The following is a 72,089-nucleotide window of genomic DNA, read 5'->3' as shown; positions in this document are numbered from 1 at the left end:
GACAGAAAATCCCATTACACTGACTATGTAACATCAAAATCTTATGAAGGAGAGGTTTTATATTGTGGAGCACATAATAAGGTTGTTCTTTAGAGATGGGGGATATGTAGTTTATCCTTGTGACACGGTGGACATGGAAGATAAGCTTGAGGCGGCGAGCCTTGGTGATAGAACTGGATCGTTGAAGATGTTGAGAAATAAAACAAGGGTCAGTGATTTGGTCGTACCAGGATTTGGATACACATTTGAATCGAAGCAAGGATTTTACTGGCAGCCACGTCATAATCTCCCACATGATCTCTTCAGGAAGCAGATTGGCGCTCTGCATTTTCTTTGCTCTGTAAAATACTGGGATTGTCTCAACGAGAGATACAATGTGTGAATGTCAATAATCTAAAGGACAGGAAAATCAAACTAAGAACCTCGCATCCACGGAGAACGAAATCTGCAAGTGACCTTTAATTCCTCACCCACACGACCTAGGTTTCCCCTGCTTTGTTCAATTCGTTTCCGGCAAAGAATCGGATGAAAGGATTTTTATTGTAGAGGAAGAAGGGGTTGAGATAAAAAGGGGGAAAATTTAGGAGACGGACTTGGTGCAGGTGACCAAGTAAAGTGATCTTGACCGTGTGTTTTATCCAATGGCTAAGAATAGAGGTTCATCAAAAAACTTACAATCCACAAAGCACCCAAATATTTATAAAAAAATATTTATATATCTTTTAAAAAAAATAGCCCATTACTTCTGGCCTTCTGCAAAGCACCCAAATATTTTTTAATGCTTATATAAATATTTTTAAAATATTTTAAAAGGTATATAAATATATTTTTTATTAAAAAATATTTGGGTGTTTTGCATATTATAAGTCTTTTGCAGATTACAAGGGCTTGTTTGAAAATATTTTTATTTTATTGTTTTGATAATTGATGTTTTGTAGAATATGTTTTGAAAATAAAAAATAATAAAAATATATCTATTTTTTTTATTTTTCTCTAAAACAATAATCCTAGAACATTTCAAAAATATTCTCATTTTTTAATTCTCTAACACAATATTTTGTTTTTATGATTCTTCATAATACTTTTTAAAAATACATTATCAAATAATTTTTTTTTCAAAGAATAAAAAATTATTTTTAAAATAACAGTCCCTAATCTTTTGATGCACCCTTCTTTTCACAATCATTAAATAGAACACACGTTCAAAATCACCCCACTTCCCAAACACTTTACAAATTTCACCGCACCAGACCCTTTCCCGGAATCTAGAGACAAGTGTGAGGCAAAACTTGAAATTAGACGTGGCTTCACGAGATTGGAGTAGTGGAAAAAAAGGGAAAATTACATTCAAATCTCATAAAAAGAAGTTTGTTATTAAGGTGTCTTATAAATTTCACAAAATACTCTCAAATCTCAAATCCTATGCATTGATAATTTAATTGAGGGCATTGACAATTGGGCAACTATCATTTACAGCTTGGTTATTGTCTAGTTGCCAATAGTCTCAGTCAAGTTATCAACACATAAAATTTAAAATTTGAAAATATTTTGTAAAATTTATAAAATTTTTTAACAATAAACTTCCGTTCATAAAACTTGAATATAATTTTTTCAATTAAAAATGACACTCAATAGAAGATATATGCTTGTGATATCTGACAGGTAATGAGGAAGGAAAATAAGAGGGAATTAGTGGTCAGACAGTTTTAGAAATATTGTTGTTGTTATTAAAAAAAATAGTTTCTTTAATTTAAAATCGTACAGACAAGAAATTGAGAAGTTAGGATGATATTTAAATCGGTGAGATAATTAATACTGAGAAAGTGGAGAGATTTTTGCGTGATGAAGTTAAGAAGCTTGAACTTTCTTCTAATTTTTAAAATTTAAGTTTAAATGTGGGATTTGAAAGTTGAAAAGTTATGATAATGGAAAGATTTTCATAGGTGAGAAAGTTATTATGATTGAAATTTTAAAAAAAAAAATTCCAAGGTGAAGACATATATATATATATATATATATTTAAAGTGTTAGGTTCAAATAACAAATATTAGGACAAAAGCGGATAAAATGTGAAACCTAAAAATTAGGAGAACAATTAAGATTTAGAGAACTATCAAGAAATTTAAAGTATATAAATTAAATTATTTTAATTAAAATAACTAAAATGTGAAAAGTGTCCCTCCACGTGTCAAGTTAAGAATGTTGCTTGTTATTATATTTTTTTTATACAAAACAAAATTAGGGGTTATTTTGCTTTTATAAATGGAAAAAATCGCACTAGAGGATTTGGGAAGCAATTTTTTTTTTTTTGCAAAAAAAGACCAGATGATTTTTATTTTACAGTGCAAGATCAAATGACTAAAATGTATATAATTTTGAGGATGAAATGACAAGAATATCCTAACCTTTTTTTTTAAAAAAAAAAGGGTTCACCCCACAACAAGGGAGTGGCAACAAATTAAATTATTAAATGTTAGGTTAAACGAGGGATTGAACCTAAAACCACTTAAATCAATATATATCAATTATAAAAATTTTAACATTAAGTTGGACTATTTAAATTAAATTTAGATCATATTAAAAATAAAAAATTTATTAAAATTATTTTATAATTTTTATAAATTTTTATTTTAATAAATATAAGATAAAAATATATAATAATAATTTAAATCTAAATCATTCAAATTAAAATTTAAATAGTTAAAATCTCATCATATTAATTAGTATTGAGCACCGAAATTAAGGGAGTTGGCTTCCCTCCATTGAGAGAAGCCTTCTCTGCCTCTCCATTGAGGCAAAGAAAATTTAGATCATCTAGATTTAATTTAGACGGTCAAAATTTAATATTTTTAATTTATATTTTTAAAATAAATAATATATAAAAATTATAAAAAAATTTTAATAAATATATTTATAAATTTGACAGTCTAAATTTAATATGGATAGACCAAATTTAATATTAAAATTTTTTTAATAAGCTTATTACTTCATTCAGAATATATATGTATTATTTAAAATATATTTAAAAAGTTAATTTAAATTTTTAATATTAAATTTGAATCACCCATATTAAATTTAAATTGTTAGATTGATAAATATATTTATTAAATTTTTTTATAATTAATATATATTTTTATTTTAAAAATATTAAATCTGAAACGTACAAATTTTCATCGTGGAGGAGCAAAGAAGGCTGGAGGGAAGCTGACTCCGAAACAAAGTCCACAGATAGGGTGTCATGGAACGTTTCTATTTTCTCTCACAGACATGGGAATCAGCCTATAAACCGCACAACACGCCTTCGATCTCTTGCTGAAACTAAGAGCGACAACACCCACAAGAGAGAAATTAAAGAGACATTCTCAGATAATTTCCTTTGAATGACAAAAATGCTTAGCGCCAATCTTCGTAAAGATCTCATAACGGACATTATGGCGAGGCTGCCTGTAAAATCCTTGCTTCGATTCAAATGTGTCGCTAAATCCTGGTACGCTCAAATCACTAACTCTTCTTTTATCACCAAACATCTTGAACGGTCAAATTTGATCACCAAGAATCGCCACCTCAAGATTATCTTCCATTTGAGTAATCGTGAAGTCCCGTCTGCACATCCCTGTTTTTTGAAGATCAGAGTCCCTATGCAATCCAGTACGATCTAGAATTTCTCCCAAGGAATGATTAGGGTTTGAGCTTGACTTACGAACAATCTAATGGGATTTTCTGTTTCTATGGGGAAGTTAATCCGATCTCCTCTGGTTCTGAGGGCCGAATAATCTTGTGGAACCCAGGAACAAAAGAGGTCAAGGTTATTCAGCGCACTCAGACGGAACCGAGAACCTTAGAATGTACCGGGGTTGGATTTGGGTTCGAACCCGCCAAAGAGGATTGCAAGGTTGTTCGACTTTCAAAGTGGCCTTTCGATGAAGAAGAAGCACCTCTAGTTGAAGTTTACAGTCTCAATACTGATTCTTGGAGAACCATAGATGTGGATGTAGTCCCCAATTATGTCTTGGAGATGATGGCACTTTTGATAATGGTAAAGACCTTAAAGCTTTGATTTTAGCAAAGAAATGTTTGGAATGATCCAATTGCCACCTGAGATTGGCTCTAATTGGGTGGATAGTATAGAGTGCTAAATGAGAGATTTGCACGTGCATTTGGGAGAAAACATGGAAAATGTGTTACTGGGTGATGGATGAGTATGGTGTGGAGAGTAGTTGGAGTAAGAAGATTGAGATTGGACTATTGCCCGAGTTTGAGTGTCTCCAGGATTTTGGGGAGACAATGAAATTCTTTTTCATGATGAGGATGATTTGATATTGACTTCATATAATCTTCAGAATCAACACGTACACAAGTTTCCAACGTATGTTCCATTTCCCGCCACACATTCCACGTTTGACTTTGTAGAAAGTTCGGTTCCTTTGACTGGCAGGGGGAAAGTAAATTAACACACAAGATCAGCATGACGACAAAGATTGAGTATGTTTGATCTTCGTGTGCATGGTGGTCATCCTCTCTTGATTACTCTGATTTGTTTTTCATCTATTTGGATATAGTCAAATATTAAATGAGAGCATATTTAACTTCTTTATAAGATTTTTTAACTTTTTTATAACTGAAGTATACCTTTAATTTTCTAACTTTATATAAAGTTTTAATTAATTTTTTTAATTTTATAAAGTATTATTTTAATCTTCTAATTAATCCTAACACATTAACTTTCAAATAATTTTTTTAGCATTAGTTATTGCTATTTTAAAAAAAATTAAACTTAATACGTTAACATTTAAAAATATTTTATGAATATTTAAAGGAAAAATATCAACCAAGGAGCGCCAGAGGAAATTTATGTCAGTTAAGGATTATTTGTCATCAAAACTTGAATGTATACTTATCGACTCAGGTTAGTCTTTATCAACAACTATTGATTCAGGTATTAACAAATTATTATAAATTAACAATAATTCATTTAAATTTTTTTTAATTTGAATTCTAACAATAATTAATCATTAACTGATAAAAATCTTTTTCAGCTATTCTCCATCGCTATTTTCCCATATTTAAAAGTTTAGTGTAGGAATTCAATGAAAGTTAAAATTAAAAGACCTAGTGCCAAGAAAAAGATGAAAAAGCCATAATATCTCTGTCAATATCCTGAACGATGCAAGGAGGTGGGTTTTGAAAAACAGAGATCCCTAGTCCTCCATTCAGGGCCTCCTTAGCAAGCTTATCAATTATCAACAACTATATGTTTCCATATCTCGTGCATCTGTCAAGAAGGACCTGTCATTCATAAGCTAATATGCTTTAGATCAATGTCACCAAGTCTTTGTATATATGGATTGATCTCAGAAACGCCTGATTCGACTGATCTTAAGGCTTCCTCACATATAGTCACTTTCCACAAGAATATAAGAACAGTACTATTGAGTGACGCAGCTGTAGATGGAGGCGCTCAAGCTGAAGGCATCTGTAGTCTTCCTAGGGTGCTTGCAGCAAATGTGGAAGTAAAGTATATATCTCGGAGAAAATGAAGGTAGATGACACACATTCAAGATTCCTCGTCTAAATAGATGTCAGTGAATGAATATTAATGGAAGAAGATACCTAAATACTTGCATTCTTCCATGGACTCCGCCTGCAATAGAGCTCTTGAATTGTTTCTTTCTATTGCACTCCATTAAGCAGCAAACCATGTTCTTTGACAGATTCATGAATCAGAATCATTCATTTAAAAAGAAATCAAAAGAAAATTACACAAAGAACCATCACCAGGTGCATGCATTGTACAATGAAGAAGTAGCCTTACAGCACACCTCTTAAAATGGAAGATTATGGAAGATGAAAAAAAAAAAAGGGAAAGGAGGTGTGTGTTTTGACTAAAAAGAAAAGACTTCAAATTTAAAGTATTCTTGTTTGAATGGAGGAGGGAAACTCAACAGTCAAATTGAAAAAGGAAGCTATGTATACTTGTAAGGACATAAATCTGATTCATGAGTAGTGAGTCATTGAGAATAGTTTTCAAATCAAGCATGAAACTTTCTTCCTTTGGCCACAATTGTCATGGGTTTCTCGTCAAAATGCACCCCCCTCTCTCTCTATTCATTTGTATCCTCAAACATTTGTTAGACCATTGGATATTTGCCCTTGCTTGGAAATTAATAGTTAGTCAGTCCATGTTTAGTTCAGTAGTTCAGATGAAAAAAGAAGAAAAAGAAAAGCTTCCTTACGAAGCACTTGTGAAGATTCTTCATTGAATCATCGTAAGGGCAGATAACACATTCCTTTAGCCGCGAAAACACTGTTCTTAATGACGAATACTGTTTTTTTTTTTTTTTTTAACTGGAGCCGCTTTTTGCATATGGCGAATACTGTTCTTAGATTTACGGTGATATTGATACGCTGTAAAATTCTCCACATAAATGAACTTTAAAATGTCAATCGCTGTGCGCTCTTTTTACAAATGTTTTAGGGGTAAAAATGCTACTCCTTCTATTAAAAAATATGGTTGAATATTAAAAAATTTAAGACATTTTTATTTTTTTAAAATATAATCATCATCTTTTTTTTAGGTGTCTCTATTGAATAAATTATTTTATATTTATTTTAAGGAATATGTATAATTATGAAAAGGTATGATTACTTGAAAACAAATAATTATTTTATTGAAGTAAGATTCAATTAAAAATATTTTTTTTTATATGCAATAAGGCCAAGTCCATTCATTCATTCATCAGAACTTTCCTTAGGTAAGAAAAACCCACAGCATCATTGTACAACAAGCCCTATAAATCCCTAGGAGGTAATTCCAACCTTTAAACATCAAAGTTAAGAGCAAAATAAAAATTGGCTAACCAGTCATCACATTTGTAACCCTCTTATACACACACGTATATATCTAACCCATGGAATTAAAAATCAGACTGGACTGATCGGTCCGACTTGGTGACCCGATGTTCAGTCTGGTCCGGTTCATCTGGGCAAGATGGTCACTTTTGACTCGGGTTAACCTGGGTGACTTGGGATTAACCCGAGTAACCCCGCCCAACCCCTCGGGTCAGGAGGGTTGGGCAGGTTATTATTTTTTTAAAAATTTGACCCCCAAAACGACGTCATTTTGGGGGCCATCATATAAAAAAATGACCTTTGTCTGAACTCTGCTTCAATCATCCATCCGTCTCGCCTTTGCCAATCTGCCTTGAATCGAAAATGACCAGCTCCAAAAACCCTAAGCACTCCAGAATCCTCGAAGCATCACCTGCCCCATCTCATCTGAAGCTTTGAATTTGAACCCGTGAACTGAGAAGGCAAGAACTCTGGCTGTGCTTTGTCTGAAGCTCTGAATCCCGTCTCCTCTTTGTGGTTGTCCCGTCTCCTCTCTGTGGCTGTCTCGTCTCAGCCTCTCTGATCTTCCTCCTTTCCTCTTCAAGCTTGGAGGGTCTCATTTCATCTGCTGTCGTGTGTCGTCCTTGGGAGGTTTAACGGTCCGTCTTAGGTAGCTACTCTCTCTCTCTCTCCCTCCACTTGATTCAGGTATGGCTTCTCTCTCCTCTCTTCGGCAGTCCGTCCTTACTCATTGTTGCTGTTGCTCTATATCTTCAAGCTTCATTTGTGATCTGTGTACTATATTCTAGTTTACTCTATAACTGCTGTTGCTTTGTATCTTTAAAATTTGCTGCTCTATACTCTTAGAGTAGTGTTCGAACTTCACTTCAGCTGAAATTAATTAGAGAGGTGTATGTTCGAGTTTCACTTCTTGAAATTAAATTAGCTAAAATTAAATTGCTCTGTATGTTCGAGCTTTACTTCTTGAATTTGCACTCTGTTGGCATGTCTGCTTTAATCTACACACTTATTGAATCTGCTTTGCTAGCATGTTCGAGCTTTGTTTTTTTTTACATTAGATATTTATTTATGTTGACATTATCATAACTTACAGAGTAAAGCTATAATATGGATATTGAAAATAATTCTAGTAGTGAAGGAACTGAGAATCCTACTCCTAATTCCAACAATCCCACCCCTAATTCCATTAACCCCCCACAAGTCATAATGACTCCATATTTGGAACCCCATCAGTTCGTGGGAAAAAAAGATCCTGTATGGGTGCATGGTGCCTTAAGAAAAGAGGGCAACAAAAATGTGTATACATGTCTTTATTGTGCATTAAGCTATAAAGGAAGTGGAATAAATAGATTGAAGCATCATCTTGCTGGTGTAAGTGGAAATGTAATTTCTTGCAGCAAAGTTCCTTTTGATATTCATCATCAAATACAAGAATTATTGAAAAGTGGGAAAAAGAGAAAGCTTTCTGATGTACAAGCAGACATAGAGGAACATGTGTCTAATGCTAATGAACCTATGCACCTGCTCCATCTAAGTCAATCCCTGAGAGTAGTGCCAGTAAAAATAAACCTCCTACTATTCTAGTTAAAAATTATTTTGCTCTCAGGACAACTTCAGGTTCCCAACCAAGCATCAAGAGTGCATTTACAACTAAAGAAGCACAACACAATGCAAAAATAGCCATTGCTGAATGGGCTATCATCAATTGCATTCCATTTAATGCATTAAATTGCCCTTTCTTTCAAAAAGCTATGGATGTTATTGCTTCAATTGGGCCAGGGTTTAAGGGTCCTAATGCTTATGAATTTAAAGTCAATTTGTTGAATGATTGGAAAAAAGAATGTCAGCTATTTATTGAGAGTCATTGATCTAAATGGAAAACTTATGGATGCACACTCATTGCTAATGGTTGGCCAGATGTGAGGCAACAAACTTTGATAAATTTTCTTGTCTATTCTACACATGGCATAGTATTTGTGAAATCTGTTGATACTTCTGATCTAGTAAAAGATGCCAAGACTTTATTCTCATTGTTTTCTAAAGTGATTGAGTGGGTTGGTTCCAAAAATATTGTGCATGTGGTAACTGATAATGTTGCTAATTATGTAGCATGTGGCAAGTTGATTAAAGATAAATATAAAAGTATTTATTGGTCACCTTGTGCTGCTCATTGCTTAAATCTCACTTTGAAAGACATTGCAAGCATGTCTCATATGTCACAACTTGCAACAAAGGCATCAAAGATCACTGTATTTGTTTATAATCATATGGTCTTCTTGTCATGGCTTAGGAAAAGATAGGGTTGAAAAGAAATTGTGCGTCCCGATGCTACAAGGTTTGCTACAACATTTATCACATTGCATAGCATATATATGCACAAGCATGATTTGCAAGCTTTAATCACTGGTAAGCATTTTGTGGATCATAAATTATCAAGGACTGAAGCCAGAATAATTATTAGCGCCATCATATTAGATAATCGATTTTGGAATGAATGTCTTGAAGTTGTGAAGATTATATCTCCTCTCATAAAGTTGTTGAGAATTGTTGATTCAGATGAGAAGCCTTCTTTGCCTATGTTTATGAAGGTATGCAAAAGGCAAAAAAAGAAATTAAGACATTCTTCAATAATAAGAAGGACCAATACAAGCCTTACACAGATATTATTCAAGCCGATGGGATAAGCACTTAAAGACTAATCTTCATGTAGCAACATATTTGTTAAACCTGCCTTCTTGTATGATGATGACTTTGTTCACAAGAGAAGGTTAATGGATGCTATGCTTTTAGTGTTTGAGTTAATTGAAAATGAAGATGTTGATTATATTGTGATGATGAAGCATTGAGCTTGTATCGTGACCGTAAAGAATCATTTGATATAGCTTCATGTCATAGAGCAGCACAGAAACTAGACCCTTGTAAGTGTTAATATTTAACATAGTCATGATAACTTTATTTATCATATAACATATAACTAATTGTCCTTTATTTGCAGATGAATGGTGGTCGTTTTATGAAAGTTCTGTTCTAGAGTTGCAAAATCTTGCAATGTGTATTCTTAGCCAAACTTCTTCTTTCTCTGGTTGTGAGAGAAATTGGAGCTTGTTTGAGTGCATCCATACCAAAAGAAAAAATAGATTGAACATCAAAGACTAAATGATTTAGTCTTTATAAACTACAATCTACGATTGAAGCATAGGTAAAAATGAAAGTTATGAATGTTTTTAAGAAATAAGAATTTTATTACTATTTCATGTTAGATATATACTTATATTTGATTGCTTTGATCTCATCAAAGGAGCCAATTGAAGAAAAAGACAAGTTTTGATCTAATTGATTATGAATTTATTGACAAATTAGACTTTTGGATTGCTGAAGAGGAACAAGAGCCAGCTCCAGAGTTTGATGTTGATGATGTCACTAATATGGAAAGTGCTATGCATAATGAAAATGTTGTAGCTTCATCAGCTTTTGAGAGAAATAATGGAGGTTTATACTTACTACCATGTCTATATTGCATCATATATAATTATTTTTTACACAATGATTAATGTTAATTTTTGTCATAAATAGGTGAAGAAGATATCAATATTCTAGAGCATCCACATTTGATTGATGATGTTGGAAGTGGTTCTGGTTTCTCTCAATCATCTCTCAATGTTTCAATCCCTACTCCTGAGATTTGAATGAAATTAATAAAGATTTTGGTGTTAATTAGTATTAGCTTTAGACTTTTTGATGATTAAAGGGTTGTAATGATGAATATTTTAAATGTTGTGTTTTTAATGATATTTTAATGATTGTGTTAGACTTGTATGTGGTATTGTATAAAATATTAAGTCTTAGAGAATTTATTTTTATTTAAATCATATTATTTTATTATGTCCGGTTTGAATTCGGGTTGACCCCTAGTTTAACCCCGGTTGAACCCCTGACCCCTGACCCCTGTCTTTGGTCGGTTCAATGGTCAATCCAGTTTTTACTACCTTGATCTAACCTGTCTAAAATGCATAGATTCTTGCAAAATTAAATCAATCAAAAACCTTCCACTCTTCATACTAGCAACAGAAGTTTCATTTAACACTGCAATCATAGCTTTTGAATCTCCCTCCACAATCAAATTATCCATCCCAAAATCTCTCACCATACACATACCCCACAAGACACCCTAGAGCTCTGCAGAAAAAGTAGAGCCATCACCAAGCTTTTTTATAAAAATATCTTACATTTTTTTATTTGAGGGAATAGTTTTTTTCATTTTTTCTAGAGAATTACTTTAAATTGTCAAGTGTCATTCAATGTCATTGTCCAATCAAAAGGAAAAACTATAAGGGAAACCACACTTATGTCCCAATGTGAATCATTTAATTTAATAAAAGTCTCAATCAATTTTAAAATATAAAGTAAGTTTTTTATATTCTTAATTGATATTTTCATATAATACAATATGTTCATAATAAAATTAGGAAAATGAAATGCAAACTAGGCCTATTTAGGTAACTCTAGAAAATATATTTAAATCACATCCAAAATGTGCTTTTGTTAAATACAATAAATAGTTGGATCTTCTCAATAGTTTTTCATCAGATGTAAATCAAAAACCACACACACAAAACAAATGAAGTTGCAAATATCTAGAATTAAAGTTACAAAATTGGAAGACAAAGTTGCAAATCTCTAAAAGTTTACAAATAATGACTTGTTCCTCCAAAATTTAATCATTAACATTTGTTTATATCAATTAAAAAAGGGAGAATGAGTTGCAAATTCAATTGGACAAAGTTGCAAATTTAAGAGTCAAAGTTATAAATTCCCAATTAAAATCATTAAGGCCTCGTTTGGTATGATGGAAGAGTTTTTAATGGAATCGGAATTGAAATTGAAATCAGAATCGGAATAGAATTGAGTTTTAAAAGTGTGTTTGGTATGAAGATGGAATCTGAATATAATATTAATAAATATATGTATTTAAAAAAGATAAAGACCAAAATGCCCTTATAAAAAAATAAAAAACTTAGCCATCATGATAGAGTGTGTATGTGGGGCACTTATGACAATTATATGGAATTATGACAAGTCCATGGAATTGTGACAAGTCCATCATAATGGAGATGGAATTGAATTTTAGGTATTTTGTAGAATTGAAATCCATAAGGAATTGGATTCATGCATACCAAACAATTAAAAGCATGATTCCAATTCCAATTCTATTTCTCTTGGATCCAATTCTAATGTACCAAACATGATCTAAGATTTGTATTTCTTATTAAAATGAAAAAAATAAATTACAAATTCAACAAGAGAAAATTATAATTTAGAAGACAAAGTTGAAATTCTTATATTCAAATAATGACATGTTACCTTCAAACTTAGTCATTAAGATTAATATTCCTCATTAAAATTAAGAAAATGAGTTGCAGTCTTGCAAATTATAAATGATGAAATTGCAAATTTAAAAGAAAAAATTACAATTCTTAAAAGTGTTCAAATAATGACAAGATTCTTTTCAAATTTAATTATTAAAATTTGTGTTCTCTATTATAATTGAAATATCAAGTTACAAATTTAACATGATAACATTACAAATTCCAAAAACAAATTTGCAAAATATCAAAACATCACTTAAAGATCTAGAGACTTACTTTACATTCAAGAATTTGTTGAGACTAAAATTAAATAAAATAATCTTAAATTGTCATTCTCCCAAATTATAACGATTTCAACAAAAATAACTTTTCCAACAACTCATTTAAGTAATTAATAACTCTTTGAAAAATGCTTTAACATTACTTTATCTTTCTAAAGATAATCTTAAATGCTCCTATCTTTCTTTAACATTACCTTAATAAGTTTGTTGATTGATCCTTCTCTCAAAGGCTTAATTAATGATAAAATACAATGATATCTATCATACAATTCATATAATCAACCTATTTAGTTAGATACTTTTAGGACTTGTCGTATCTTTCTCACTCCAAGCACTTATTTTGCAAATGCCTCGAGAAACAAAAAACACAATAAACAAAACCTTCTAAATAGCAGTACCTTGTAAGAAGGAATACAGAGAGTAATTGATTAGCTTATGACTCACAAATTTGACATTTTATTTGATAATTATAGGGTACATGATATTGTTAATTAAACTAATTTCTGGCATTGCGTAATTCAAATTTAAACACATAATAGCCTTCTCGAAGAGACGTTGTATCCCTCCACTAACTCCACTATTATTGATAACTACCCGATGAGAAAGTCCAATCAACTACCCAGTTTGAGAGGGTGTGTTGTTTTTTTTTTTCCCCCTCTTTTGGGGGTGGGTGGCGCTATGTACTTTCAGTTTTAAACATCAGGGATGGTGGCTAATGGCTCGCTCCATAGTTTCCAGTTTTCATGTATGCAAACTTCTTTAGTATACGGGGCAAACTGATGCCAGATTGAAAGCAAGTGGGATCGGACTTGCAACCTCCGGCAAGGTAAAAGAACTTGGTATCACAAGATCAGAGTCAATTGGCGTGAAGCTGTGAATAGAACTTTTACTAAGCAAACAGCTATGAAGAAACATGCTATATGTGTCCTAAAGGATATCCAGATGACAATTACATCAGATCATGAACAGAAAAATGAATGTGACTCGGATCTAGTTTCCACCATCAGACTAACGAAGAAGATTATTCTCCCAACCATTGTTCAACATTTTGCTACACAAAACGTTCAATATAAAACAAATAGTTTGCTTAGTGGAATGTAATTCATAGCTAAAATATTAACAAGTACATAGTTTAGTCACACTAGTGCTAGAACAATGCAGCTATTCATATTTCCTGATATAATCTGAGTGTAATATGCAAAAGAAATATCCAGAACCTGCCCCCCATAAGGTCGATAACTTCCGTATTCTTAGCCTAGGCCCTAGTGCATGCAAATTCCTAAAGGGAACAAAACTTCTCCTAAACTAATTGCACGCATTGCCCAATATGTAGCAGTCTCAAATGATCGATTAGCAGAAATAATATAATCGTTGCATAAGAAAGTAACACACAACTTTTATTAGTGAGAATTCATGAAATAACCTATGTCTGTGTGTGACTGTCCCCTGGATCATAGTTAACTATCTAGGCTCTACCACTCTATAAAATGGACGATAAAGAGGAATGAACATCAGATTTCACATTGATGAATCTACATTCTAGGAGCATTCTATGAATGCATAAAAAGGGCTAGAAGGATGATTTTACTTGAGAATGAAAAATTTCCAGGAAACTACGTTAACTACTAGTGTGAAGCAGCTCTCTGGGCCAGGCATCGAACAGAAAATATTGTGAAAGATGGCAAGACGTGTTAATCATGAATAAATATGTTATGGCTGTTTGAGTATAGCCGAACAGCATGAATTGTAACAGATGCATAATTACCCATGAGGAATGGCATGATCACCTCATTACCCCATGAACAAAGCCGTTTTTTTTTTAGTACTACCTCCTGGCCAATTTAAAAGAAACAAGTGATAATTAATGTTAGCTGAATTTTAATTGTCACTTGTTTCTTATAAATAGTCCTGGAGGTAGTAAAAGGAAATGGTTCAACCATACAACAGAAAACAAGAAAAAGACAAAGTATCCTAACTGCCCTGTTTATCCAGAACAATCAACCCCCTGTAGCCTAAGGGAGGATGAGTAAACAAGCAAAACTGAGTTTGAAGGTTATGCGTTGATTTAACAATCCAATTTGCACATTCATTATCTTACCAATAAACTTGATCAAAAATAATATTTCAGTCTCTCACAGTGTGATGTCTGATTTCATCAGTCAAGAGCTCTATTGGCTGTCTGAGTCTGACAAACTCATGAATAAAGCTTGAAATATATAAAGGACAGTAGGTCACACAAAGTCAGCACAATCAAGCAGCCGATAGATATTAATCAGCATTTTAAATGTGTAACCTGCCTGAAAGTCGCATTTCCTTCAGACTCATATTAACCCTCAAGTGCACTGGCCACAAAATATGTCTCTTCGTCAAAAATATACACACTTGGCCGCGAAAGCACAAAAAATTGAACAGCAGCTAATACTTCTACATTCAAACTGAAGTGGCACGGAAGCAAGCATCAGAATCTAGCCTATCATATACGCATGCATTACTGCAATACCCTTATACGCCTAATTCTTATACGCATAAGCATTACGCATTAAAAAACAGTGAAAATTCTATTGAAAAAAATGAAAATTCTATCAAAAAAGAACAGTGAAAATAAACACCTTGGTATATAATAGGTACTTAGGCTATAGATATCAAATCAAGTCGAATTACCATCGGGACTTACGTAATCCAAAGAGTACAACAAACTACAGAATGCAAAAGGGAAGTATGGGCACTGGCATAATTAAATCTAACAATGTTTGCAATTGAAGACGCATAACTTAAACCCAGTTCTCTAACATGAAATTGAGCAAAATTCATCTAAGATAGCCCGGGATCTTGATACGAATGAAAAGCATACTCATCACATAAGCAAGCAGGACAGAGAAGACGCCGGCGGAGGCGTAAGAAACCTTGACACTTTTCGCACGGTTGCGATCCAAAGAGAGATCCAATAGGACAATTCCGATCCCACCGAGCACGACCATGAAGCCAGAGGATAGTCCTTCGATGATGTACTGGCCGTTGACGCGTCCGGGCATGAAAACAACGGGCCGCACGGCGCCAGTGTAAGGATCCTGGGTGGACCCGATGCCAGGGGGCTCGACGATGACGTCGTAGACGATGCCGGAGACAACCATGAAGTAGGTAAGGAGGACTAGGGCGAAGACAGTCATGGGAGATGGGAGGGTGAAAGATGGGAGCTTGAGGCGGAGGCGAGGCGGGCGGAGGAAGCTAAAGGGAAGGATCCGGACAATGTGAAAGAGTGGATCCATGGTGGTGGAGGACGGCGAATCGGCGACGGTGGAGGAAGAAGAGCCGTGAAGAGCTTGAGTTTCGGGTTTGGGCGGCATCTTCGCGGGTCGCGTCAGTGAAGAATCGAAGGAAATCAACGTGGAAGATGGCACTTGCTTCCCGTGCCCCCACTGCGAGTGAACGACTCTTCTCCGAGTTTTTAGTCCTTATTATGTGCCTGTAGACCTCGGATTCCACTCAGGATCGGAGGACAATATGTTTTTGGTCAAGGGCAATTTGGGCCACGAAGATGATGAAAAAATAGGGACTATGTTTATGGGGTGGGCTGAAACATATCCTACATTTGGCCCAATTTCAAATTTAAATTAAATTAAAATTTTGTTCAGGGGAAAAAAGGCAAGATGCTAATTTAATTTCGAGTCTCATATTATGGGAAATACAATTATCTAATGTCTACTACTACAAATCATGTTCAAGTATTATGGAACTTAAATATTTCAATATAATTCTTTTCATTTACAAAAATGTCTAAATTATCAACCTTATTTAATGAAAATTGAGTTCTTTTCACTTGACTCACTATTATTGATTACACTAATCTTATTATAAGAAAAAAAATATATCATTTTTTTGATATGTGTCTTTGCTATAGATTGAGGATTTTTACACTATTTTTTAAAATTAATAGGCAAAATTGCACCATAATATAGTTTAAGATACCTATAGCTTTGCATAAAGCACTTTGAATATTCTTTCTTCTTAATCCTTCATTAAATAATATTAGTTGTTGTTGGCGATAATTTCAAACTTTATAACATAAAAAGTGGTGGTAGTGGTGGTCATGTTAGTGATAATAGTAGTGATGGCAGTAATCATGATAGTTGTGATAGTAATATTGTGACAAAAAAAATTAATGAGAAATAAATGAAGGAAGAGGGAAGTGGTGACAAACTTGCATCGTGGATAGCTCCATGTGATAGAGGAAATGAGGTCTCCATGTACTCCACAATTGTCTTCATGCAAACCAAATTTGGATAAAAGCTCATAAAGGGCCATAAAAGGTTGACTCATCTTAATATGAAGAAGAAAATAGATTGTTATCACGCAACACCAAGTTTGGATAAAAGCTCATGAAAGGATATAAAAGGTTGGCTCATCTTTAACATGAAGAAGCTGGTGGATGCAGATAAGTCAAATAAATAGGCAATCAATGGGTTTGAAATCCGTTCTCCTTTTATGAAAGGGAGTAGAAAAATTACACTCACATGCTTGCGATTTGATGACTTTCGAGGCTGAAGAATAAATGGCTTGTCTTGATTACAAGGAATCTCAATTCTTAAAAATTCATGTTACATTCCCACGTGAAAGTATATTCAGTTGTCTATTATTGATATAAAAATTGGTCAGGTTACGGCTTGACCTACAATAAACCTAACATAACTTATTTATTAAACAAGATCAAGTCAGATTTGAGTTTTTAGTTAGGCTTATTTAGTTAAATAAGTTAGGTCTAGCTTACAAACCTACTAAGCCGGTCATAAATATATATTAATTTCACCATTTAATTTTAAACGATCTATTTTTTTATTTTTAGTTATATTTTCAATTAGATTGAACTTATATATGTTGATTTTAATGTTGTTATTTTATTATTATATTGTAGTTAAAAAGTTATCTTAACTATTATATATTGAAATTGATAAATCATGTTATATAAATATAAACTTTAATATTTCTAAAGCACATTTGATATATTTAAAACTAATAATGTAAATATATTTAAAAGGCTTATTTTTAAGTTAATTTTTTAAATAGGTTTTCAAGTTAGCCGAGGTTTTAAATAAATTCAAGCATGAGCCATGAAAAAAAAAAACTTATATAACTTTATGTTAGGTTTAAGCCTTTGAGCTACTACACAAGCTTGTACTTATTTGATCAAAGTCTAACTCAATCTAACCTATTTTTATCCTTAACTATCAATATGTTTAGTATATGAAAATATATTTTCTAGAAAGAAAATGTAGAATATATTTAAAAAGAAAATGAAACAGATGCATTTATTATTTTGTTCTTTATAGAAAAAACTTTTCTACCTATTAAATATTGAATAACTTTTTAGATCAATTCTCTTTTCTACTGCTAAATAATCAACCAAATATGCACAATGCTCTCACCCCTGATCTCTTGTTACTTCACATAGCCAACCTTCCTTCACATCTATTTTTATGAAAAAATAAATTTCATTTTATCTTTTTTTATAACATGCCAAAAATATTTCATGGTAATCAACATTTTATCCCTTTCCATTCCTTGTAATTCCATTTCATTTTATTCTCAACCATTCTAAACGAACATGAATTTTTTTAAATAAATAATTAGTCAAAAATCATGACCTTACCTCTGATATCATTAGAAGGCATGCTTAGGGGCACTCTAAGCTCCTAAATATTGGTACACAACACTTGACAATATTTTTCAATTTCAATACTTCTGGTACACTCCAAACTCATTGATATACCAAGCCAGGCCGCTCTTGTTACAAACCAAAACCCAATTTAAAATTAAAAAAAAAGAAAGAAAGAGAAAATTGAACACTTAAACATTATTGTAATTTTAGCCCATTTGGCACGAAGCTTGTAGACAGTTGAAAGAAGTAATGATTAATAATAACTAAACAAGACATGTGATATTTCACATGTGAGAGTCCTTGTTGCTGTTGCCGTTGTTGTCTGGAGTTTTGGAGGCCAACCCAAAAGGGACAAAAGAAAAACTATGAAGGATATAAATTGGGGTGCTTGATATGGAATAAGAAAGTCATGTGCATATCTTGCAAAAAATAAATGAAATCATGTGAAATCACCTTCCCCTTTTTAGGCTCATTTATTAATTAATTAATTTAAACATTAGGAAAACAAGTGGCTGCTAGATTTTGTAACTAATTAACATTTATTCCCCCATGGATTTGTTTCAAAAGGTTCCATTTTGAAAGCGAAAAGTTCTTATTGATTATATTAAATTTTGATATTCTTAAATCATTGCACAGTTAATAATTATGAACCACTATGATGATGATTCTTTCATTCATGCATGATAAATTTGCGATAGTGATTGCATTAATTATTTTAATTAATTGGATGATTCGTAATTATAATACTAATTACATATATATATATATATATATATATCACCATTTTATGAAAGGCAATCTTTTTTTAAACACGATTGAATTTTAAATATAAACTCCTGTGATAAAGATTTCAAACTTAGTCTATTAAAATGAATTTGAATTTAATAATTATATTTAGTATAGATATTGAGTACTTATATTATTTGAGTCGTTAAAATTTAAATTAATAATTTAAATAAACTTATCTATTTATTAATTTTAAGTGAAATATAAGTTATAATTATTGATATAAATTTTAAAAATTTAGAGTGCTTGTACTAACTATAGTTATTAAATTTAAATCCCATTAAAAATTACCTCATTCTCCTGAACTTAAATGTGGTTCATCCAATACTATTCATATACGTTAACTAGCTCTCCATATAGGTCCCTTTCCCTTCAATGGCAAATAAAATAAATAGCCGAGCAATGAAAGAAATTAATTTATTGCCATTGTTGTCCCTGTCAAAGCAGCATCAACTGAAAAGGAATATCCATTTCCAGCTATTTCATATTTTGAATAGAAATATCGTGTCCTTATTAGAAAAAAAATTATATTTTTCTCATATTTTTTTTGGCCATAAATATTTTTCTCATATTTTAATTAAACAATCTTATCGCAATAGCACCGTATAAAGTTATCGGAAAATGGAAATCCTCTCCACTAAAATAATCTTAAAAAGCATGACTAATCTTCCCTTTTATAAATAAAATTACTGTTCCTTGTACAGTAAAAAAACTGTTTAGTGCAGTAAAAATACCGTTCAATACAATAAATATACTATTTAATTTTTTTTGTTTCTAATTTAACACAAAAAAACTTACAATTGTGTGCACGGTTAAGAATATAATTTATAATTCTGCTAGTAGATCATCAAGTAAAACTCTTTATCCTAATTTATAAAATATATTTGAGAGAAATTTAACATTCTAAAATATAGATGTTTTGATAAAAATAAAATTTTATTAACGTTATTTTTTAATTACACTTTTTATTATCGTTTTTCTTTAATTTTTTCATAAATGAATAAAAATATGAAAAAATAATTTTTATAAATGAATAAAATATAGATTTTCTAGCTGGTAATGATAATAGTACAGTTATCCAAAAAAAAAAAAAGGTAATGATAATAGTACCGATAAGGCCATAACCAATTAAATCCTGCTGTTAAATCCCACTTTGGTAAAATTTTGACCCATTATTTACTACATGTCATATGAACAAATCTTGTCATTAATAAAATTTTATTAATTGATGATCTGGAAATATTTTTATAAACATTTTTTAATATCAGAGAATGTTTGTCAACAAATTTTTCTCAAACGATAAAAAATAGAGTACAGGATGAACAAAATTTACCTAACAGTACACAGTGAAATCCGTGAGTTTTTTTTTTTTTTTTTTAAACCAACGAAATCCGTCAGTTGAATTGCTAATTGATGCTTTTCAAAATTCAGTGAGCATCTGCTCTGGGATCATTCTACCTACGACAACGTATCAGTCAACGAATGAATGGTTATTGGATTCTGCAAAATACCGCACTTCACAGTTCGCACCTACACTGCACAACATGACAAACGGAGAATCCTAATTCTAATAATTTTTTAATGTTAATGTTTTTGGTTTGTGTGCAGTGTAAAAGAGCAATGCATGAAATTTGTTTCAATTCGCGGTGTCGGTCGGTGAGAGCGTGATTCACTGAAAGTTCACAATCAATCTCAGCCGACAGCTGCCATTTTCCGCCATTTCCGGCATCTTTTAAATCCACGTGTCTCCTATCCCATTTTGCTCTTTCTTCCTCATTTGCTAATACCTCTTGTCTTTTTCCCGTTCCTCTCTATATGGTTGCTACCCTCTACTATATCAAGCACTGAAATATTAAAACCAGTAAGCTGCTAAAACAGCCAAGCGGGATGACACTTCGCATTTTGCAGTATTCTGGGTTTTAGTTAGCTCACTCAATACTCAGGCAATATCACTACACACCCTTATTTTGCTCTCTAGGGTTCCAAGAGGAGCATACCCATTTGAGTTCTGGAAGGGAGTGTTGCTAATCTGAGCTGAGATGTTAAATTTCTTAATAAGAAAAGATGTTAGGAAGATTCTCAAGCGCAAAGACAGCGATGCGGGGGAAAAAGGTAGGGCTTTTTGTTTTCTGATCAACATCATCACTGTTAGTTAGTGGCTGTCAATCTTTACTCAGAATCTGTCATCCTAGTGTTCAAATTTTTCGCTTGTTTGCTGGGATTCGTTTCACATTCTCGGTGTATTTTGGACCTCATTTAGTGTTGCAGGTTTTGATGGTATAATGCTTATAATCTTTGGTTGTGAGAGTTTCTCTGCTTTATTGTCCTAATATACAATTTACCATTATATTTTCGGACCTTTCAATTGTCTTTGGCTGTGTGGGTTTTTCTGCTCTGTGTTCCTGGCACACAACATAGCTTACTGATGCTCGTTTAGTGTATTCTAGTTGTGTATTAAGTTCTGAACTTCTGATGGTAGGCTATTTCATGGTGAGCGTTGTTCTGTCATTTTAGTAGACATTGAAGCTTCCGAGTTCTGACCAATTCTGGTCGCATTGGATGCTTCTCTACCCATAAAGCAAGGTCCAATCAGTCTATCTCGCATATGCGTTGGTCATTCGACTCACACTTTTGCTTTCAATATAAATGCAATCAACTTATTTCCTGTTACTGTTGCTGAAAACTTTGGTTCATCATCTGGGGACAAATTCTGTTTGATCTTGGGATTTACTTTCATGTTTTCTTTTTGATGCTCTGCAAACAGTTAAAGTCAAGAATTCTATTGTAAATCCACTTCTTCCTAATCTTTCGCTGTCTCTGAGACCTCTATATCCTTGAGTACCTGAAAGGCTGAAACAGTTTCATTTTGGAGCTGATTCTTACCCACCATCTTCACTTTCATCTAATTCCAATAAATGCCTTCACCATGGTAGAAATTGAGTTTACATCTAAATTTCGAATATGAAACCTCCACTGGTTTGTCAAAGATAGAATGTTACCTTCATATCTATGCCTAATGGGATTTTTATTTTATTTCACAGGCTAAGTTCCCAACGCTTACATGGTTAGTCATCATATGCTGACTAGCATATGATTCTATTTCTTTTGTTTGACAGATGATTTGTACATGTGTTAATTGCAATTATCCTGTAACGTCTAGTTTAAGATTTTAGCTACTTTTTGATTATCTTGCAGTTCTTGGTGGTCATCATGCATGTGTAATTTTCTTCTCTTTTTACATAATTGGTTCTTATAAAGTTGTGGGATCTTTATTCTAATTTAAATAAAATTCACTTTCATGTTTTGTGGTATAGTTGTCATTTTGCTTTAGCCTATCTATCATGGAGATTAAATGAAAAATTACGAATTGATGGCACTCCATGTTGCAGTAATGTAGCCTTCCCTGATATCTTTTATTATCCACTATGGCTCATTGCAGGAAGAGCACTGGAAGAGTTAAGAGCGTCTCTTTTTAATGAATTTCGCTCCTCTGAAGGTGCAAAGCGTCAGCAGCAGCGTATTTGTGGTCCTGCTGTTGCACTTTCCTTCAATTTTCTGGTTGCCGTTGGTATTATTTTCATGAATAAAATGGTTTGTATGCTCACGTTTCCCTCTATTTGATTAACCTGCATAATATGTTGAAATTTCAAATAGCATGTTGCTGACATTCTTGACTTATTTCTTATTCTTCGTTTTCTTTTGCTTATTCTTTTCAGGTGCTTCAAACTGTTAATTTCAGATTTCCTATTTTTCTCACACTAATTCACTATCTGGTGAGCTGGTTCTTCATGGCTGTACTAAAAACCTTTTCTCTTCTCCCTGCATCTCCTTCCTCAAAATCGACCCAAATGTCAAGTTTATTTACTCTTGGATTTGTCATGTCTCTTTCAACCGGCCTTGCTAATGTCAGCTTAAAATATAATAGGTAAGGTAAATATTCACATTTCTATATTATAAATTTTCTTTTTTATACTCTGAATTTAATTTCTATATGTACAGCATTGGTTTCTATCAGATGGCTAAGATTGCAGTAACACCGTCAATAGTTCTGGCTGAATTTATACTGTATACGAAGAGAGTTTCTATGGCCAAGGTACGTTCCTTCATTTTGTCCGTGAACATATATCTGACAATAAATATAATTTATAAGAATGTGTATCACCCTATTGTGCCCTATAGGGTTTGTGGTTTTGTGACTAATTTGTGAAATTTGCTTATTTTGACCTTTTCTGTTTGAGCAAATTAACAATGTAGTTCCATCCTCTTAATTTGAGTCCAACATTGAAACCTCTCAACTTAGCCTTTGAAAGATCACTATCCTCTTAATTTGGTCCTTAAAAAAAAAAATAATAATAAAACATTTCAATTTAGTCCCTGAATCAAAATGATCCTGAAAAGAGGGTCAAAATGATTCTCAAAGGGACCATTTTGAGGTGAAGAAAAATGTTTGGAGGACTAAAAAGAGAAATTTCATCTTTGCATGATCAAATTTAGAGGAAACTGATATTTCAAGGACTAAACTGAGAGACTATATCTTTAGAAGATCAAATTGGAGGGAGAGTGTGATCTTTTAGGGATTACATCATTACTTCACTCCATTTCTTATTTAAAAAATGACTCATTTATAAAACAAGTATATCTGTTGAAGTTCCTTCTTACACCTCTACCGGACCTGTATTTTTTCTTTTTTCAGAAGATAAGGTGAATCATGCCTGTTAAGGTTATTTTACATAGCTATAATGTGCTTCTCTGATCATACTTGTAGCATACTTCATGGCTTCAGGAATCTGTTACTGAAAATCTTATTTTCTATTCTTGGCCTCTACTCTACACTCACAAATCATTCGTGCGTGGTTGAACCATATTAAACCAGTCAAGACACTGGTTCAACGGTTCAACGAGGCAGATTAACTCAGATTTCCAGACTATGGTTCAAACTCTTAACCTCTACCCAGTACCCACACCCCATCCTACCTTTACTACCTGAGCTGACCTTAGGTGACAGTGTATTTGGGAATTTCGCGCTTAGATCATTGCTGATTGAAGTGCATAATGCAAGTTTGAAAATTTACAGGCTTTAGCACTCGCTGTGGTATCTATTGGAGTTGCAGTGGCTACGGTGACTGATCTGCAGTTCCATGTATTTGGCGCTTGTGTTGCAGTGGCCTGGATTATACCCAGTGCTGTGAACAAAATCCTTTGGTCTAGACTGCAGCAGCAAGAGAACTGGACTGCTTTGGCGTAAGCTATTGACAACATTTATATATATTCTTGCCCTCACCTCCTCCTCCCAAACCCTAATGTTGATTTTCATCTCGGATTCTTTTTTCTGTATTGTGCATGATTCGTGGATTGATCAACAGGTTGATGTGGAAAACAACACCTATTACGTTGATTTTCCTGGCTGCTATGTTGCCCTGCTTAGATCCTCCAGGTGTACTTTCCTTCAATTGGAACCTTCAGAACACACTGGTGATTTTTGCATCAGCTATTCTTGGATTCTTGCTTCAGTGGTCTGGTGCTTTAGCACTTGGGTGAGTGTTAACCATATCTGTTTGTTGGCTTACAGTGTATTGGTTTATATAGTGAATGATGCTGCGTGTTCAGTTAGTGCATATTTAGTAAATGGAAAAGTATTTTCTAGTAATTAAAAAAAAAGTATTTTCTAGAAAAGAAATAGAGGATGTATATAGAAAGCAAATGAAATTGTTACGTTTTTCCTTTTTTTTCCCCCTTTTGAAAAACACTTTTGTATCTACCAATCATTGCATTAGTTTCACAAATTATTGGAAACATTTCAGGTAGATACTTCCTCCTGTCCTTATTTTAAAGACTTATTAACTACATTGCATAGATTAAGGGATTTAGTTAAAATTAGTTAAAGCTTTTAAAATATCAAAATTACCCTGAATGAAATTAATTAATTGGAGGAGATTGTTTAGTTGGTAAGGAGACGTCAAAGTAAAAGGACATTTAGGGGGAAAATTAATACTTTAGACAAAGTATCTTTTATTAAGGGCCATAGGAAATGTCCTCATAATAAGGACCGAAAGGAAAGTCTGTCCCCTAAACCATTGATTAATAAACATTTGAGGAGGTTAAGACACGTTTCTGTGGAATCTTTGACATGTTTGTCTCTGTAATTAGTTTGGTGGACTTCTGTCTCTTGGGAGGCAAAGAGAATTTCTCTGAATTCTTGCTAAATGACAGGTCACACTCATAGTACTCTGTTATCTTTTTTTCTTTTAGTCTCTACTCACCATTGAGAACATTACAGTATGTTATTCTTCTGCTAATTGCTTTTTATTTTTCTTCTCTTTTCTGATGTGTTTTCCCTCTTCTTTATTGTTGTCACAGTGCCACATCAGCGATCTCGCACGTTGTTCTTGGGCAGTTTAAAACCTGTGTCCTCCTTCTGGGAAATTACTACCTGTTTGGATCTAATCCCGGCAAAACCAGTATCTGTGGAGCATTTACAGCGATCGCCGGCATGTCTGTTTATGCTTACCTTAATATGAACTCGCAATCGATGAAGGTATCTCCTCGTCAGACATCGGCTTTACCAAAATCGAAACTCGGCAAAGAAAATGGCAACTCCAAGCTCGGCAAAGAAAACGGCAACTCCATTCACGATGGACATTACGGTGCAGAATCTGTCTAACAAGAAAGCCTAACGCTGCATTACATGGGATCATGGATATGACATGATTAAGGTATTAACCAAGAACAACTCATTCTTTCTTTCTGATTCCTAGGATTGTCTCTAACCATTTTCAGTGTTGACAAAATATGTTTATTTGTATGAATGAACACCGCTTGTATAAATGGATGTTTTGGCGGATTCTTCACCAAAGTTATAGTAGTCTGGTTTTCATTATTGATACTGTTTCTGCATTCTTTTAACAGAAATCAGAATATTTTTATGGCATGCACTCATTTCAATTTTCTTCTTTTAGTGTCATTAATCTAGTATTTGAAAGTTAACTAATAATTATCATTATTCTTGTTTTAATGTTTAAAAAGTATATATTCAAGTGGATCTTACGATTAGAATAGTACCCTGTCGAAATGTATCAGCAAAAATAGAGGGAGGATCCTTGGTCACAATTATAAGCAAAAGGGACCATTTATTCACTTTATTTACTCCTTTATTTAAAAAGAAACTAAATACTCCTCAGTTGTCTATTACAGGTGACATTGTGGAAGAATTTCTTGGTATTTAATATAAGTTCCATAAAATATTATTAATTAACATTTTTTCAATTTTATCCGCAGCAAATTACTCAAACGTTATGTTTCTCTTTCTCTGGAACACGGGCAAAATTGAAATATTTTTAATCTTGAGACGATTTAATGAGTTAACTATTTTTTAGTAATTCTGATTCGGTGGTTGAAAATGATTTATGATAAGGATAAGAAGGAACAGTTGGAAAGTTTTTTATGTTCAATTTTGATACTCTCATTTTCTAATGACTTGTCTCTTCTCTCATCAAGCCTTCTCCATCTTTTTTCTAGCACAACTTCTCTCCTATGTAGATTGTCTTCTAGACACAGTCACTTTTTCACTCTTCTTTTTCCATCCTTTTCTCCTTTTTTTTTTTTTCGTCCCTCCCCCAGAAACTCCTTTTCATTAATTTTTTTCTTTTGTATCATTCCATCTTTCTCAACAGTCAACCCTTTCCTTCATCCTCTCCTGCCATGGTCGTGGAGATCAATTCAAGATTCATATATTTAGTCTTATATACTTAATATATTTTTATCCAGTCAAATTAAAATAAAGTTAAAATACATAAAATTTTTTGAACTTTGAGACAGTTGTATATAATTTTTCTCATCTTTAAAATTTTAAAATTACCCTCTAACTTTTAATTTTGTTTTTCAAAACTTTCTATTATTAATTATGTTTTTTTTCCATGAGGATTAAAATGTCATTCAATTAAAAAATGTTATTAAACAAGATATTATATTGAAAAAAATATGGTTAATTAATTTCTTATGTTTTTTTGATAGTAGCCAAAACAAATGTTATTATCACCATATAAAATTTTAAATATTTACTTTTATATTAGTTTTATATATTTTTTATTATTAATGGTGCATAGTTTTCTATTATTAAAAGATAAAATAATTTAACATGATAATATTTAAAATTTTAAATATTTTAGCCATGTGAATTACATTAATCTAACATGAAAATGTAAATAAAAATTTATCTTTTAAAATAATAAAATTATGCACTATTGATAACAAAAAAAGAATAAAATTAGTATAAACATAAATATTTAAAATTTTATACAATGATAATAACAATTTTTTTTATCAATGCCTCAACTATTCAAAAAAATATAAAAAATTTATCATAAATAGTTTTATAATATAGTATTTTTGTTTAATAACATTTTTTAATTGAATAAAATTTTAACTCTCATGAAAAAATAATATAATTAATAATATGGGATTTTGAAAAATAAAATTAAAGGTCAGGGAGTTAATTTTAAACTTTTAAAAGTGAGAGGGGTTATATGTAACTATTTCAAAATTCACAAATGTTTTATGAATTTTAGCCTTAAAATAAATAAATTTATATACTTAACTTTTTATATTTAATGTCGATGTTAAAAAAACTGGATCAGTCATTAAGCCGATTGAGGTACAAATTCATGGTTCAATCATTGGATTATGATCTAGTTTAACGGTCATAAATAAATGATATATTTTAAATAATATATGCTTAAAATAAAAGGAAATAATTATATATAATAATGAAAATGAATTTTTAAATTTTAAACAAGATAATATAAAATAAAAAAGGTAATGTCCATTAATATTCTATCATTTAAATCCAATATATATACTTATTTTTTAATTTATAGCTTCAAAATATATGTGTATAACTGTATATACATACTTAGTGTATTTTTTTTATTTTTCTTCATTTATCAATACATACTTAGTGTATTTTTTTTTATTTTTCTTCATTTATCAATGCTTATTATGCTTATATATATATATATATATATATGTATGTATAAATTGTAGTTTATGAATATAAATTTAAATTTTTGAAGTAAAAAATTTTAAAATTTAAAAAATATCAAGGTCGGCTCAACCAGATTTTTCATTCGTTCCACTGATTTTATTAGTTTTTGACTAATTTTTAGATTGATTGATTTCTTACTCCAATCAGATTGGACTTAAAATTGGTTCCCAGTTCAATTAGTCGAATCGGCTGACCCAGTTTGCTTTTAATAACACTGTTTACTGTATTTTATCCAATCAAATCAAAAGAAGTGGATTTAAATATGTTAATAATATTGATAACAATAATTTTTTTTGAATAAAACTGAATACCATTCACAAAAGAAAAACTGAAAACGACAAACAGACTACAAGAGAGTCCAAATCAATCATCATGCACCCCCTACATTAGTTTAAGGTGGTGAATAATCAAAGATACAAAAACAACTCTTCTTAAAATAAGCTTTCCTATTTAGCTTATGAGCAACACTAATAATGTCTCTATAAACAAAACTAATGGAAACAGATCAATTCCTATTTAAAATACTAATAGCATAGGATAAAATGTTATGGAAAAGATGGTTATCATTATGGCCTCTATTTATGAGGTTAATGGCTTCCACACAGTTAGAAAAAACTTCAACCTGCTTGAACCCTTTCCGCTAGCATAGAAGGAAGTTGCCCAATTTTTGCTACAAAAGCTTGTAGCTCAGTTGCCATTCTCATCTGTCACCATTCCTCCGCAAGTGGCAAGCCTATTTGCTTGTTCTGATCTATCAACATCAAATCTAACAAAACCTTTGGCTAGAGGGTGCCACTTGTCAACTGGTTTGAGAGTGGATTTTTTCACATTCATTCTTCCCATCAAATTGAAATTTGTTATAGTTTCCAGATGCATTTATTTATACTAATCTTCATTTTTGGTTCTTTATTTTCAAATAAATTTGTGCATCTATCGGTCCATAGTTCCCAACATACATATGCAAAGGTAATGGTCCATGGTGCCTTTTTTGCAGAATCAATTCCAAGATCATTCTTTGCATTCCATCGAATCCAATCAAGACAATGTTGCTGCATAAAATTGCGCCAGTGTTTTGTTTTAATAACCTATTTCCATACATCCCTGGCAATTCTGTAGTCTCTAACAATGTGCATTGCTATCTCCTCCTCATTGCATCCAAAAAGACATGCGCTCGAGTTTGAAAGACCTCTTCTTTCTTTGAGATTTGCCGAACACACTCTGTTGTTTTCCAAGAGCCAAATGAAATTTTTATAGAATAATTTATTATAGAATAAATGATTTATAAATGATTCAAGTCTTGATTTAGTTGAACATAAGCACTTTAAGTATAAAAGATTAAATATATAAGTTTTGTTCTTAAAAAAATGGTATTGAGTATTCAGGCCAAGCGTGATATTTAGGCTAACTAAAATATTAAAATGTATTATTTTATTAAGTTTGACTCTAAATTTTTTAATTTATTTGGGCAGGTCATTGGGCTTAATTCAAACTGAAAAGGGAAAAATTTCCAAGTTCCATCTTAATTACCAAAACATGCAATTTCTAGTCTATTTCTCTAACTCCAATTCCAGCAACATACCAAAGGAGCCATTAATTATACAATGCAGTTGCACCGGAGGAGATTGAAGAAGATGGCTCCGGTAAGAATCGATGGCTCCCGCCGTTTGAGAAGCTTCCATGGCCCTATGGTAATGAAGGATGAAGAAGGAAAGTTGAGGAAGATATATAAAATGAAGAAAAATAATGAAGAAGAAGACTATGTGAAGAAGAGAGTCTACATAGGCAAAAGGTTGTGTGTTTGAGGGGGGAAAAAAATAAGGGGAAGGGTTGAGGACGACGACAAAAGAAGAGTGATATAGGTAAAGTGGAAAAGGAGAGAATATCAAAATTGAAATGGCATGGTTTTCTGAAAAAAAAAAAGCTATTAGCATCTTTTTATTGGGAAGTGTACAAATGTTTCTTTTAAATCCAAAAAAAAAAAAATTTAGGATATAAACACACACATAAAAGTTTCGTCCCATAATTATTGAGGCAGTCGTTTGTTTTAAAATAATCTCCTATTCATAAATTAATTGAAAGGATGGAAAGAGCATTAAGAAAATGATCAGTTTAAATATTAAGATATTTTTGATAAAATTAGTTTATTTGAGTCGGATTGGATAATAAATTTGAAATTATAACAAAATCATAACAACTTTTATCACAAATATATGTTTTTAATAATATAGACTTTCGAAGAAATTAAATTTATATTTATTTTAATGGTACCATTTTTAAAATAATGTGTTCACTTAGTTCAATTTTAATAAAAATTTATTATTTATTGATTTAGAAAATGTGAAATCTTACCCTTGTAATAATTATTAAGAGACTATGCATGACTTAACCTTTTTTAATTGAATCCCCCAGTCAAAGTTTTCAGCACATAAATTAAAGTTTTTGTGCCCATAGCCTACAATTTTAAAAGACTATGCATGACTTAACCTTCATTTGATTGAATCTTTAGAGTTTGTAATTAGTTTGAATGAAATTGTGCTCGAAAATTTTAAATATATTTCACGACCTAAAAGATACCCAACAAAAACAAAAGTCAACGCATTTTTCTTTCTTCTTTTAATTTGTTATCATTTTTAGATTTTAAATGCCAATATTCAATGTGCTCAATTAATTTTGTTGAATTAAAGCCAAAGCCCAAGATAAGAAAGCCCACTCAGGATAAGTCCACTTAATTATTTTGATTGTCTTATTCTTTTATCATTCATTTATTCTTTATCTTTTGTATATACGTGGCACCCTCAGGATTATTACGGTTTTGTAAATTGTTTCTATAAATGGAATACAACACTTAGAGCTTTATGCGCCACTGTTACATTTTCTATTTCTATGTAAATCTTAACTTGGTATCATAGCTAAAGGAACATTGCCATGGTAGAAGAATCCTCTAGATCATCATCTACCTTATAGTCTACTAATTCATTCATTTCTACTTTTCTTCTTGCTAAAAATTCATTGGTGCCCACCCTAACTCAGAATATTTTTGTCAAGTTGGACAGGACTAATTATCTGTTTTGGAAAACCCATGTTTTACCCATTATTAAGGGGGTTTCATTAATGGCACTAAGATTTGCCCTCCTTAGTTTGTTATTAACAACAATGAGACCAAACTCAACCCAGAGTTTGAAGATTGGATCTCAACAGATTAGCTAGTTTTTGGTTTACTACTCAACATGATTACTCTTCAAGTTTATACTCAGATGACTCAAGTTTCATTTGCTGCAGATCTTTGGAAAGCTACGTTTGAGGTAGCTGGGGCTCAGAACAAAGCTCATATCTTTATGCTGCGCACTAATTTGCAATGTATCAGGAGGGCGCGATGTGAATGGATGAGTATCTCACTAAGTTGAAGAATATTCTTGAAAGTCTTGCATTAGCAGGAAGTCCTATTCCTTAGGCAGATTTCTTCTTGCAAGTTCTAGCTGGACTAGATGGTGAATATAATCCTATCATGGTCCAGCTATCATACATCAAAGAAGAAATAAGTTAGATAGAGTTTCAAACCATGCTATACTTTTAAATCTCACCTAGAACAAATCAACTAGGTTACCTAACTTAACATTTCTACTCAGTTTGCTTATTTTGCTGCCGCTCAAAACTCTCATGGTAACTGGAGAAGTTTTTGTGGTGGCTAAGGAAGAATAGGCCATGGTACTAAACTACCTTGCCAGCTCTGTGACAAACATGGTCACCCTGTGTAGGATTGTTTTGGTTGTTTTGATAAAAATTTCAATCCACCTAGTGGCTCTCGTAGGAACTATGAAGCTGGTTCTAGTCCTTTTAATTTTAATGAGGTGTTCTTTGCTTCACCTAAGATAGTTAATGATGAATCATGGTACTTAGAAAGTGGAGCTACAACTCATGTTACTAATGATGCTACTTGTAAGGTCTCCCTTACTTAACCACACATTGCTTTAAAATCAAGGTAATTAAGGGTTTATCCCTTGAAGGTTACCAAAATTGACAAATTCTGTAAAAGAAACTTTTTCGAACTATTTACAATGGAATCCCAAAATACACATTTTAAATCTCAAACGTTAGTTAATAAATTCAAATCAGAGTATGAAAATCATGCGGAAGCTTGGAAATTAAATGAGACCTAAAACCATGAGTTTCAAAACTTAAAAATGAATTTTATGTAAAAAATGACATGTGGGCTATGGCTCGTGACATGTGCGCCACGATTTGTCTTCTTTGTGCCATGCGCTGCGGCACATTGTATGAATTTGACAGTATTAGTGCTGTCATTTGATAGTACAAGGAGTAAACTTTTGATGAGTTCTAAATCTCCGTTTGATGTCCAATTGAGGGGGTTTTGGTATTTGCACGGAGCTTTCTCCTAGCTCTAGCTAATGGCACTGGCTTTATACTCAAACTCTTACTCGATAAAAAGTTGGACACCAAAACTCATTTTGACTACTTTTTCAAAAAATGTCTCAAATGGCATAAAATACACAAGTTGTACACAAAATAATGCAAGTAGTGCAAAAATAACGTCAAATGTTTCTAGTTGGAAAATACGATAACATATACACATAAAACAACAAAAAGGAGGCATATAGAGGATTACTCCACAATCCTAAGCCTCTGTGTGTTTTTCCCTGATTCGGATCTGATGAGCTAAGTTTTGAAAATATTGAGAATTAAGGGGTGAGTACAACCACTTGTAACCAAGTTTCACCTAATCTATACAGTTGTATATCAATTGTAAATAGATAGATGTAAATAGGCAAATATACATATAATACATATGAAACACTTAGCCACAGTTTACAAAACTACAACCATGTGAACGGGTCCATAAGACACAATAATCATGTTATTTGTAAAGCATAATACAGAGTCGCAATAATAACAACCATGCTCCTTCAATACATGCTAATTCACAAAACTAACAATCATATGGCTAGACTTATATGCACAATCATATGCCAACCTTATACCCTCCTAGTACCTTCGACACAAAACCAGTGGCTATCACGTGGCCATATCCTTCACGGACTAGCTTAGCCTTTCACTTGTGAAGAGCTATCAGGCTAAGGTAAACTTACTTACTTATGTAATTTGATTTTCCCTAATACTAACATCCATGGGGTGTCGTACTCTTAATCTAGCCTCCTCATAAATAGGTGGAGACTAGTTAGGTTTGAGTCCCTTGTAGAACAAGTGAGACAGTCTCAAATTAACTATAAGATAAAGGCTACCTCCTAATTTCGACAGTTGATGCCAAGGTAAGTTCCTGATTTCAATGGTCATTGCCACTACCATATGGATTTAAACCAATCTTCCTAGGTGAATTCCCGCCAATAATCATGCTATGCGCATTTGTCACATATTATGCATTTTAAGAATTAATTCATGGCAATTAATTTCACATACTCATATCCAATCACTCCACACATTTAACATATCACATATCATAATTCTTCACTTTTATAACAATATGCCACAAGTAAATTTATAAATCACAAAGGAGTGACATAATAAATGTTTTTCCTTTCTAAAATCATTTTACAACTAAACACATCACCGACATGCATTATTTATTTAAATCATCAATTATATTTCATAAACATAATTAACATTCAACTATAAAAATTAAGTTTTTTCCCGATTATCTCAAACCTTTAAGAGGTAAAGGTTTACTCTTCACAATACCAACTTTCAAAGCTTCTACAAGCTTAAATGGTGCCAAATGAACCCATACTACAACCAAAATCAAGAATATTAGCATGATCTTATCTTTAAGGATTTATCAATACATATCTCCACATACTCTATTCCATCAACCCATAAATTATTACTCATTCATACCCAATGGGCTCTTTAAGTTTTATTAATGCACATAATCATTAATAACACTTCAAATCACTATTAATGGACATAAACCTCTTTCAACTACCACATTTATGTGAATTTTTAGGTATTAAATGCTTTATCTAACAAACTCTTGATAAAACCATCAATGTAGGGTTTACCTATCACAAACCATTCCTATTATATTCATTTTAACTAATGGGTTCAAACCCATAATCCTATGAATCAAAAATGAGCATTCTAACTTAAACCTTACTATAAATCATCATAATAAGGGAGAAAAAGAAAGAAGAAGGCTTAGGTTATCTACCTTGGGTGTTTGAGAGCTTCAAAACATCAACAATGGGAGCTAATGTACGTGCCTTAGAAGAGCTCTAACATTCTCTTCATTTTTCTTCCTCTCCTCTCTTCTGCTTTCTCATACAGACACAAACTGATTTATCAAAAATTTTGCTCATGTGCTGAGCTACACTCCATAGTGGTGTATGGTATAAAGGAGCTCATTGCATTCAAATCTACCTCCGTGCACTACGACGGATTGACCATGCACTACGACATGTGACATAAAGAGCAAATCTTTACTTTTCTTTCACTTTCCTACTTAGGTGGCCTACCATCAATTCGGACCCACTTTTAAGGCTAAATTCACCATAATTACACCAATTAAACCCCTCTGATCATATACCTTATTAACTCACTAGTTATCCTTATTAGGTTAATAAATCAAGATTAAATGTTCCTGGATGTTACACTACTTGTCATGATCAGCCGGTAAACAATGATGGTAAGCTTCATCTATTAGTTGCGAATAGTCAAAGCTTAAATGTTGAACAGATTGGTTCTTTTACTCTACAAAATGTATTTGATTCCTCTATTAAACTTAATAATGTTCTTTATGCACCTAAGGCGAAGAAGAATTTAATCAGTATCCTTAAGCTAACAGATGATAATGATGCTTTCATTCTAATGAATTCATGTGCTGTCATTGTCAAGAATCAAGAGATAGGGAAAGTACTACTGTAGGGGCTGAGAAGTAACTAGAGAATTTATAGAGTTAATGCGAAGAGGGTAAAGAGGAATGCTGGTTTTTATGATAATAGAAAGCATGTAAAGTCAGATATGGTTTTTCATCTTGAAGGCAAAAAGTTCTTAGTTCATAGAAATAATACTTGTGATTCTAAGAAGCTGTGGCACTATAGGCTAGGGCATCTTAATGATAGAATTTTAAATCAAGTTATTAGAGATTGTAATTTGAAAGTTAATGAGAAAATTGAACCTATATTCTATAAATCTTGCAAGTATGGCAAATCTCACTCATTGCCCTTTAAAGCTTTCACTTCTAAGACTTCTCAGCTTTACAATTAATTCATATAAATTTATGGGGACCTTCACCCTTTGGCCTCCTTAAATGGATTTCACTATTATATACTGTTTTTAGATGATGATAGCAAATATTCCTGGATCTATTCTCTTAAAACTAAAGATAAGGCCTTACAAATATTTGTTTAGTTTAAACAATTTGCTGAATGACAGTTTGATAACAAGATCAAAATTGTTCAAAGTGATTAGGATGGTGAGTATAGGAGTTTCTCTAAGACACTACAAGATGTTAGCATACATTTCTAACACTCTTGTCCACATATATCACAGAAAAATGGGAGAGTAGAACGAAAACACAGACATATAGTAGAAATGGGTCTTACCCTACTAGCTCAAGCTAAAATGCCTCTTCATTAGTAGTGGGAGACTTTTCACATAGCTACTAAATTAATTAATCGATTGCCTAGTAGTGTTCTAGGAGGAATCTCTCCTTACATGAGGTTATTTACAAAATACCTTAACTATTCCAGCTTAAAGGTATTTGGTTTTGCATGCTAGCCTTCCCTACGAGCTTATAACCAACACAAGCTTCAGTTTCAAACTATCAAGTATGTATTTCTTAGTTACAATAATTCACATAAAGGATTTAAATGTTTAAGTCCTATAGGAAAAATCTATATCTTTAGACATGTTGACTTTAATGAAAAAGAATTTCTATTTACAACAGGTTTTATCAACAAAAGACAAGTACTTGTTGAAGAAATAAATCTAGGCATTTTCTTCAAACCACTGCTTAATGCTCTGCCTGCTCCACGTCCTTCAACCAAAAATGACTTGTCTCAAAGCACTCAGTTCTTGTGAGCAAAAATAATGCCTTAATTGAACCTGATTTTGCTCATTCTGATAGAATTGAAGACATAAAAGAAGAAGAAGATGCAAGTGACAAAACAATACAGGGCAATACTACCATAGGTATAGCTTCAAATTTATATATTTCAAGTTAATCTATTCCTATTGATTTTATGGCTTCTGATCAAACATTTATGGATGAAGCTCAAAATAGAAATCCTATGATTACTAAGAGTAAAGTTGGAATTTACAAACCTAAATCTCCTTTCATAGGATTAGTTGAATTTTCTGATATTTTATTAGTGGAACCAATAATATTTTTAAAGCTTTAAAGTCTAAACTAGAGAAGAGAACTATGTTAGATGGATTTAATGTTCTTGTCACTAACAAGACGTGGATATTAGTGCCCTACATAGACAGAATAAAGCCTATAGACTGTAAATGGATATTCAAAGCAAAGTTTAAATTTGATGAGTCATTCCTCAAACCTAAGGCAAGATTAGTAGCAAAAGGGTTTCAATAAAATCTAGGATTAGATTATGATGAGACATTTTCTCTTATTTTGAAACCAGCTATATTGTGATTCATTCTGACTCTAGTTATGAGTTCTAATTGGAAAATTAGACAGTTAGATATAAATAATGCCTTTCTAAGTAGTTTTCTTCAACAAAAGGTATTTATGAAGCAACTAGAGGGGTTCATTAAAAAAAGATTCCTAAATCATGTATGCCTTTTACACAAGGCTATTTATGGCCTAAAATAGGCTCCTAAAGCTTGGTTTGACAGACTAAAATCTACTTAAGTCACCTAGCATTTCAAGCATTTTCAGTGTGATAATTCTCTATTTTTCTTGAAGTAGAAGCACAGTATTATGTTTGTGCTTGTCTATGTTGATGACATTATTGTCACTAGGAGTGATGTGTTGACTACATTTATCAAACAACTCAACTATCAATTTCCTTTAAAAGATCTAGGGAATCTACATCATTTTCTCGGCATTGAAGCATATAGAGATATGTCAGGTCATTAGTAGAAGCAAGAGAAGTATTTTCTGGATTTACTTGAAAAATTTAGTATGGCTACTTGCTCATTTGTTCTTACTCTTATGGTGATTAACAAAAATTTATCCATTAGTGAAGGGACTCTTCTAAAAAATCCCTTAATGTACAGAGGAACTATTAGAGCATTATAATAACTCATGAACATGAGACCTGATATAATGTTTGTAGTGAACAAATTAAGTCAATTCTTGCACACACCTACTGATCAACATTGGCAAGCAATCAAGAGAGCTCTATGGTATCTTAAGGGGATTATAGATCTGACTCTTTACTTAAGACCAAGTAAATTTCTTACGTTGCATGGCTTCTCAGATGTGGATTGGGCAGCATGTGTTGATGATCATCACTTAATAGGAGATTGTTGCATCTTTCTTAGAGATTCTCTTGTTGCCTGGTCAGGAAAAAAGTATGAGGTAGTCTCAAGATCTTCAACGGAGTCCAAATATAGAGTATTGGCTGATCTTACTATTGGGATTGCTTGGTTATAATCCTTGTTCTCTAAGATCAGCTTTAAGCTCAAACAGGTTCTAGTAGCATGGTGCGATAATCTGAGCGCATCAGCTCTTGCCTCTAACCTAATATACCACGCTCGAACAAAACACATTGAGTTAGATGTGCATTTTGTCTGAGAACGTGTCCTATCTCACCAACCCTCTATATGCTATGTCCCCTCATCTAATCAAATTGTTTAGATATATTTACCAAAGCTTTATCTCACTTGCGTTTTCTAGACTTGAGATCTAGGCTTGGACTGATAAGAAGCCCTAACACCGAGTTTAAGGGGGAATGTTGAAGTAAAGTCAAAGTCCAAGATAAGAAAGCCCAGTCAGGATAAGCCCACTTAATTATTCTAATTGTCTTATTCTTTTATCATTCATTTATTCTTTTTCTTTTGCATATACATGGCACCCTCAAGATTATTTGGGTTTTGTAAATTGTCTCTATAAATAGAATACAACACTTAGGGCTCTGTGCGCCACTATTATATTTTTTATTTCTGTGTAAATCTTAACTAATTTTATTAGAGTAAATTAAGAAAATTATAGCAAGATTCTTGTGTATGCATGTGGATGTATATATGTATGTATGTATGTATGTATTAAACATGGCATAATAACATTAAGTTCAAATACAAATAAATCAAATAAGGACCTGGGAGTGCCTCAGACAAAGACCATGTCTACTTCCTAATACAATAACATGACAAACAACTTTTCAATAATAATAATAACAAACAACTAACTGCCTATGCTTATTTGGACTAAATATAAATTTAAAATTCACTGAATAAAAGTGCAGCATCTTCCCATTTTGTGAATTATTCGGTGGATTTAAATTCCGTAAACCATACCTGAAAAGAGAAGAAAACCATGTGTATGTGTGTGTATAATGTCAGAGAAACATATATAAGTTCACTACAATTATACTTATGACTTGCAAGATCATCCATATTCAAATTATAAGAAGTTGAAAGGAATTTAAAAGAAGAAGCTAGCCATTTGCATTATTAATCACTTCTTAAGAACGGGAAGACATTACAAGGGCCAGGAGGTAAAGTGGCATTACAAAGAGGACGTGCGTTTCCGTTTTGTGATAGCCAAGTATCAATGCAAGTCTCATGAGGATCCCTTTAGAACATCATCTCGATCTTCCACAGACAGGATGGCAGAGATCTCACAATTATTGAGGATTGTTTGGGAATGCAATCCGATTGTCCAGTCTATTTAAATGAATTTCAAGTTGAGTGATCATGAGATCAGCCATCCTGTCTATAGAAGATCGAGATCATGCTGTTCTAAGGAAATCTGCATATGCCTGTTACTGTGCCTGAAAAAAATTTTCAGGCGTATGTTTCTTTTTGCAAGGTGCAACATTGTAGTTATGGCAATGCCTACAAGGGGGAGTAGGGGAAGGAACAATCCAGACGGTTGAAAGACAGTTATCACAAAAGCATGGCTTAAATTCCTCGGGAGAAGCCATGACAGTAGTGTGAAATGTAAGTATATAATTAACCCCAAGGTTAATGTTAGGTGATGGATATCTATATGTGTGTGTGTATATATATAAATATGGTATATGAATGGTTTAGATACCTAAAGGTCATGTCAATTTTGTGCCCGCATCAGAAACGCGTGAAGAAGAAGAGATCCATGTATGATGAGACGGATAGTTTGTTCATGAGGTTGCTGCTTTGAGATATAGTACGGGTTCATGGCCATCCAAAAGTCACGAGGTCGGAGTTTGCAAATTATTTTTAAGAAATTCAATTCTAAACGGAAATTATTTAATATAATTCTATAATACCTTATCCTGCCGTGTACATTATAGATTATACATACATACATACATATATATATATATATATAGGGTTAAAGGGTAAAAATATTCAAAAAAAAATTTAGCTAGCAAGGAACATTCAGTATCTTTAAGTCAACAAAAATGTAGGGATGTACTCATGAACTCTTTTTCTTGAGGATATCTTTTCTCAAACCATTAAAATGGCTTAATATCCGTTAACATGGACCGGAGATGTTGGTTAAGGAGCAAACATATTTTAAAAAAAAAAATCCAGGTGTGCTACCCATTAATTTTATAAATGAGCTCAGTCTTTCATAGAGCTAATAATTTAGATGAATTGGACTTATTTGGGTTGCACTTAAAATACCTAAATATAAAAAAAAATTATATAACTAAACCTTGCCTTATTTTATTTTCTCTTTTTTATCCAATTTTAATTTTACCTTAAAAAATTAAGATTTTTAATTTTTACTTAATTTAAGTTTTATTTTACTTATAATAAAAAAAATTCAGGTATTTGAATTAAGTTCATTTGGATTTGGGCTTGGCTGGAATTTCTTTAGTCAATGAACATCAGCCAACAGGATGGGAAAGGATGCTTTTTCTAAAAAGAGTTCAAAGGCATGCATGTAGTAGTATTGACTATTTAAAGACGACGCTCCTGGCAACGTGGATATTTTTAATTTCCCTTTAATCCTAAAATATATTGTTGGGCTTAATTCAATCGGAGCTAGTCCCTCGTCTTTGATTCTTTTACAAATTGGACAGTTTGGATGATGATGGAAAAGGAGAAATGTCCATTAACTAGTTTCTCTACAATTGGATTCTCATGCACTAAATGTTCATATATAAAGAAGCAAACAAATGATAGATATCTTTTTTATCTACTCTGTCTCTGATTAGCCTTAACTATGTATGGGTAGATTTCTTGTAGAGTGCATTTGCTTTAAGTAATAAATCACAACATCTATAACTTTAATTACTACTTAATTTATATTAATATTGATATTGATTATACATTTGGTTATTCCACAGATGTACAATGCCAAGGTATCAGACTTTGCTTTTGCCAATGAAGCTCATTTATCATCAACGCAAGTGGTTATGCTGCTCCTGAGAACTTTGCAACAGGTGAGATCTTCATAAATTTCCTTCCTCAGCCATTTCCCTTTTTATCAATACAATGGGAAGGGGATGACAAATAAGACAGGACTGGCTTCATAATACTTACCATCCTTCATAATGTGAGATGCTAGGTCAAACCCCGGTTGAACCACACACTCAATGACACAATTATATGTAATCTATTCTACTCATCATGCGTGCTTTACTGAATCCATTTAGTAAATGACATAAATCAACTCATTCAATAAATGATCCATGTGACATAATAATATAGCCATTTAATTTAATTGAATAACTGTAAAATATTTTATTATATAATAATCATAAAGTATCAAATTTCAAACTTTTAAAGGAGAGAAAAGTACATGAGGAGTGTTCTAACATCTGATTGTGAGGGTTTTGAATTTTTAAAGAAAAATATATCTTGATAATTTTCAAGTGTTGATGAAATCTAATTATTTAATTGGAATACTTGTTGAGTGAGTATATTTAGGCTACTCACCAAATTTAAATCATGCGTTATTGTATAATTGCAATCACATTTTGTGTAGGCAGTTAGGCAGTAATTAAGCCTTTGTTTGGATGGAGGCAAAAGTGTAAAAAAAAAAAAAAAGATAGAGAGGAGAGAAAACTAAAAAAAGAAAGTTTCAAAATAGTAATTTTTTTTATTATTTTTAGGATTCTTTCCTTTTAGTTTCCTTCCTTACTATTTTTTCCCAGATCCAAACAAAGAATGAAGTCTCTATTCGGATATGTGTGTGTGTTTTGAAAATATATACCCCTAAACATGATGAATTACCAATATTATTAATTTTGGCCATTGTATACTATATTGTTTTTAAAATCATATCGATTTGACTGGTCTAAATGATAAACCGTTAAATCGATACTATGTTAGGTTCTAAAGACTCTCCAAATTATTGTTTTGTATCATTTAAGCAGAACCGGTCAACATACTAGTCACTAGCCATAAACGGTTCTTGTGTAAACTCAAAAAAATAAAAAAAAATAGAACTTTAGTTCATCATGAAATATAATTTACCGACTCAACGTACGCATTTGATACAAGACTAGAAGCAATATAATGCAATACCTACAGGGGATAACCCAAAAAAAAAAAAAATCTCATGACCAAATTAACTATACTACTTTTCGGTCAACAAAAAAATTAACTATACTACTTTGATAATCCAATTTTAATTTCATTTTATGAAATACATATGATAGGAATCCATATGCTCGCTTTCAACAGTCTCTTGTGCCCATTTCGAACTACTATATATTTGCAAAGGATGGGAAACAAGAATCACATCCAGATCCTCCAATAACGGATCCAGACTTGGCATTATTTATACGAATACTCCGATCATGGTTCATTTCTATAGCTTCTCTCCCAGTAAGTCTAATCAACCTGCCAATAGCAAAACCCTCCATATGTATATATATATATATATATATCTTCTTGAGTACCCGCAAGAAAAAGAGACAATATATCCCCGGAAGTTTTCAGAGAAAACAAGTTAATAATGTTGAGCGGTAATTTTCCCGAGGATCTGGTAAGGGAAATCATGGTGAGGCTGCCTGTGAAATCGCTGCTTAGATTCAAATGCGTAGCGAAATCTTGGTACGCTCAAATCACCGACCCACATTTTATCTCCAAACACTTTGAATGGTCTGTTTCTATCTCTAGTAATTTCCGCAACCAACTTATCTTTCGAAGGCACGGTCTCACTCTGAAGCCTTGCCTCTCCTTGATTTCCAAAGATCAGGAACCTAAATATTGTGTGCCTCATGACATAGAATTGCCTTTCGCCGACAAGGATTTGAGATGGATCACAGTTTATGGCCAATGTAATGGCATTTTCTGTCTCCAAGGTGTGTTTAGAGGAGATAATCTTGACGGCACTTTTACTTATTTTGATGGTCGTAGGCATATCATAATTCTATGGAACCCAGCAACAAAAGACACGAAGCTTCTTCGTCTGCCTCAAATATTGGATCCCATAGACATGGCTCGTGCAATGTATGGGTTCGGAATTGATCTTATTACCAAAGATTACAAGATTGTTCGATTCTCAAGTTCGGTTTTGAAGGAAGAGAAAAACTTCCAGTTCAGGTATATAATCTTAGTACTGATTCATGGAAAACAATAGATGTTGCTGTCCCAGCTGTTCAAATCTCTTTTACAAAACGGAGGACTTATTTGAATGGAATATATCACTGGCTAGCTTTTGAAATGGATGAGACCATTTTGTGGTTTGATTTTAGCAAAGAGAGTTTTGGGAAGATTCGATGTCCTCCGATTGGTTCTTGTTATGTTGAAGCAAGTCTTGCTGTAATAGATAAGAGTCTTGCTTTAACTACTAGTTATATAAGGCCTGGCCGCAATTACATGTTTGAGATTTGGTTGATGAATGAGTATGGTGCTGAGAGTAGTTGGGCTAAAAAGTTTAAAATTGGGCCACAGAGTGAACTTGATTGTTTCATAGGGTTTTGGGGAGATGATGAAATTGTTGGGGAAAATGAAGGTCAATTGGTTTTATATAATCTTCAGACACAGCAGGTTCAAAGGCTTCAAATCTATGGAGATCCAGGATTGAATTTTATGTTTGGCTATGCGGAAAGTTTGGTTCCTTTGGGGATCAGACAAGGAAACAAAAAAAGTCTGATCCATCAGGTTATGTACTTTCTCGCATTTTCATGAAATTTTTTTACTTGTGTTCCATACAGGCTTTAATAAGTAATTAAAGAGGAGCAAACTAAACATAAATTAAAAACTAATCAGAAACTTACACATAACTTTAATTTGAGTCCATATTAATACATCAGAGTTGGAAGCAACTTCAAAAACTTAGCCCTCGCAAGAAAGAACAAAAGAAGAAGCCATGCCTAGTTACAGCTTCGCTCCATGTGCTGACATGGTGGCTGAATTAAGGATATTGGATTCTAATTTGTTTTTTTTTTCTATGGTTTCTTTTAATTATGTTTAGCAGCACTATATATTCTAATGTGAATTTAAGGTAAATATGTGAATTTTTTAATTAAATCTTTACACTTTTTTTCACTGGGATTGAGCTCTAAAATTTTTCAATATGTTCCTGATCGTCTTTCAAAAAAATTACCTAACAAATTTGAATGTCTTCTGACTTTAAAAATCAAAAGACATTCAAATTTTCTGGTTAACTTCTCTTTTTCTGTGTCATTGATTCTAAATGTCAAGATTCACTTTTTTTTCCCAATCAATCATCATATCATTGATCCAAATAAACATATAATAATTATATTTCACTAGATTAATATATCATTGATGTTCCAATACAACTAGAGCATAAGTAAATGACACTAGAACAGGACTTTCTAATTTCACTAAAGTAATATAATAACTACTAAATTTAAACTGCTGATCTTATAAATTTGCAATCCACTCCTAGGCGGAACATCTCTCTATAGAAGGTGCTGCAACTTTGAATTCTTCATACCTGAAAAAGAAATAGGGTGAAAGTCGTCATACGCATATATATTCTTATATTCTTATGCTTTGACCAAATTATATATATATATATATATATATAATGTAGGACTCAAATGATGAGAAATTTAAGGTGAAAGACATATTAATTATACCACCATAGACTAATTTTCTGTCTTCATCCGTCAGTGAGAAGAACTAGAGGAGGACCCAAAAGGACAGTACTTATAAAGCTTATATTGCTCAGGCAGTCTTCCTTTACAGAGAGGACATGTGTTTTGCTGTCTCAACCACTCAATAATGCACTCCTCATGAAAGAAGTGATCACATGGTAACACCTTTCCTATTGCGTCTGGTTGAAATTCTTGTTTACAGACACAACATTCAGATTGCTTTTCCATCAAATCTTGAGTAATCTTGACATCCGGGATCTTCTCAATGGAAGATTCAGAAGCAGCATGTTTGGAGGCTCTTTTTGACTCTAACCGCAGGCTAAAGTCATCTACAGGGCTAAATTTAATATTTGTAGCCGTTATTTCTGACTTCCGGCAATGAGGACAGACGTTAGAAGGTGAAGGAGGAAGGTAGAAGAAGTAATGACAGTGATCACAGCTGTATTGGTGATCTTGAGAAGGATTATCATTATCAGAATCAGAAGAAGCCGTGTCAATGAAGAGAAAATAAAAACAGAAAGGTTTTGATAGTGTGAGAGATATATAGAAGTGTGAAACCCAAAGATTGAAAGGCGATGATATTTATATTATTTGAATGATTGTAAAAAAGTCATTTATCATGCCCAATTCGTGCCTGCTGCATAATTAGAATCGCGTGAAGAGACGAGACAGCTCAATTAAAAGATATATGGAGCATCATGACTGGTCAAATTTGAGATTCTTCAAACTCATTCAAAAGCCATGAGATTGTTGTTGAGTAGTCCTGAGTCGCTTCTTACTCTGTGGTTCGTACCGAGTGGTTTCATATTGAATTATTGGTCATTATTGGAACATGAAGAGAATCCATGAATGGTCATGAATGAGACTAATAATAAAAGTCCATCAAACATAAAGGAAAAACGATCGATATTTAAGTCTTACAAGTTTAAATTAACAATATTTAGATTTTAATTTTTTAAAAAAGAAATGGTAAATATTGATTTAAATAACTACAAATAGAAATCTCAATTATAAATTGAAGATTACATTTAAAACTTAAATGTCTTTTTTTGACAATTGAGACTCCTGAATGTGTAGTCGTTTAAACTGATATTCGCAGTTCATTATTAAAAAAATTATCAAAAACTTAAAACATTTATTAATTCACTCTTGAGAAAAGTTAATGCCATTCAAAAATAAAAGCTCAACATTGTGTACTATTTGGTAGTTAATAATTCTAGCACCTGATTATTTCATTTTTATTATCAATTATCAACTAGTTTTTGAACCTATGCGATGCATGGGTGTATTAAATCATCTGATTGAGATATTAGAACCTAAAGGTGCTTGATTCAACTAGTCACAAGAATTGAATTAATTTATGCTGTAGTCTTGAGTTCTTAGATAGGCAGTTATATTAAATAAATATGCTAAAAATATTCCCAAAATACCCATGAGGCTATCGTTAGTAATAACAGTCTTATACAATGGGGTTCGAATTAGTCTAAGCAAGAGGTGGCATTATCTTAGATCCAAGATACAAAGCGATATTAGAATATTATATAAGAAATAAAAGTGTAGCAATGCAAGAAAGCAATAATTCAAATATAAAATAATCATGATCTTACTTGCTATCTATAATATAATTAGGATAGGATTGCATTTGTAAAAGTAAGTGTGAATATATAGATTAATAGCAATGGCAAAAGCATGCGTATATATAATATTATGCTAGTCGTTAATATGATATATATAAAATGAATGTGCAAGGTCACAGCACACGTTTTAATGCGGTTGTTAAGCCAATTTGTGCGTATGCAAGCCATAAATAAAAATTGTTCGTAGAAATTTGACGCACCGTAGGCTTGTATGTATAGCCTCCATTATGCTGAGAATTTGATGATGGAAAGGTTAAAAAGAATAGTTATTGTTGATATAAATGCCTCTCTCTCTCTCTCTCTCTCTCTTTATATATATTTTACTAGGACTCTATATGAATTTGTATAACATGGGGAAAAAATAGGTCTATGTTTTAATAATTGGAAAAAAAAATTATGGTTAAAAATTATTGATAAGAAAAATAAAAGGAGCGGCAAAACTTTTGTTCAGCAGTTTAGTTTATAAAAAAAGTTTCGAGTTCTCTGAAAAAATAATAATAATAAAACATGAATAATGTGAATTATGTTTACGTGACCATTGGCCGCACAACGTTATATTCAAGGTGGGGGGGGCAAATGTAGCCCTTGAGTTTGGAAAAAATTATAAAAAAAATTCATATATTTTAATATTTTGCACCCCTTAACTCAAATATTTAGTATCCCTTAAGTCAATTTTAAAAATTTTGGGTTCAAAATTTTTTTAATTATTTTTAAATTATTAATTTTAAAAATGTTGCACCCCATGGCTCAAGATCCTGGCATCCCCACTGTATGCGACACTCCCCTACTGTGCCAATTGCCTCCAAGTTTCTGACCCCACATGCTCCAATTTATTGTATAAAAATTATAAACACGTGTGGAAAAATTTCTCTGCAACTTAACCAAACTCATTGAAAGTCGATTCTTTCAAAATTCTAAAACATCAATATGGGTCTCACTTTGGGTTAAATTAAAATTAAATTTTCAAGAAAAATGACACAAATAAGCCCAATCTCACATTGTGGAATTGGGAGTCCTGCTTTAACAAATCAAATAGTAATAGTAAGAATGATTTCTACATTTATATTGAATTTTATCTTGCTTACTATTATCATTCACTATTATTGATAAACTTGAACCTCTCCATAAATGAACCTTAAATTGTTCTGGACTCTTATTACTTTTTTCCTCCACAAGAGCCCTCACTACCATTCTCCTGATCTGCGAACGGTGATGCTTGTTTGGCTCTCACGTTAGTGCAAAAATCAATTTTTACCATAGTTAAAAACCTATTTATGCAATAAAAGATGGCGTGTGTGGTAGAAATGAGTGTAGTAATAATAGAAAATTATTTGCCATAGGTTACCTTGTCATTTGGGCCTTCGGTCTATTTGTTCCGTATTCAGGTCCAATATCTCCTTGTTTTGGTCCCTTCACCTTGATTTCCATAAATGAACAACAAGTGAGATAATAGTCAATGATTTTCCCCAATTTGAAGCTGTATTAACTTAATTAAATCATGCCATAAAATATATCATAACATAAGCAAAATAGTGGCTCATCGAACTCCTTCACACTTGAAACGTAACTCTGCTTGTCCTCATACAATAGAATAACTATAATCCTCCAGCTTAGCTTTGATTGTCAAAGACTTGTGTACAACTTCAAAAGGTGGAAATTGCTTAGATAAAGAACGCTGCAAACAAAATCAACCCTAACATTTTTCCTAACAACACCAGTGGAGAGGGAGCTTTACCAAAAGCAAAAAACAAAAAATCAGGTCCTCCACAAAAGAAGAATTTTTTTACCTTTTCTCCCTTACCAGAATGATAAAAAAGGCATTTGAGAAAGCACATACGCTACCAGGGAAACAAATTCATTGATCACCTTATTAAATAACTATGTTATATATGTTTCCTTTTCTCATAAATATTTAGTTTAGGATGCATCTTGTAGATGACAAAGGAACAAAACTTTCCACATAGCCAAATGTAAAAGACATGTCTCTGGGATCCATTCGAGGCTTCGGAAGAACCTTAACCACTTTTGTTGCCGGGTTCCACAAAAATATGATATCATGACTTCCATCTGCAGAATCAACACCATCTTCTTCACCAAAGAAACCTTGGAGGCAGAAAATCCCATTGCAAGCACCATGAACTGATATCATGGCTGGAAATTTCTCAGGGAAGTACAATAAGGTTCTTGTTTGGAAATCATGGTTGCGCAGTATTTCCAATTAGGAAGGTCCATTCGAAAGATAAGTTGCGTGAGGAAATGATTGGAGATAGAATCAGACCGTTCAAGGTGTTTGGAGATAAAATATGGGTCGGTGATTTGAGCGTACCAAGATTTCGCCACGCATTTGAATCGAAGCAGCGATTTCACAGGCAGCCTCACCATGATCTCCCTCACCAGATCTTCGGGAAAATTACTGCTCAACATTGATTATTAGCTTGTTTTCTCTGAAAACTTCTGGGGATAATTGTCTCTTTTTCTTGTGGGTATATTGTTGTCTGATTCATTCACTGAAAGGCTCAAGAAGGGGTGTCTGTCTCTCTGTGTGTGTGTGTGTGGAGGGTTTGCTACTGGCAGGTTGATTTGACCTACTGGGAGAGATAATGCTAAGTCTGGACCGGTTATTGGAGGCTCTGGATGTGATTCTTATTTCCCATCCTTTGCAAATATATAATAAATCGAAATGGGCATAAGAGCCAGTTAGTTGAACTTATCCTGATTACGCTGAATATGATTACAAAACAAGCATATGGATTCCTATCATAAGTATTTCGTAAAATGAAATTAAAATCGGATTATCAAAGTAGTATAGTAAGATTTTTTTGACCGAAAAAGTAGTATATGATTAATTTGGTCGTGAGATTTTTTTGGTTATCCCATATATATAGGTATTGAATTATATTGTCTTTTAATCTTGTATTTTTTTTTTGGCCAACGGTTCTAATCTTGTATTGAATGCACACGTTCAGTTGGTGAATTATATTTTATGATGAACTATAGTTCTATTTTAATCTATTGATTTTACACTAGAACCATCAGTTTATGGCTAGTGTTGGACCCTACTTAAATGATACAATTTAAGTCGAGTGTTTAGAACCTAACCATTTTGACCGGTCAGATCGATATTATTTTCGAAACAATATAATGCCATAAATTAATATTGGTAATTCATCATGTTTATGGGATATATATGGTGCCTAACTGCGTTCACAAAATGTGATTGCAACAATAAAAAGTGGATTTATATTTGGTGGGTAGCCTTAAATGAACTCACTTAATGAGTCTTCCAATTAAAGTCATTAAATTTGATTGACACTTAAAAATTACCAAGATACATGTCACACTCCTCATGTACGTGTTGCTTCCCTCCAAAAACTTGATAGTTAATTTGGTGTTTTCTGTAAATTATATAACAAATCTCTTAACCATTCGATTAAGTTAAATAATTGTTATTATTATGTAAGACATTTATTGAGTGAGTGAATTTATTCTTTTTATTGAATTTATTGAATCCAAATCTAATAAAACATGCATGACAAAAAGGAAAAGGCTGTACTTTTATATATTTGTGAGTGCATAGTTCAATTGGGGTCCAACCAATTACAAACTGCTTGAGAATGAGAAGGATGGTTAGTATTATGAACAGAAGGTCTCTCACACTTTGCTGTTTCAACATATTGTAATGTGTCCAGTGTCCACAACTTCTTGCATTGATGGCCTTAATTTGGGATAGTTTGGATGCATTTGAGGGCAAGTTAAGCCACCCGTTGTGCTAACCTTGTGGGTGCTTGCCTCGTAAACTTACATCCATTATTAGGCTTCTCATTTTCATTCTACGTATTTCACACGTTTGATTTGAGGCAATCCACCAATAATGTCTGGTTTTGCGCTGCCACATTGCTTCATTATTGTATGAGCTATCCTTTTCCCACTTAGAAGCTCCACTACAACTATACAAAATCCGTACACATCACTTTTCACACTCGTATGTCCTGATATTCATTGGCATATATACGTGAAAGTATATATTAAATTGATATATGCGCGCGCGCGCGCGAATATAGTGAACGGTTGGGTTATGAATATGGGAAGCATCTTGACTTGAATTTTTAAATAATAAATTCTCAAGTTTGACTCTTGTAAACGAAAAAAAAATTTTATCCAAAAGAGATTCATTTGATTGAAGCCCAGTCAGCTTGAATTTAATTTAGCAAGTACCAGATATTAGATAGTTTATTAAAATAATTTAATGAGATAGTTTGAATATAATTCTCTAGTTATGCAAATCAAGTATAGAGAGAGAGAGAGAGAATGGCCAGTAGGTCTCTAGAATCGGATCAAGATCCTCTCCATACTCTCTCAATACATCTCTCAATATTTAATTATATTCATCTATTTAATTATTCATTCGACTTAATGACAACACATTGTTGTTATGACATTAAAATAAATATACTATTTATTTCATGATGATCATAAAGAAATATTATAATTTTTTTAAAAGCATTCAAGAGATAATAGTTAATCATTATAATTTTTTTAAAATAATTTAAGAGATAATAGTAAATAATTTATTTATTTTAGTGTCATAATTAACAATATGACATCATTAAATCAAATCAAATAAATAATTAAATGAATGGATGAGATTAAGTATTGAGAGATGTATTGAGAAAGGGAGTGGAGAGGATCTAAATTCCTCTAGAGTCAATTTCCCTCCACTGAAGGAAACCTCCTATGCCTCTCCACTGAGGCAAGGGAAATTTGAACTGTCTAAATTTAATCTAAACAACTTAGATTAAGTATTTTAAATTTATATTTTTAAAATAAAAATATATAAAATATTAGTTCAATGATCTATTAGTTCAATGGGGGGTTGACATTGATTTGTATACTATGTTTTTTAGAGACAATATTTTTCAATAAAAGTATCAAAATACCTTTTATTTTTCCGCATTCTCATCTTCAGAGTGAAAATTATTGAATATTCATAAATGACTTCAACAAGTCGGTGCAAGAAAATGAAGAGTATTTTGTTCCCCCCCCCCCCGGAAAATAAATTGTCAGGTCCCATTCATGTTTTTATTTTTGCTTTCGTGGCTTATATCCAAATATTTGATCCTTTTGGTCCTTGTAACCAATTTTCCTTCCATTTTATTATTTTAAATAAAACAAAATCATAAATATTAATTTGATTTAGACATGGATGGATCGTACTGCCTCAAAAATCAAAGGATAGCAATTAACAGGATTGATTTCTAGTGACCGTCCTCCTCACAGTGATTTTGATGGCACAAGGTATATGTTTGGGTATATTCAATGGAACCCGACATGGCCACATCTCTTGCTGCCGACAGACGGTTCCAGAATTATTTTTTTAATGCATGATCATGGGAAACCATGCAGCAGAAAAAACTATCCAATCATATCAAAATACACGATATTTTTGCACCAAAGAAGTTTATCAAAGATTGTTAAGTTAAGATTATCATTTAATTTGGTAAGCAAATATATTGGCACATCTGTTTACTTTGTTGAATATATAGTTAAAAATAATGTCAAATCTCTTTTCTTTTAGAAGACTGAGTTGAATGAGCACAATGTTTGTGAATAGATTGTAATTTTGTTAGCTTATTATCCTAATAAAACTTGATTCCTTTCAAAATGTTTGGTAGTTAACAATAGTGTCAAGGTGATAATCAAGACATTTGAAAATTTTCTTAATCTAGTTTGCATGGCCATCACAAATCAAGTCTTCACAAGCCAAAGCCTCATTAATGTTAACCGATCCGTCAATGTTGAGTTTAACCAGCTTATTTTAAAAAAGTTTCATTTTACTTCATATCTTACAACTTCTTTTTATAAGTAGTTAATCTTGGATTGTAAGTTGGTATCATTGATTAATTGTTGTTTGCTATTGCATGCAATGTCCTTGCCTAGTGCATCCTCTTCTAAAAAAAATGTTCTTGCATCTTGCCTTTCAAATATTTTAGTGTATCAGGGCAAAAAGATTTTGCCAAGAGTCCTTCTTGAGTTTTAACATTTGACATCATTTTTTGCATTTCAAGTTATTCGCTCCTACACAAAAAGAGAGAAGAAAATATTGAATTTAGAATGCTTAATTAGTCTCATCCAAATTTTCCTAACTTCCTTACAATCATGCAAGATATGAATTGAAGAGTCTGAGAAGTTGCAACCATATGGGCAAATCCTTGGATAAGGGTTATTTCTATTAATAAAAGTATAATTGATTTGGAGGCAATTCCAACCAGCTTTCCAAAAAAAAAATCTAATTTTTTTATATAGGTTGGCCATTTTAAATTTTAGACCAAATTTCATAATTATTTTCAAAATAGTGGTGGAATCATTTATGTTATGAACTTATGGCTGCCTAGCTATTTTTCAATTCTAATTCTTCGCGCCAAACACAATAACGGAGCTTGATTCCTTTTCCTATTCCCTCCCCATTTGCGCACCAAACAAAGCTACATTTAAAAATTATATTTATTTTGAGATGATTCTAAAAATTTCATATGGTTTCAAAAATCTAAGTGAGCATAGACCTTAGGCATATTTTTATATATGATATAAAATTTTAAAAATAAATTATGTTGTTCAAATTTCAAAAACATAAATTTTTATAACTAATTGAAAAATACAAGCATATTTTCTTAACAGAACTTTATATTAATATTATATTGATATTATTTTTTTGGTATCAAATTATCAGGTATTTAAAAAGTCACATTAAGTTTCGATTAATGCAAATTGATATTGGAAAAATATTAAATCTCTCCTTGAATATTTAGCATACTAATATACCCAAAAGTCAAACGTGAGATTAGTGAATAAGCTAGAACATCGCATTACAAAAATTTTGAAATTATTTTTTACTAATATATATATTTTATTTTATACAAAATAAATATTATTTAAAAAAGAGAGTGGATAAATGTAAAGAAATTTTTAGTTGATACCATTACATCATTTCTTTTAAACATATAATATGATATAATCCTTTACTTGCATAGTATTCAACCCTCCATGGGGGAAAAAAAGATTCTCTGTCGCTGGACATGAATATCTAGATAGATCTAAATGGAAAAGGAACCAATATAAATTTTTACCCTGCGGTCAAGTCTCGTGACTGATTCCAGGGCTCTCTTCTCAGCTTTTAATAAGACGAAGCAAAGTACAGTAAAAGCTTTCTAGGTCGGCTCACCACCGTCGCGTTCTCGTCTTAGCTTCGTCTCTCCTTTATTGCATCGTTATCGAAACCTCAGCTCAATGCCTCAATCCCAAAGAGACACAGACACGCCCTGATCTGCAATAACAACTACTTCTCATTCTCCTTCTTTGCATTGAAAACGCCCAAATGGCCTATGTAGATCACGCCTTCTCCATTACGGACGACGATCTCATGGAGACTTCCTACATCATCCACAACAAGCCTCCCATCAAGGAGATCGCCCTCGCCGTTTCCCTCCTCGTCTTCGGAACCCTAGGTATCGTCATCGGCTCCCTCATGGCCTACAATCACATCGGAGGCGACTCTTCTCACGGTAACCCTACTCTTTGCCCTTTCCTTCTTGCGAGTTTCCCCCATGGAAATTCGTTTTCCGGTGGGGTATAAGTGAATTCTTTTTGTCAATTGAGCTGAAATTTCTAATCTGAAATTCTGAAATTTTTCTTTTTTTTTTTTTGTGATTTATTGGAAAATAAACTTGAACTCGAAACTGGGGTTTTTGAGGTATTCGCTTGTCAGGTGGTTGGTTTAGTTGAAAACTTGGGTGGATGATTTTATCTTCTCCTGATCTTGAGAATCTCAGCGACATTGGAGTATCAATTGCTGTTATGGACTTATGGCCTATGTTGCGGATTAACCTGTTGAAATAGGAGTGAATTTTTTGTGAAAAGACTCTGAATTTCTATAAGATAGAGGAAATTTTCTTTCTTTCTTTCTTTTTTGTTTCTTTAGCTGATGGTTTGCTGGAATGAAATTCACTTGACCAGAGGTTGGGCTTTGTCCACTCTGTTAACTCACTAACTAGGCACTGGCTTTCTTGTTTTTAATGCTCTAATAGCCCAAAGGGAATGTTGTAAACCTGCCTCGATGAGCTTAATTTACCCGAGTACAGATGCTGATACAGATTTATGAGCTTCTTAGCCGTTGCTCATACAGATTTATGAGCTTCTTATTTGTTGATTTGAATGTATTTGTTGAATATTAGGGCTCTTCTTTGCTGTACTGGGGACGGTATTGTTCATTCCTGGTTTCTACTATACGCGGATTGCATATTACGCTTACAAGGGATACAAAGGATTCTCATTTTCAAACATACCTCCTGTGTAGCTGGCTCTCTGTTCTTAGGGTCAAGTTCAGATAGCTTTCGCATGTACAGATCTTCCTTGGCTGTTCATTCCTCTTTCTCCTTGTTCTCCTTTGTTTAATTTCCCCTTCGGTTTCACTGGAGATATAATGTGTATTTAGATTTCGGTCGCTTCCAAACCTGAGCAATACAGTTGGTTTTGTACATTTTACTATATTTGATCAGTTCGTTTGTGATATGTTGAGCACACTATCTTTGTTATCTTAGTATCTTGGATATCTTGGATGTCAATGCTTGTGTTGTTTTTGTCACGTCGGTACCCAAAATGCTTGGTGTAGTCAAGTATGCGAGTCATCACATGACACCAGAGTTTGGATAGAATGGATAGAATGGCGATAAACCTCTCTTTTGTGATATGTTGAACACACTATCTTTGTTATCTTAGTATCTTGGATATCTTGGATGTCAATGCTTGTGTTGTTTTTGTCACGTCGGTACCCAAAATGCTTGGTGTAGTCAAGTATGCGAGTCATCACATGACACCAGAGTTTGGATAGAATGGATAGAATGGCGATAAACCTCTCTTTTGTGATATGTTGAACACACTATCTTTGTTATCTTAGTATCTTGGATGTCGATGCTTGTGTTGTGTCATGTCGGTATCCAAAATGCTTGGTGTAGTCTAGTATACGAGTCATCACATGACACCAGAGTTTGGATAGGATGGATAAAATGGCGATAAATTTGTAATTGTATCTCAAATTTTTTTCTCCCAAACATGAGAATCTTGAATTCCTTGATATTAAGATGTTAAAGAACGAGATGGTAAAGAATGGTATGCAAGATGCTAAAGAATGTATGTTTAACAGTATGCTGAACAAATCATCAGCATCCCTTGTACCTATTCCTTTATCTCCAGCTATAGCTGGATGTAGAATAATGAAGTTTGAAAGCGTTCCTGTGAGTTACACTGGATTATACTTCTATGCGGGTGTGGAGTTGTCATATGAACTCGACTCAGGCTCATGGCAAATTCACCGACTGGAAGAGAAGAGAGAAGAGAACTTGAGAAGAGAAGTTTTTCATTTTGGAGATATTTCAGAGAGTGTTTAAATATGGTTTCATGTGTCCCATATTTGATTCCCACTCCATGACGGATTTACATATGTGAAAGCTTTGTCCACAATTTAAAAAGGGGAATATTATGCTCAAGTGCCCACTTAAATTACATTTAAATTCTGGTAAAGCCTCGTTCCTTAATGTGGGCTTATTTTTGGACCTGATTTATCAAAGGTGGATATCCCAACACTGGAAAACGTTTTATGATTCTTGTGGGAGATAGAAGCACTTGATTGGAGGCTTTGTTTTTTGTCTTTATGGATACAGTCTATTCGGTTAATAGATATTACTACTTCAACTTTGTGTATTATAACCTAAAGAAGGACCAGCAAAGTCTAAACAAAGTATGCTATTACAATTTTTGGAGTATCCTTAAGAATTATAATCTCTTTAAACCGATATAATGAGCAAGTTTGCAATGTAGTCAGCACATGAATTAGTTTATCTAAAATCATGGTATAGGTGACCTCCTAATCCTTTATCAAAGATTTCTAATATCATGCAATGTGTGGAAAGTTGGGTGATTACTATCATATATGTTCATGATTTCAATTTTTTTTTTTTAGCCAATGGCCTGGTAGTTTAATGGTACATAAGTTTTTCTATAAATGGGAGGTTACGGGTTTAATTTTGCTTATAAATGCAGGTTGTTAGTTCTTGTATCTTTAATTCTTTTATTTTTTTTTTTCATGCATGACTTGGCCAATTATTTCCCCACCTTTAGTTACTATTTGTGAAATATCTAATATTTCCCTTATAGTTTTTAAAATAGACTCATTTTATTATTGAGCGCAATAAATTTAATTTTGGAAAAATTATACAAAAGTCTCCCAAATATATAAATGACAAAGAAGCACTGTGAATTGAGATAATTATGAAGTTCCAATGTACTTTTATGGCATAATTTGTTTTTGTAAAATTACCGTATCACCCAAAAAGAATCCCCTATCTCCGCCTTCTTCTGCGACAAAGCACCAGTTAATTCAACCTTCTTCTATGGCAACATGGTTTCAGATTTGAAGGTGTGAAGGTTCACTAGTTTTAGATCTCTCTGCTGTTAGCTCAATTTGAATGTCACTTGCGGACCCTCTTCTCTTTTGTAGATCCTAGTTCAAAGATCCTTTTCCATGTGAGTTTGAACGTCCTCCACTCGGCGGTTGTGACTGAGTTTGAACGACGACGACGTCATCCTCCTCCTCTTACTCTCTGACCTTCCTTTTGTTTTTTTTTTTTTTTGGTTCCAATTATTCGTGCTTGAGTTCTTACAGTTTAGATTTTGTGCTGCCTAATGTATTTTATTTGATTTTATGATTGTTGGTGATTGGATTTTTGAATGGTTTGTAAACTATTGATTCATTCCTGATTTTCATTTGATTAATCTAGGTTGAGAATATAGTAAATTTTTTCACTAAAATATACAGGGATAAACTCGAGAGGAAGTAGAAAGTGGCTTGGACATGGTGTTTTTTAGGAAAAAAAAATATTTTGAGGTTTATTTCCATATGTAATTCATGCAAGTTAAAATGGGATTAAACAAAGCAGTCTTGGAGTAGAATGCTACTATCAACGAAGAAGACAGAGTTCTGGAGTTGGCTGTCGGTGGTGTTCCATTGTAGAAGGCCGAGTTGGGCAGGATTCTTTTGGGTAATACGGTAATTTTACAAAAACAAATTATGTAAAAAAAAAAAGGGACTTCATGATGATTATTTTAATTCACAGTATTTCTTTGTCGTTATATGTTTTGGAGGAATTTTTATATAATTTTTCCTTTAATTTTTTAAATTCATATAATATGGTATTATAAGTGAAACTATTCTGATCCACTTAAATTAATCCATCCATTATGAGAATCAACTTATATAATTGACAGCTCTTGAGCATTGAAAGAATTAAGGTAGGCAGTGACCTTATATCTTATTTGTATCCATTAGTTTACAAGTATGCTCGAAATGAGAATCTTTTTTTCTAAAAATAAAAGAACAATACTATTAAAAGGAAAAACATGCAACAATTAATTGAGTTCCAAATTTTATTTCTTAAATAAAATCAATATTTAGATTTTGTGTTCAGAAATAAAATTGTAATATAGAATTGTAAATCAAGGTAGATGAAGTTGCAAATACAAGAGAGTAAGTTGTCAATACCTATAGCTGACAAAATAACATTATAAAATTCAATGTTGAAATCTTAAATTTCTAAATAAAATTAGGAACTCAAGTTGCATATTAAGGTAAATGGAATTACAAATTAGAGAAATTAAATTGCAAATTCTTTGGAATTGAATAAGTAATTTTACATGAAAAAATAAATATTGAGATTATGTTCATAAATAAAATTGGGATATAAAATTGTAAATTCAATAGAAAGGTCTTATGGAGAGTAATTTGTGTCCCTGTGAGGAAAATATCATACATATCCTATGGGATTATCATATTGTAAAGAGCATCTAGTATTCTAGGGCAAGCCATCTTTCAGGTATATCAATGTTAATTCGGACACCATTGGGTCCTCCAATTAAAGGTAAAGTTGCTGGTCACGGATTTTTTTGCATGCCCAAGGGAAGAATCGAACTCCTCCAACTTGGTTTAGAGACCAAGTAAGGAACCATTAGGCCACATTGTCGTGGTTTCTAAAACATTTTTATTAACACTAACATGCATTAAAGTTTTTTTCCATGATAATTTGCATGATTGGCTTCGGTGGATTCTCATCACAATCCAGGAAAGGTTCACCTATACCAATGGCCTTGGCAAAAAATATTTGCTAAGATTAGTTGGGAGCTGTGGACTACAAGGTTCAAGAAGACCTTTGAGGAGCACACTCCAACCACAAAGGAAATTGTACATCGCTTTACAAATTTGCTTTGAGAGGACATTTTAAATGGCAATTTTTGAAATATGATCCTCCAAGGAAACTTGATTGGCCAAACTGAGTTGATACCTCTAGCTACAGATTTTGTAGGAATTGATGTAGATGTCTTTGTTAAATATAATTAGCAGGTAGCATATGGAGGTTTGGTTTGGGACTCAAATGAAAAGTGGATGTAGAGCTAATAATGTCAAGCTTGACAAGCCAACTCAAATTTTAAAAAAATAATTTTTTAATGTTTGGCCCAAATAAGTCTAAAGAAATTATAGCCAAGCTCGATCGGGTTCTGGTCTAACCCACATACTTGAATAAAAAAATAAATTCTTTAAAATATAATAAATATAATTAATTTTTTAAATTTTATGTCTTTTTATACTAAAATATTATATATTTGAGTGCATTATTATAGTTATTTTATAAAAAAATTAAAAATATTTGTACTATCATATTTTTATTATTTTTTGTCAATAGAATATCTCAAAATATATTTAAAATACATTTTAATATTGAATTTTATATTTTAAGACCCATATTTTTTTAAAAAAAGTTGAGTCCTATACATCACTTACATATTCAAAAAAATATATTTTATATTTTTTATAAAATAAGATAAATAATTTTAAAGTAAAAATAAAATTTAAAATAAATTTAAAAATAAAATTTGGGCATGTACGAACTTTTAACTCTACTACTAGATAAATATAATAAATAGAATAATATTCTTAGATAATTATTTAGTTATCATTCACTTTAGACTTGGTTAAAAATTAAGAATAAACTAGAATAAATACCATTTGTATTTAGAGATTAAACAATATAAGGAGTCAAATAAAAATAATTCAAAATAGTATTTTATTCATAATTAAATAATTTTTTTATATAATATAATCATGGCTATTTTTCTCATATTTTTAAAAATAAAAAGTACAGTTTACTCAAAAGTTATTAAAAATTTTGAACTAATAAAAGCAATGATTTTAAGTTAGTGTTCTAATTGTGATTAAATTAAAATTAACTTGATTATAATTAAAATAATATAATATAATTTACTTAAAATATATAAAATAGTTATATATGATCATGATAAGAGAAATATTTAAATAATTAAGACATTAATTTATAAATGAAGGAAACATTTAAGAATAAATTATATATAATACAACAAAATGTAATAGAGCTACTTAAGTATAAAGTTGATAAATTATTATTTTTTATTTTATTCTTTTAAAATTAAAATAATATTTTATGCTTAATAGAATTATTTAAAAATTAAAAAATAAAGAAAAAAATATTTTTAAAAAGTTTTAGGCATTTAATGTAACAGCACGACCCCCAACCCCTTATGCTGGCGAATGTGGTGCTAGCACATGTCCCCTCACGGGCCCAGATGTGACTTTTTCCCTGATAGTACATGGGTTATTCCTCACCCCACCAAAGAAGTCTTTTAGAATTAACCCAATGGTACCAGGTTTGGACACAATTTCATGATGAAAGCCATATTTTGCTTATAAAGGTCTTTAAAGCCAAGGCCTCCATCATCCTTATCTCTCTTTAGGGTATCCCAAGCTATAAGATGTATCTTCTTACCCTCAGCCCCTTGGTTCCAAAAGAAATTTCCGCTAATTTTTTCAATGTCATACAAAATACCTTTAGGGATAAGGATAGTTTGCATTAAATAGCTAGAAACAGCAGCTAAAATTAAATTAATAAGCATACCTCTTCCAATAATGGAGAGAAAGTTACCTTTCCTGGATGACAACTTGCTACGGATTTTCTAAAGGATAGGGTTATAGACATTATTAGTAGTTTTCTTATAGAAAAGTGGAACTCCAAGGTAGTTACCCAGATCTACTATTATTCCAATTCCCAGCACATCACTCAATTCCTTAGCATGATGGAAATTGACATTATTGGGAAAAAAAAGCTTTAGACTTTAAAATGTTAATTCTATGACCAGAACCATTACAAAACCTAACCACAGTGTCACGAATGATTTCCATTTAGTGCTTAGAGGCTTCAGCAAAGAGGATTAAATCATCAGCAAAGAAAAGGTGTGAGATGCTAGGTCCTTAGGTTCCAATTTTGAAGGGTTTCCAAGAGTTAGCTGTCACTTGCTTGCTAATTAAATGTCCAAGCCTCTCCATACACAAGATAAAGAGATAGGAGCTTAAAGGATCTCCTTGTCTAATCCCTCTTGTAGGCATGAACACTTGTGTTTCCTCCCCATTCTAAAGAATTTTCATCGAGATAAGGGACACACAAGACATAATGAGTTTAATAAAGCTTTAACCTAACCCAATATCAACAAGAGTTTTCTCAATCAAACCCTAGTCTAACCTATCATAAGATTTTTCCATATCCACCTTAATAGAAACATATCCTTTAGGGCCTCTTTTGCATCTCATAGAATGGATGATTTTTTGGGCAATGATGACATTATCACTACCTTGTCTTCCCACAATAAAGCTACATTGATGGGGCTCAATTAGCTCAGTGAGAATTCCTTTTAATCTATTAGCAATGATTTTAGTGATAACTTTAAAACTAACATTCCATAAAGAGATCGATTTAAAATCTTTGAAAGTTGAGGGGTGGTCTATCTTGGGAATAAGGACTATATTTATGTGGTTAAAGTCCTAAGCTTTTTCAGGTTCAAGGAAAACTTGTTTCACTAATTGGCAAATTTTCACCCTTACCTGTGCCTATTGGGATTGAAAGAAGTGGGCCTATAGGCCATCAGGCCTAGCAGCCTTAAAAGCCCTCATGCTAAAGGTAACATTTTTAATCTCAATGTCCCCAACGTCTCTTTGTATATTGTTTAGGGTATTATCAGATAGGGTGGAAAATTTATTATTCCAGTCAACAAAGCTAGGAATGTTAGGATCTTTAGAGTAGAGGTGGTTAAAAAAATCACAAGCCATGTTTTTTAGGACTGAATTGTCCTGAATCCATATGCCACCTTCATCTTGAAGGGCAGTGATAATGTCGTGTTTCCTTTTGATTTTAATGATAGCATGGAAATATCTAGTGTTCCTATCTCCCCATTGGAGCCATTTATACCTAGATTTTTGAAACCAAATCATCTTCTTTTGGGCATACATCTTTTGGTTTTCCTTCTAAAGTTTCCTTTCCAGTTTGAAAAGACCACTATGATTGTGAATACTCCTTTTTTTGTCTAACCCCTCCAGCCTGTTAATTATCTGTCTTTTTTTCTTAAGAATACTCCCAATCACATCTCTACTCCATTTAACCTCATTTAAGCCGAATTGATTAACCCCCTCAAGCTAATTTTTCCCTTCCCAAGGAGATTTAACCACATTATGAAAGTTACTCTCTAAGGATTAGGATGCCTGATAGTGAAATCTTTTGGCTCTATTCCCTATCAACCTAGGATTATCTTTGGCTAAGACTAGAACTTTATGATTAGATTTAAACCTTAAGCAATGAAAGACCTAAGAAAGGTGGTGTTTTTCCTCCTAGAGGGAGTTGCAAAAAGCCCAGTCCAATTTTTCCTTAACCTTACTTTTTTTTCCAAGTAAATTTGTCACCTACAATAAGGATTTCTATAAGGCTAGAAGCATTAACACAATCTAAAAATTCAGACATACTGTGATGGGAAGATAGACATCTCCCAAACTTATCTGAAGGGTTTGGAAAAGTGTTGAAATCCCCAATAACGAGCCAAGCCTCTCTAGTAAGGCTTGCTATAGAATTAAGGGATTCCCACAACAAAAGTCTTTTCGACGCACAAGTTTCCCTATAAACAAAAGTAGTAAAGAAACTATCTCTAGTACTAGGTTCTAACAGATGACAATGAAAGAGTTGATTATTGGAGCATATATACTCAACAATGACCACATTCTTATTCCACAAGACCCATATACCCCCAACAAACTCGATAACTTCAATACGAAGCCAATTAAAGAAGCCCAAGCTCTTAACTTCCTTGTCAGCTCTAGCCACACTAATTCAAGGCTCAAAAAGACATAAAACATCTATAGAAAAAGAAGAAACAAAATTCTTTATGATATTAGAGAATGACTTACCTCCAGCACCGTAACAATTCTATAAGGCCACAATCATTAAGACACCACTTAACAATATAGGACAAAGGGACCTAAACTAGTCCATTAGATCATCGATCAACTCTAAGAGATCATTCTCAGTGATATCGCAGTCTCCAAGTAGCATTTTTATTGCTGTTGCTTTTTAATCTCATCCTGACCAGGATTAATTTAAGGGTTTTCAGGTTTTACAAGTTTCATGAGACACTAGCACGAGTCTTATGATGGGATTGAAGAGTAGTTGGTTCCTTCCCATCGATTAGCATGTGCGTCTCAAATGGCTTCACTGAGGACATCGAAATAGGACTAATAGGCATTGGACTAATATTCTCCAACTTTCCATTAACCATGTGATGGTTTCTCTGGCACAACCTCTTACTTGGCCCTTTTTCGTCTCTCAAATGATCAATAGCCTTGATCTCTATTCCTTTCTTAGCCTCCATATTTTTTTGGACCTGACCCACGTACAAAGGCCCACTCGATTGGACATTTTCTTTCCCCACATATTAGTATTTCTGCTTTAAATTTTCTTGATCCTTTCTTTTCCCCCTGTAAATTGAGGCTTGACCCTCCTGAGACAATATTTTATTTGTCTCCTTATCATTGAAAATGACAGCTTCTTTTTTCTCCTCAATCGAAAGCATATGGCTTTCTCTCTCATAATTTCCAAATTTTTCTACCATTCCTTCTTCAGCTTCCAAAATTTCTAAGATTTAAACCTAGACACTGTGGACAATGTCTTTTCTGCTCTAGATCTCCTAACAAACTTTCCCTGTTCATGTTTATGGTCTAATGGTTTGTCCTTCCTTCCAAACCGAGGCTTTCTAGTTTGGTGCATTAGGTTTCATGACTTATGTAGGTTCTCAGCTCCGGGGTATTTTTTCATCGAAGTAGGTACCAGTACACTTGAGCTGACCATGTCATTTTAGTTTCTTATTTCTCTACTTGATTTATATCTCCAGGGGCAATTTTCCTTTCGATGCCCATACCTTCCACATGAAAAACAAATCTGTGTGAAGCCCTCATACACCACGTTGAAGATAGAATTTGCAACTATTATTCTTGGAACAAGTTTCTTCTGTAGATTAAGTTCCACACAAAGTCTTGCAAATTTTCCTCATTCAATCTATACATCTTTAGCTGTGAAGTCAGCAAGAGTTTTCAAATCAACTTTTAGAGGTTTTCCAATTCTTTCACCCAGTCTTGAGATAAAATTCTTATTGTAACAATGCATTAGGATATTTGGAATTCTGACCCAAGTAGCAACTCTTCCTAAAGGGTTATGGAAGGGGTCAAAATAAAGGATCCATCTTTGAACCAAAATACAATGTTGCTTCACTATCTAAGGACCTTTGTATAGAACCTTTTATAATGCATCATCTGCTGGTTGATATCTTTAAATCATACCACAAAATAGTTGTTGGGAAGGTCTATTAATTCAAGGCTCTTAATCTCCCATATGTCACTCAGATACTCTTTTATATCATAAGCACTAAATGTCTTACCTAAAACCGTGACGATCAAAGCCTTGTTTTATGGCCTACACCACTCATTAAACTCTTCTTGAGTAATAGGGACCTCTGGGTATAAGTTCTTCAGCTGTTGGATTTCTTTTGATGGCTCAGGAAGGGTCCAATTGAATTCATCATCGTCCAGGATCAAGTTCTTGTCTTCAACTATTTCACTTCCATTAGCAATACCATTATACCCTAATAGGAGAACCTTATAGGAGTTCTGCTTCTACTCTTGCTTTCATTTACCATCACCTTTGTTTTGGTCTTTCGAGTTGGCAAACGGAGCTTCACCGATGTTGTCTTCAATACTTTGCATGGTCTCATCCATGATGTCATCCACTATGGGATTTCCAAAACTATCCATTAATTTTTTTCTTCTTAGAATTTGGAGGAGAATCATCCACAGCCCGTCTGGAGGCAACTTTCAATGACCTGAGTCGTCCATAAGAAAAAAACAACTGGTTTAGCATAGAACCCAAGAGAGAAAAAACTCCCGAACGCTCTTTTAATTAAAGAGGGATTTGGTTTGGCACTAATGGCCACTACTTCACGTTTTAAAATTTAGAAAATCATTTCTATTAAGCCACTTTTCTCTTCATTTTCTCTCCCCTTCCCCTTTCTTCTTATTTTCATTATTGAAAACCCGCCTCCTTTTTCTTCTTATTGTTCTTCAACTTAGTTGACTTCTTTTATATTTTTTTAAATGAGTTTGAATATCTCTCTTGGCTGCATCGAATAATTTCAAAATCAGAAAGTTCCTCAAAAGCAATGTTCAAATTTCAAAATACATGGTAGCATATCACATGATCTATTTTTTAACAGGCCTTGACCTAACTTACCAATGTAAATCTCATACAAAGAAGTGTTTGAAACACAAAGATCTAAATTGAAACAAACCAAGAACTTACCTCCATCATAATCATAGATCTAAGTCCCTAAACCTTTATGAGAATTTATAATGGTGATATTATCGAACACTGGCACTGCCAAGCTTAATGGCGCACACACTGCCCATCCCCACCTCCACCAAGTTCTCAACCACCACTGCATATCACTATGGCAAATCCCAAGGATAGTCCCTCTACTTCATTCCCTTTAAGGTTAATAAAATTGTTCTTTTGAGACTTAAGTGTCATTGTCCCTTTCATCTTTCTAAATTATAATAATAATGTCACTTGTATTATGACCAAGCTGGTTAATGAACTAGTTTTCAAAGCTTAAAAGTCAAAAATCATAATTGAATCGAGCATGAGTTCAAGATGACTCCTTATGTTGTTTCTATTTACTATTATATAAAAAATAATTAAATTATTAATGACCGGATGAAAACAATTCATATGTGGAATTATTGAGGGTCCTTTTTAAAATCAAACAATTTCATTGAATTGGGCATGATCATACATGTGATAGCACCTATTATATTAGGAATGTCAATGAATCTCCTGCAAATATGGGGGTAGGAAGGGCTAGGATGATTCTCACAAGGAAGAAGCGTGTCCCGTTGAATCGTAATTAAATCATTCATGAATCCGGTTATTTTATTAAACGGTTTTAATGATAACAGTTTAACCAAGCAATGGATTGATCCGGATCCCCGTATTATGCTAACTAGAGAACCCGGGAAGTGAAGCTGGCCTTGCTCGATCCGTGGCTCCGTGAGTGCTTTCAGTTCTTTCTCTGCGAAGTCTTTGGGCGAGCGTCGGGTGAGATTGGTCGGTCTCTTCGCTGTGAAAATGGAAGAATACCCTGAAGAGTTACGCACGCCGCCAGTGACATTGATATCCATGGTCGGCTGCCCGGAGGTTCACGCCTTAATTTCAACCCATCTCCTCTCTGCCAATCCACCCATCAACACCCTCGCCTTGCCTGATTTATCTAAAATCTCTCTCTTCTCTAAGAAGCATGACTCCGACTCCAACACCACCGCCTCTCCTCCATCCTCCGTACCTGGCATTGTCAAGCGACATTGGTTGCTCAAGCACCGCACCAAGGTTCCTTCCCTTCTTGCTGCTCTATTCCCTGCTCAACACGTCTTTGGTGACCCTGCTCAGTGGCTTCGTGTCTGCTCCGATCTCGATTCCATCAAGTAGGATCTCTCTTCTCAACTTTTATAATTTTTTTTTTCCTTCACAAAATTTTCGCTTGTTTCATTTGGCTTCATGTGTCTGTCTCGTGCTTCTGGTCAGAGCCGTCATTCGTGCCAGAAACATCAAATTAGCTATTGTAGTTCTTCGCTCGGATGCCCGGGGTTAGTTAATCTTTACCTGTTCTCTTCTCTTGCTCATCCTCTCCGCATATAATACAGATCCCTCGTAGACAATTTAGAACAATTATGCCTAGGCGCAATTGGATCTTAATTATAGACATTACCCACTTCAAATTTGCTTATTTTTGTTTTCTTGGCGAGTACGAACGCAATCCAGCATATTACTATTTTCTTTACTATTCATTGTTATAGCGTGCGTGCTAATATGTTTTGGCTATTTGGCACAGAAGAGATCAGTGAAGATAGAATGATTGCCCTACGAAAGCGTGCTGAAGTTGATTCCAAATATGTTCTTATGTTTAACCCAAACGACTCTTCCGAGCTCAAAAATTCTATCGGCAGGCATGTCAAGTTCATTTTTGGTTCCGGGGGAAATACTCTTTTGATTGTTCCTATATGAACAGCATTATCATCACGCGCAACTTTGGTTCTTGTGTAGGCTGGCAAACACATTTGCTGAATTAGCGAGTACATATTACAGTGACGAAGGGAAAAGAATTAGGCTGCGAATAGAAAGGAAGAGTGTTAGCCCTGTTGAGTTAATCATCCGTTACTGCTTCAAAGTAGGAATCCACTTTTACTAAGTTTCTTATATGTAACCACTCAACTAATATGTCAAGGACCAATGATTTTCTTGCTTGCTTTACACTTCATGAAAATCTCCAAGTTGAAACAGATTTTATTAGTTTTAGTCCGAAATATGTGATCTTACTCTTAAGTCTCATGTTTTATTGGATCAAAATTCTCAAATGCATGCAGATAAAACGTATTCACTAGTTCCCCTGAGCATTTTTTTTGGGGCTTCTAAGCATATATATGCTGTTTATATTTGTGTTTGTTTCAAAGTAAACGAGAAAGGAGACTTTATCATTTATGATACTTTGTCGTGTTAGATGGATATTTGATGTCTCTGTCTTTTTGTTGAATTTGTTTGTGTGAACTTGTGCAACTGTGCATTATTTATCTTGGTGTTTTGAATGGCTAGGTTGCTGTATATGCAGAGTTCCGAAATGATTGGGTTGAGGCATTAAAATACTATGAGGAGGCTTATCATACGCTGCGGGAGGTTTGTCTAAATTTTAATTTCTTGTGTTTACATAAGCTAATTTATCTCAACATTGATTATAAATCCTCGTAAGAGGTGTCTTTGTTGTTACATTGATTTCTGTGAGGTTTTATTATGTGCATTCTCTGCCTATGTTACCGTTCATACAGATTGTTGGGGTATCAACTAGATTGCTAGCAGTGCAACGCTTAATTGAGATAAAAATTATTGCTGAACAATTGCATTTCAAGATATCAACCTTGTTACTGCATAGTGGTAAAGTCACAGAAGCAGTTACATGGTTTCGTCAGCACAAGAATGCATACAGAAAGCTAATTGGGGTTCCCGAAGTAATATTTCTTCACTGGGAATGGATGAGTAGGCAGTATTTGGTATTTGGAGAGCTGTTAGAGACAAGTTCAAAAAATTTCCAAAGCTTTTCACCTGTTCTCCTAGGCTCTTCAGCCAAACTTTTGTCTGAGTGGGAGTGTTATCCAGCATATTACTACCAGGTGAGCAGCTCTTTTCTTCTTAATTTTTGTATCATACTGCAGATGTTGATCAAAGCAAATGACTGGATCACTTTTATCCAAGATAAAAGCTTGAAATTACTGGTTTCATAAAATGGTATGTTGGTATGTGGGTTTCGATTATAGTGAGGAATTTAATATGTGAAATTAAATAATACACCTGTAAAATCTTTGCCTGATGGTTGTATCAGAGTGATGCTACTAAAATACTTAAACAGTATTCAGAATGGAAAGAATATGACCTTTTATTTTAATGGAAATTTTAACAGGGGTATAGATATGTTGCTAACAATTTTTACACTTTGGTAGCCGTCTAACTTGATTTACGAGGCTCCATTTAGGGTGTGCTTGGCAGGAGTGAGAATTAGGGTGTGGAAAATCTGGATGAAAATGTGGTAATGCATCTAGACTATGAATAATCACGTGTTTACTGAAAAAATTTAAATTCTCCTCTTAAAATGTCATTGGTTTTTTATGGCCTTGATACTATAAATATGAAGCATAAATTAAAGACATAAATAGTCTAATGAGTTAACTACACTGTAGTGGAACAACATAATTCTGGTTTTATTTTCCTAAAATCCATAAATCTGTGTAACTAGAGATTTGATAACGTGCTTCTGGTGGATTAGAGATACCAATCTTTTTCCTCATTGTTTTGCAGCTTGTTTTAGTCATGGCATCTCATTTCTTCCTTGGCAGCTAGTGTCAGCTGAGAAAGAAACTCCCTTTAGTCATGAAAGTGTGTGCATAAATTAGCTTTGTGAATGGGTTTCTTTCCATAAATATCTCTTTCTGTGTTTGAAAAAGGTGCTTTGTAAGTTAGTTCTCGTGGTTCTTGGACCACTCTTGTTCAGGGTATAATCAACTACAATTCATCTTTCTGAAACAGTTAGCAGCCCAATACTTAAGCGAGAAGAGGTCAGCTTTGGAACTTGCAGTTTCAATGTCGGAAGCTTCTAGTGAGATTGATAGTACTTCTGAATCAGTGGTCCCTTCAGTTTATGTGGGTCAGTTTGCTAGGTTACTTGAGCATGGGGATAATGTTGATATGCTACCGTAAGTCTTGATTAAGTGGTTAACAAGTTCTTATTCTGATCTATATCTTTTGTGAAGTTTTTAATTTTTATTTGCAGTCTTTCTGATGAAGAATACATGCGCTATGCTGTTTCTGAAGGAAAAAGGTTTCAAGATTCATTTGAGATTATTGCTCTTCTTAAAAAAGCTTATGAATCTTACAATAGTCTTAAAGTTCAGAGGATGGGTTCCTATTGTGGGTTCCTTATGGCCAAAGAATATTTTGCTGAAGGTGATATTAGTAATGCAATGCAGATTTTTAATAGTATTGCAACCCTGTACAGAAAAGAAGGGTGGGTAACTTTATTATGGATTGTCTTGGGTTACTTACGAGAGTGCTCGATAAAAAATGGCAATGTTAAAGAATTTGTGGAGTATTCCCTTGAACTGGCTGCACTGCCATTGTCATTTGATACAGGTGTCCAGAGGGACACTGGTCCAGCTGGTCCTGCAAATCTCCTGCAAAGAGAAATTATACAGAAGGAGGTGTTTGAGTTTGTAAATGAAGGATCGGGATTGCCATCAAATGAACGCTTCAGTAGTCTCAAAATAACTGGAGATAAAGCACTTCATCTTGATGTTGATCTCGTCAGCCCCCTTAGGTTGGTGCTGCTTGCTTCCATTGCTTTCCATGAGCAGACAATCAAGCCTGGGTCATCAACCTTGATCACAATATCACTTCTTTCCAAGTTACCCCTTCCTGTTGACATAGATCAATTGGATATCCAGTTCAATCAATCTGAGTGCAACTTTACCATAGCAAATGCCCAAAAACCTCACTCAATCAAAATTAGTGGTGTTCAGCAGAGAAGAATGGAAATTTCACCTTCTTTGTCATTAGCTTCGAACAAATGGCTAAGGTTGACATATGACATCAAATCTGGTAAATGAGATACTATTCTTTAAACAGTTCACATTGCTCTAATTGTCTGTTAAGATTGTTTGTAATGCATATTTTTCATTTCATTTTCGCAAGTTGTGTTTAAAAGTATGCTGTATGTGTATTTCATATTCACATTGAAGCATGTTCTTCTAGCATTATTGTTTTCACTCTGACTGCTTTAGCTGAATTTGATCTGAGACAGTTGTGTGGTTCTTCTTCTGCCAGATCAAAGTGGAAAACTTGAATGCTTATCTGTCATTGCAAAAATTGGGTCGCACTTCACAATTTGCTGTATGGCTGAAAGCCCTGCTTCTCTGGATAGGTTGGCTCTCTGCACAACAGAAGAGAGTATAGAAACCCTTCCAATAAAAGATCCTATCCTTGCATTCTCTGGTCTAAAATCATCTCAAGTTGAAGAACCAGACCCACATGTAGATCTATATCTTGGTGCTTCTGGTCCCGCATTAGTGGGAGAGATTTTCATAGTACCTGTAACCGTGAACTCCTTGGGACATGATGTCTACTCCGGTGAGTTGAAGATCAATCTTGTGGATGTGAGGGGAGGTGGCCTGTTTAGTCCAAGAGAATCTGAACCATATTCTATGGAGACTCATCATGTTGAGCTACTTGGCATAACTGGACAAGAAGGGGAAAATGAATTTCAATTGGGCTCTGACCAAATAAAGAAAATACAACAATCATTTGGATTAATTTCTGTTCCGTTCCTCAAAAGCGGAGATTCCTGGATTTGCAAATTAGAAATCAAGTGGCACAGGCCTAAACCTATCATGCTTTATGCATCTTTGAGCTATACGCCATATAGTGATGAATTGAATTCTCAAAAGGTTCATGTCCACAAGAATTTGCAAATTGAAGGACACGCCGCGGTTGTTCTTAGCCATCATTATTTGATGCCTTTCAGAAGGGACCCCTTGTTACTCTCGAGGAAAAAAACAAGTTTAGAGTCTGATCAATCAGAATCAGAATCACTACCTCTGAATGAGAAAACAGTGCTCATTGTTAGTGCAAAGAATTGTGTGGAGGTGCCAATACAACTACAATCCATTACTATAGAACCAGAAGATGATGATGCTATTGAAAGTAAATTCTCTGTTCAAGATGGAAATTCGGAACAGCCAAACTCCTCTGTTCTTGTTCCTGGGGAAGAGTTCAAGAAGGTATTCACAGTCACTCCCAACATGAATATCTCAAAGATCACACCAGGAAATGTGTGTTTGAGATGGAGGAGAGACTTGGGGCTAGAAGAGCAATCTAGGTCTACACAGACACTACCCTGGGTAGTGACTAAGCAGAAGCTGCCAGATATAATTGTGGAGTTACCGCCATTGATTGTGAGTTTGGAGTGCCCTCCTTATGCCATCCTGGGAGATCCCTTCACGTACCGTGTTAAAATATTGAACCAGACACAGTTACTACAAGAAATCAAATACTCGCTGGGGGATGCACAAAATTTTGTGTTATCTGGGTCTCACAATGACACTATATTTGTTGTTCCAAAATCAGAGCACATTCTCAGCTATAAGCTGGTGCCACTTGCCTCTGGCAATCTACAGCTACCTAAAATCTCGATGAGTTCGGTGAGATATTCAGGAGCATTTCAGCCTGCAAATTCATCGAGTTCTGTTTTTGTATTTCCCTCCAAGCCTCACTTCAGTATTGGTGGTGCTAGAGGGTAGAACTAGAGTCAGTTAAAGACGGGTAAGTTCTTGTAGATGTACGGATTATTTCTCTGCAGGGAAGTACCCTTCGATGATTATAGACTAGCACACTATAAGCGAAATTATTCAGGGAAAAAACCGTATTATATTCTTGTAGTCTTATATTCTTGAACCAATTCTATCAAGTAATTTTTTAGAGTAACCTTTGAAAACAAAGAATGAAAACAATTTGTTTGAATCATTATTTTAAAAAAAATTAACGGTCAATTTTTTTTTTAAACTAGTCATGAAAGTTCATAAATAATTTTAAACCTAACTTAAGTTAATTTTGTCTTTCAACCTCTGTAATTTTATTTTTTTCATCCTCCCGTTTTTGCTGTTCTTTTTCTTTGTTACTGGGCTTATAATTGAATTCTAAAAGGCTTTTAATTGTAAAATATTTAAGTGGTTCCACCAATTTTTTTTTAATATTTTTCTCCTCCTCTCTTGCCTCTCTCCCTCTCTTTGGCAAAATTGCAAAATTTCTGCACCTTTGAAAGCTCCTTTACCAATTGAAGCTTCAGCATTGTCTCCTTCCTCCATATTTGTAACTTACACCGTTAGAGATTTGTGCAATTTGTGCGATGTTCAGTTTCTAGAAGAACGTACATGGTGTGGCGGAGGTGACGAAGGCGAATTACAATTCTCGCACTGACACTTCTTCTCCTTCACCAACTTCTCCTCTATCATCGTTGCAACCTTGCTTGTTGTAGAGAATAAATTGTCTATGCAGGAGTCTTGGTTGAGGGTGCTAAGATAGGATCGAGGAGTCACTCGAGTTATTGTTGATGGGAATAGAGAGAGGAAATGAAGGAGAGAGAGGAATGGAGAAACCACGCAACTCATCAAGGCTAATTAAAGATGGCCGATGGTGTAGATCCTAGGAGGATGGAGATGCTC

General features: G+C 33.2%; 7 protein-coding genes across 9 annotated transcripts; 6 read left to right on the top strand and 1 right to left on the bottom strand.

Annotated features, from left to right (window-relative positions):
* Positions 1 to 3,389: 3,389 nt before the first annotated feature.
* On the top strand, positions 3,390 to 4,057 carry LOC129319687 (F-box/WD-40 repeat-containing protein 1-like). Its single transcript, XM_054964777.1, has 2 exons — positions 3,390 to 3,648; positions 3,738 to 4,057. The coding sequence occupies exons 1-2, from the start codon at positions 3,390 to 3,392 to the stop codon at positions 4,055 to 4,057; spliced, it is 579 nt and encodes a 192-aa protein (XP_054820752.1).
* Positions 4,058 to 15,110: 11,053 nt separating this feature from the next.
* Positions 15,111 to 15,951, bottom strand: LOC129320607 (uncharacterized). The gene has a single exon (XM_054966134.1). It carries the CDS (start codon positions 15,838 to 15,840, stop codon positions 15,304 to 15,306), a length of 537 nt encoding a protein of 178 aa, XP_054822109.1. The 5' UTR covers positions 15,841 to 15,951; the 3' UTR covers positions 15,111 to 15,303.
* Positions 15,952 to 20,549: 4,598 nt separating this feature from the next.
* On the top strand, positions 20,550 to 25,812 carry LOC129320866 (nucleotide-sugar uncharacterized transporter 1). 2 transcript variants are annotated; one of them, XM_054966521.1, is made up of 8 exons: positions 20,550 to 21,047; positions 22,375 to 22,526; positions 22,652 to 22,860; positions 22,935 to 23,028; positions 24,010 to 24,176; positions 24,299 to 24,469; positions 25,083 to 25,145; positions 25,293 to 25,812. In XM_054966521.1, exons 1-8 carry the CDS (start codon positions 20,975 to 20,977, stop codon positions 25,594 to 25,596), a joined length of 1,233 nt encoding a protein of 410 aa, XP_054822496.1. In that variant the 5' UTR covers positions 20,550 to 20,974; the 3' UTR covers positions 25,597 to 25,812. The 2 variants fall into 2 exon arrangements, with proteins under 2 accessions (XP_054822496.1, XP_054822497.1); XM_054966522.1 differs by lacking the exon at positions 25,083 to 25,145 and having other exon boundaries at positions 20,558 to 21,047.
* A 16,213-nt stretch (positions 25,813 to 42,025) lies between these two features.
* On the top strand, positions 42,026 to 42,652 carry LOC129319686 (F-box/kelch-repeat protein At3g23880-like). The gene has a single exon (XM_054964776.1). It carries the CDS (start codon positions 42,026 to 42,028, stop codon positions 42,650 to 42,652), a length of 627 nt encoding a protein of 208 aa, XP_054820751.1.
* LOC129319259 (F-box protein At5g41490-like) lies at positions 42,472 to 44,837 on the top strand. The gene is made up of 2 exons (XM_054964263.1): positions 42,472 to 43,176; positions 44,158 to 44,837. The coding sequence occupies exons 1-2, from the start codon at positions 42,736 to 42,738 to the stop codon at positions 44,158 to 44,160; spliced, it is 444 nt and encodes a 147-aa protein (XP_054820238.1). The 5' UTR covers positions 42,472 to 42,735; the 3' UTR covers positions 44,161 to 44,837.
* An 8,076-nt stretch (positions 44,838 to 52,913) lies between these two features.
* Positions 52,914 to 54,343, top strand: LOC129320491 (uncharacterized). The gene is made up of 2 exons (XM_054965979.1): positions 52,914 to 53,337; positions 54,007 to 54,343. Exons 1-2 carry the CDS (start codon positions 53,151 to 53,153, stop codon positions 54,126 to 54,128), a joined length of 309 nt encoding a protein of 102 aa, XP_054821954.1. The 5' UTR covers positions 52,914 to 53,150; the 3' UTR covers positions 54,129 to 54,343.
* A 10,883-nt stretch (positions 54,344 to 65,226) lies between these two features.
* LOC129320434 (uncharacterized) lies at positions 65,227 to 71,352 on the top strand. Of its 2 annotated transcripts, none has more exons than XM_054965894.1 (9): positions 65,227 to 65,756; positions 65,857 to 65,918; positions 66,167 to 66,278; positions 66,376 to 66,499; positions 66,922 to 67,002; positions 67,152 to 67,493; positions 68,404 to 68,570; positions 68,648 to 69,471; positions 69,697 to 71,352. In XM_054965894.1, exons 1-9 carry the CDS (start codon positions 65,404 to 65,406, stop codon positions 71,166 to 71,168), a joined length of 3,537 nt encoding a protein of 1,178 aa, XP_054821869.1. In that variant the 5' UTR covers positions 65,227 to 65,403; the 3' UTR covers positions 71,169 to 71,352. The 2 variants fall into 2 exon arrangements, with proteins under 2 accessions (XP_054821869.1, XP_054821868.1); XM_054965893.1 differs by having other exon boundaries at positions 65,228 to 65,756; positions 66,164 to 66,278.
* The last annotated feature ends 737 nt before the right edge of the window (positions 71,353 to 72,089 follow it).

The sequence above is a fragment of the Prosopis cineraria genome, unplaced genomic scaffold (genome assembly GCF_029017545.1).
Source record: "Prosopis cineraria cultivar Desert tree isolate PC_DT_omini unplaced genomic scaffold, ASM2901754v1 PC9, whole genome shotgun sequence".
Classification (NCBI taxonomy): Eukaryota; Viridiplantae; Streptophyta; class Magnoliopsida; order Fabales; family Fabaceae; genus Prosopis; species Prosopis cineraria.
The sequence above is the reverse complement of the archived record's forward strand: the minus strand, read 5'-3'. Positions and strand labels throughout refer to the sequence as shown.

Coding starts and splice junctions, on each gene's coding strand:
- LOC129319687 (XM_054964777.1), top strand. CDS start 3,390: ATGCTTAGCGCCAATCTTCGTAAAGATCTCATAACGGACATTATGGCG. Junction 3,649..3,737: donor CAGAGTCCCTATGCAATCCA/GTACGATCTAGA, acceptor TCTATGGGGAAG/TTAATCCGATCTCCTCTGGT.
- LOC129320607 (XM_054966134.1), bottom strand. CDS start 15,840: ATGCCGCCCAAACCCGAAACTCAAGCTCTTCACGGCTCTTCTTCCTCC.
- LOC129320866 (XM_054966521.1), top strand. CDS start 20,975: ATGTTAAATTTCTTAATAAGAAAAGATGTTAGGAAGATTCTCAAGCGC. Junction 22,861..22,934: donor GTCAGCTTAAAATATAATAG/GTAAGGTAAATA, acceptor CTATATGTACAG/CATTGGTTTCTATCAGATGG. Junction 25,146..25,292: donor GAATTCTTGCTAAATGACAG/GTCACACTCATA, acceptor TTGTTGTCACAG/TGCCACATCAGCGATCTCGC.
- LOC129319686 (XM_054964776.1), top strand. CDS start 42,026: ATGTTGAGCGGTAATTTTCCCGAGGATCTGGTAAGGGAAATCATGGTG.
- LOC129319259 (XM_054964263.1), top strand. CDS start 42,736: ATGGATGAGACCATTTTGTGGTTTGATTTTAGCAAAGAGAGTTTTGGG.
- LOC129320491 (XM_054965979.1), top strand. CDS start 53,151: ATGGCCTATGTAGATCACGCCTTCTCCATTACGGACGACGATCTCATG. Junction 53,338..54,006: donor CGGAGGCGACTCTTCTCACG/GTAACCCTACTC, acceptor GTTGAATATTAG/GGCTCTTCTTTGCTGTACTG.
- LOC129320434 (XM_054965893.1), top strand. CDS start 65,404: ATGGAAGAATACCCTGAAGAGTTACGCACGCCGCCAGTGACATTGATA. Junction 65,757..65,856: donor TCCGATCTCGATTCCATCAA/GTAGGATCTCTC, acceptor GCTTCTGGTCAG/AGCCGTCATTCGTGCCAGAA. Junction 66,279..66,375: donor CTCAAAAATTCTATCGGCAG/GCATGTCAAGTT, acceptor GTTCTTGTGTAG/GCTGGCAAACACATTTGCTG.